This window comes from Triticum urartu, chromosome 6A, assembly GCF_056163025.1.
Source record: "Triticum urartu cultivar PI428250 chromosome 6A, HENAU_Tu73, whole genome shotgun sequence".
NCBI classification, from domain to species: domain Eukaryota; kingdom Viridiplantae; phylum Streptophyta; class Magnoliopsida; order Poales; family Poaceae; genus Triticum; species Triticum urartu.
In genome coordinates, this window is record NC_141878.1 from 581,585,421 (window position 1) to 581,646,368 (window position 60,948).

The 60,948-nt window shown below is 45.0% G+C and overlaps 3 protein-coding genes across 3 annotated transcripts; all 3 read right to left on the reverse strand.

The window, feature by feature from the left end:
* Positions 1-29,669: 29,669 nt before the first annotated feature.
* Positions 29,670-31,558, reverse strand: LOC125515397 (3-ketoacyl-CoA synthase 12). The gene has a single exon (XM_048680863.2). The coding sequence runs from the start codon at positions 31,300-31,302 to the stop codon at positions 29,923-29,925; it is 1,380 nt and encodes a 459-aa protein (XP_048536820.2). The 5' UTR covers positions 31,303-31,558; the 3' UTR covers positions 29,670-29,922.
* A 4,540-nt stretch (positions 31,559-36,098) lies between these two features.
* LOC147966626 (uncharacterized) lies at positions 36,099-37,115 on the reverse strand. Its single transcript, XM_087530894.1, has one exon. The coding sequence runs from the start codon at positions 37,113-37,115 to the stop codon at positions 36,099-36,101; it is 1,017 nt and encodes a 338-aa protein (XP_087387020.1).
* LOC147966627 (uncharacterized) lies at positions 37,112-38,257 on the reverse strand. The gene has a single exon (XM_087530895.1). The coding sequence runs from the start codon at positions 38,255-38,257 to the stop codon at positions 37,112-37,114; it is 1,146 nt and encodes a 381-aa protein (XP_087387021.1).
* Positions 38,258-60,948: the final 22,691 nt, after the last annotated feature.

Below are 60,948 nucleotides of genomic sequence, written 5' to 3' on the forward strand. Positions count from 1 at the left end.
TTTTGCAACGGATTACCGACTTGATGGTTTTCCGCAAACCTAGCTGCAAATGTGGTAGTTTTCTGCAATTGATTCAATCCAATGACTTGTCCCAGATCGCTGGTTTGGACCAGGATCCTCCGGCTGCGCTCCTGCAAACCTTTCGCTGCAAACTCGGCCAGATCGGCGGTGTGGCACGGTTTGTTGCAAGATCTAGTATGTGAGGGTCTGGCTGAGGGTGGTGCGGGCTTGGCCGGAGCTGCACGCTGTGGTCAGGGTAGGCAAGGTGGCAGTCGGTGCTGAGGTTCTTCGTCGTCGTCGGTGTTGGTCCGTGATGACAGCCCATACCGTGGCGGTGCCCTCATCGTGGACTGTGTTGTCCACCGAAAGACCTTTGTGAGGGTTACTCTTTTCAGATCCGGTGGTTTCATTTGAAGGTGAGTTGCAATCGTTCACAACGCAGAGCATATGGTTGTGCAGCAGCGGCGGTCGGTTTCGTCCAGAGCTTGTGACTGCTAGGTTGCGGAAAAGTGGTGGCGACGACACATGTTGACTCCGATGGTGGTGCTCCTCGAGTACCCAGTCTCGGGCAGCGGGGTGAAAACCTAGGTGTGACTCGAGTTAGTTGTACCTAGCAATGACGGTGTTTTTTCGTCATTATCTTGTTGAAGGCATTGCTCGCATATGCTCGGACTAATTCTTGACGGTGAAAACCTAGACTCTGGCTTTTGGTGGTCGGATCCAGTGACGGCGGCGCTCAAACATCGCTCCCTTTCTGAAGGCATTGTTATTGAATAATCTCGTTGTTCTTGTGGTGTTATGAGATAGTTGGTGCGGATATGGTCATTGTTGCGGGTTGTCGGTCGCGGAATTGATCGCTTCATTTTTTTAATTTCTGCTTGCTTAGGCATGGCTTTGGTCTTATATGACTTTGCTATTTGCCGGCAGGTTTTTGTGTGTGTATTGATGTTAGTTGTGTGCATCCTAATTATGCAGAGGCCGAATTTGTGCTTATTTTGATTGTATTCGTTTGATGCTTCATTCTGAGTAATAAAATCCATCCTTTATAAAAAAAATTAAGTTTCAAGCACCTGACCTGTCATGCATCGCATACCTCTTATTACTGAGGTGTGTTTGGTTGCATTTTCATCGCAGCATAGTTGACTTTCTTAATTACGAGTTAATGCCTTCTTTCTTTCTAGAGGAAAATCTAGCTATACCATGATGGTGGCTTGATCTTGTCTTCCATGTGTATACAGGAGGATATAACTGTATCGTACGTATACATACATGTGTGGCAAAGCCTTTCCAACGATCACATCAGAGATGGAAGAGGGGATTAGCCCGGCTCAAAAAAAAAACATCAGAGATGGAAGACCTTTGCTTGATTGCTTCTTGTTTCTTGTTTCTTGTCGCTTTCTAAAATTTATCACCATTTCCATACGTGGCAAATACATGTCGATCATCTAACCTGGATATATCGTGCGATCACAATGATCAAGGAGACAAGGGATCCCTTTACAGGAAAAACGTCGCCATTGGCAATGGAAATAAGATCGGTCCATGCACACACGTATATATACACTATATAATGGAAACCAGCCGGCATTATTAATGGTGCATCACCGTGACACGGAACAATGGATATGGATGCTTACGTACATCGATCATGTGCTGATGTGTGAGTGTGTGACCTTCGCTGTGCGTGTTGACTGACACACACGAGGGCGAAGCTTTGGGAGATGGCTCCCTGGAGCTCGTTAGTAAAGTCGAAAAAGGTATTTCCATGTTTAAAAAATCAAAAACAAATGTGAAAACTTAAATACATGTTATTTTTTGTGGGAAAAAACTTATACATTCTCGCTAAGAATTTCGTTAGAAAATATTGTTATTTCTAAGCTACTCCTCTGTAATGATCTAAAAGGTCGTATACTAATTTACAGAGGCAAAGAAAATCTCAGCCTGGTAACAAAAAAAAATAGTCCATTTTTGTGTACGTATTTGCCTTTTTTATGCCACATATGAGAGTATATTATCATAAGAATTTCCATGTGCATAGTATACATTCAAGATGGCAACGGGGACGAAACCCACCGGGTTTTGCTTGCCCAAACCCATCCCCACGAGAAAATCGCAAACCCGTCCCCGTCCCCATCAACACGCGCGGGGTTAAATTTTTGCCCGTCCCCTAAACCATCGGGTTTTCAAAACTCACGGGGAACCCGTCCCCACGAGCAGTCAATAAAAACAGCAACATTTGGAAGAAAAACAGGAGCATATTACAGAAGCAGGCGACGGCTGGGGGATCTAGGTTTAGGTTTAGGTGTCGTGTTGTGCGGGAGAGAGAGTCCTAAAGAGCAAGCAACACTGCAGCGACCGAGCGAGGGGTTGGTTTGTACTCCAGGGCCTCGACGCTGTGGGGCTCGGCTGCTCGGGCACTGTGGCTTTGAGCCACTTGAGTCAAGATGGATCGGTGCATGCTAAATAATGTATTTTGACGGGTTTTGTCGGGTTTCGGGTTCGGGTAGTACTCAAACGGGTTTAAACCCGCGAAACATGCCGGGTTTTATAATGTACCCACGAGCAGCCCCGCGGGGATAGAAAGTTGCCCATCCCCGTCCCCTAATAGGGTAAAAACCCACGGGGACGCGGGTTTTGAGGCCCCATTGCCATCTTGAGTATACATGTGTATGTGTAAGCAGAGTTCTTTTTTTCTTTTTACTATGTATAAAATTGGCATTTGAGTGCCGGGCTCCATGATCCTAAAAAAAAGTGTTGGGCTCCATGAAGCCCATCATCCGTTTCCAGTTTTTGCGAACAGATGGGATCATTTTGCTTGAAAAAAAAGATGGGATAATTATTTCTCAATTTTCCGTATGTTTAGCATATTATGAAAACTCAAATGATAAGTGCCACATGTGTGGCACGAAGTAACACCACCCAGACATTTTCACAATTAAATTTGCCATAAAAAATGAAACCCCAAAAAATGAAACTTGCCATCCAAACATTGCCATGCTTCACAACTAAAGTTGCCATGCCCGGATAACTAAAGTTGCCATCAAAAAACGTCAAGGCGGAATTGCTTCATGCCAGACGTGTGACACTTATCTAGCACATGAGTACATGTATCTATTATATATTATGAGTACATGACAGATTAATAAGAAAAGGACAACCAAATACTATAAATATTCTCACATTCGGCCATTAATTTGATGGGCTTTTTTGGTAAATAAATTGTAACCATCGGATGTTTGTAAGTATGGTGGACCCATAATGTTTGTACACTCGTATATGCACCAACGGGCCTAACAATACATGACTTTTTGACAAAGGGAATACTAATATCGTGAAGATATTAATTACATACGGCCTATGTAAAAACAAGATATCCAAAGACATTCAGACTACGCACAGCCAGAAAAGATATGAGAAAGAAGAGAAGAAAAAGAGAGACCCTGCAACGCTGATCAATCATTAGCATCAGCAGCACTCTAACCACCATCGAAGACAACATCTGGATTACAAAAAAAAATCTCTAAAAACAACGCTTTTAAGAAGAAAACAATGCATAAGCTAATCGAAGATCTTGGATTTTCACCTAGAGAAAGTCCGAGTTCATCCAAAAACAATGCCTTCAACAAGGCCATTGACAGGTACAACCAATAAAGGTCACACCTTGGGTTTTCACCCTGGGAATCGAGACTCGGTACTCGAGGAGCATCACAAAAAATGCAGTCATCTAGTTATGCCACACTTGCTTGACGAGGCCGTTGTTGCTAGTCACCAAACACGTGGCACACGGTCTTCATCGCATCCAATACACCCTTCCACCAAAGCTTCAAGACCTCCAATCAAAACCTCCGTGACTTTCTCCACCACTATGAATGCCTTGTGAATCTTGACTTAGACATGTCCCATGACACCAATAAGAAATCGAAGCTTCGCACCGCGCTCTCTTGAGGTCGAGCTGGTTGATAATATGACCACGCGCTATGAGAGCCTTTTCGAGCTAGATATCCAGGGGCAACATACGCCAATCCGTATTGATCTCCGACAGGGAAGATCGAAACCCGTCAGCGACATGCGGCAGAAAGATGACTTGACAGAAGAAGAGCTTTAGTGCCAAACCACTATGCGATCCCGACAAGCCACTCATCAGCCATTGCCGCACCACAACACCGTCGCAGGAGAAGTCGGTGCAGGTGTTGGCTCCAGGTCCAATTCGGATGCCAACAACTAGTAGGCCCTAGCTGTCGTCAGATCCAACGGACTAGCTGCGGCTAGACGATACAAAGGTATGGTGCAACTTGTGAGCTGCGTTGGGATTTTCTCGAAGAGGAGAGGATGATGCAGTACATTACAGATAAGTATTTTTCTCAATTAAAAACTAAGGTTATCAATCCAGTAGGAGAACCACGCAACACCTTGTTAGCAGTACCTACACACAAAATAACAAATACTTGCACCCAACGCAAACAAGGGGTTGTCAATGCCTTAGCGGTTAATTGCAATGATCAAATCTCATAGTGATAGATAGATAAATAAAAACAAAAAATAAAGGTAAATAAATTGCAGAAGGTATCTTTGGATTTTAATATATGTTAAAGATAGACCTGGGGCCATAGTTTTCACTAGAGACTTCTCTCTTGAACATATCACACGGTGGGTAAACAAATTACTGTTGGAGGATTGATAGAAAAGCGAATAATTATAACGATATCCAAGACAATGATCATGTATATAGATATACATCTGAGCCAGTAGATCGACTTCTACCTGCATCTACTACTATTACTCCACACATCGATCGCTATCCGGCATACATCTAGAGTATTAAGTTCATAAGAACGGAGTAATGCCTTAAACAAGATGACATGATGTAGCCAAAGTAAATCCAACTAATATGAATAAACCCCATCGTTTTATCCTTAATGACAACTATACACATACGTGTCATGTCCCCTTCTGTCACTGGGATTGAGCACCGCAAGATCGAACCCATCACAAAGCACCTCTCCCATTGCAAGATAAATCAATCTAGTTGGCCAAACCAAACGAATAGATCGAGAGAAATACAAAGATATAATAAGCATGCATAAAAGAGTTCAGAGAAGACTCAGATAATATTCATACATAATCTGATCATAAACCCAAAATTCATCGGATCCCAACAAACACACCGTAAAAAAGGATTACATCGAATAGATCTCCAAGAACATCGAGGAGAACATTGTATTGAAGATCAAAGGTAGAGAACAAGCCGTCTAGCTACTAGCTATGGACCCGTAGGTCTGTGGTAAACTACTCACACATTATCGAAAGGGCAACAAGGTTGATGTAGAAGCCCTCTGTGATCGATTCTCCCTCCGACAGGGTGCCATGGAAAAGGTCTCCAGATGGGATCTCGCAAGAACAGGAAGTTGCGGTGGCTGAAAAAGTGTTTCGGGGTGGCTCTCTGTTGGTTTCCCGATTTTGGAGAATTTATAGAGCTGAAATTAGGTCAAACAGAGGAATCGGGGGCCACGAGGCACCAGGGCACGGCTACCCCCTGGGCATGCCCTGGTGGCTCGTGGCCCACTCCTTCGCCTTCTGGTCTCCTCCCAAACCTTCTAATGTCTCATATGTCTAGAAAAAAATGTCAAACAAATTCGTGGCATTTGGATTTTGTTTGGTACTAATTTCCTGAAAAACTAAAAACAGGCAGAAAAACATCAACCGGCACTTGGCACTAAGTTAATAGGTTAGTCCAAAAAATATTATATAATTGCATATAAAACATTCAAGGTTGATACTATAATAGCATGGAACAATAAAAAATTATAGATAAGTTGAAGACGTATTATAGGGCCCATGACCTAGCCCAAGGCATAACAGCGAGAGCCTACTGAAGCGGCCGATCTGCTGGAGCACCGCCATGAGCGACTGAGTCGCCAGATCGAGGCGAACATGGACCAGAAGCGCGTGGAGGCCAGGATGCGCTGCAAGATCGAGGGAAGAGGGGAGTTGAAGAAAGAAGATACACCCCGCCGCGACCGCGGGCCTGCCGGGAGGCTACTGGCAGCAACGAGGGGAGGAGCACCGAGAGGGCACTCACTGCGGCGGCAGCGGCGCGAGTCGTCCCGTGAGCATCCAGGGAGGACGCTCGCTGTTGCGGCGGTGGCGGCGAGTCGCCGTAGGAAGAAAATGCCTTGGCATAAGCACAAGTGATCGACATGTGTTTGTTCCATCGTTACCCACCCCAATTTGTGGTACTTTGCTTGTGGTTGTGGATACTTTGACCACATGATTTGTATGTACTATTTCAACAACATTATATATACTCCTATGCATCCACGGATGTAAGAGAAATTGCAACGTGCTGATTCATTTCATCTGCGCTTCTCCATTCGAGTTAAAATGGACACAAAAGTCGGTCCAACGCGCCAACCCACGGACATGCATCCGCTTTTCATCGGCCAGATGACCCATTCCAGGCCCAAATTTGGGCCCCATTTGCGTCGGCACGGACATGAGGTGGACGCGCACGATGCCCACCTACTCCTCCCCCTGGCCCGTCAGTCGGTGGCACATAGGCCATTCTCTTCCTCCCATCTACAGCAAGCACCTGACCGCCCCACCCCTCGTCGCCGATGCCCAGTTCCGGTGCCCTCGCCTGCCATCCGCACACACATACCCTCCACCCTCCCCCGTAGCACGCCACCTTCCAACGTCGTCGCCACCATCGTCTGGCAATCGGGCCACTATAGCTTCCCCCGACGTCGCCGTCAGCACCACCCCCCCTCCCACGCCATCGGCCAGCTCCTTCGACGATGTCGCCATGCTCGTCTGACGCCGCCACGCTTCCCGAACACCGCTAGGCCAGCTACCTGGTCCCGGGGGGGCATGCGACTCTTCGCCGGCCTACTTCTTCGACGACGCCCGCAATCTCTTCGACGGTTTGCCTGTAAGGTACAAATGGACTCCCCCGACGATTTCTTTTCCACAATTTCATTTGTGACTCGGATGATTCTTCATCAGAAGATGAGGAGATGGTGGTTGTTGTGTCTGTCGTCCATGACCACCTGAGTAGGCAGCGGCCGTTGTTCCTGGGCTAGATCCCGGGGTACTCTCCGGCATTGAACCGCAACAGAGAGAGCGGCCATTTCCTTCTCTAGAAGAACTATTTCGAGACACACAACCCGCTCTTCAAGCATCACCGATTCCGGCGTTGTTTCTGTATGGCTAGGCATGCTTTAACCATATCCGGAAGCGGGTAGTGGCATACGATAAGTATTTCGAGTGCAAGGAGGATGCCCTTAAAAATATTGGCTTCTCCTCTTATCAGAAATGCACTGCAGCTATACGGATACTTGCATATGGAGTTCCCGGTGATCTCATTGATGAGTATGTCCATATGAGCGAGTCCATGTACAAATTCTGCAAGGTTGTGATAGCAGTGTTTGGCCCTGAGTACTTGAGAGAGCCAAATGTTGCAGAAGTAGCCCGCTTGTTGGCGATGAATGCCATCAGGGGCTTTCCGGAGATGCTTGGTAGCATAGATTGTATGCACTAGGAGTGGAAGAACTGTCCTTCTGCTTGGCAGGGGAAGTATAGGGGCCATGTCAAAGCTTGCATGGTCATACTTGAGACCGTGGCCTCACACAACCTCTGGATCCGTCACTCTTTTTCGGCATGGCTGAGTCTCACAATGATATCAACGTGCTTCAACTCTCTCCGGTGTTTGCAAGGCTTGTCGAAGGCAACTGCCCGGAGGTCAATGTTAACATCAATGGCCAAACTACAACAAAGGATACTATTTAGCTGATGGTATCTACCCTCGGTGGACTACTCTGGTGAAGACAATCTCCAACCATATAGGAGAGAAGAGGAAGAGATTTGCCCAAGAGCAAGAGAGTGCTATGAAGGATGTGGAGCGTGCACTCGGTGTTCTGCAATCTCATGGGGCATCGTTCGTTATACTGCTAGAACTTGGAGCACCAAAAAGTTGTGGGAGATGATGACTGCTTGTGTTATCGGGTACAATATGATCGTAGAGTATGAGTGTCCGGAATGTATCTACGACCAAGGGTTTCAGTTTCAGATTGACAATGTTGTGCCTGAGCATGGAGGAGCAGTAACGTTTGCACAGTTCATCCAATTTCATCATCAAATGTTTGGAAAACTCACATTCAACTATAAAATGATTTGGCTGAGCATATGTGGGCTCACGTAGACAACCAATAGATGTATCTTTTTTAATGTATTTGAGACAATTTAATTTGGCTTGTAAACTATGATATATTTATTTGGCCGGTAAACTATGATATATTTATTTGGTTGCGGAACTATGTAAGATGTTTGTATTTTGTTTGAATTATGTTTAAAAAATCACGGAAGGCCCACCGCGAGGGTGAAAATGAGTCCGCGCATTGAGGACATGGCCGACTCAAATGCAAAAGGGACAGACAACAAGCGAACAACCGACCTAAACGAACAAAAATCGGGTCAACGTGTTAGAGTTGTTCTAAAGACTTGGAGACTTGACCCCTTTTTTCTAGAAAACTGGCGACGCTAGATCGATTCGGATGGAAAACACGCTTTGGTCATTCTAAAAGACGTGCCAGTAGCCAGAATACACTACCAGTACTTAAGTACGCCACTCGACCATGTAACCTCTTACGGTTACTAGTTCATTGGCCGACACCTTTTATGAGTCATCTACAGGAGCAACGGATCATAATGTGCATATAAATGCAAGGCCACGCCTTTCCAACAAAAACATCAAAGCTAGACGATTCTGTTTCTCTTGTTTATTGTTTATTATTGCTTTCTATGACTAATTGCCATTTGCGTACTGTTAACATATATCTCTATCATCTGACTTGGACATGCCGCGGGATCACGATGAGCTAGGAGCCTAGGCGACAGCCAATCCCTGAACAGTGAAAACGTCGCCATTGGTAACGGAAAGATCGATTCATGGACACATGTTGACATGTATGTATGTCCTTGCGTACGTTAAGATCACACATATGGCTAGCGTTGTCGAGACAGGTGAGCTACATTGCACGAACTTAGCCATGCAAAGGTAGATAGCTCAAGCCACCAGGCGTTATTAATGGCGCATCACCTTGACACCTAATCAAATGGATATGGATGCTATGTACATCGATCACATGGTGTGATTTGTGACCATAGCTGTCCGTGTTGACTCTCGGAGCCAAGAGATGTGACTCTTTGGGGGCCAAGAGAAGTGGTCATTTTCTCGTTGTTTACGAGCTACTACCTAGCTAGGTTTTCTTTTCTTTTTTTTTCCTTTTTACCAAAATGATTCAAATCAATAATAAAGATTCATGAGAAGTACAAAGCATCTCAAACATAACAAAAATTATATTGAGATCTCTGGACCACCAGACAACCACTATAGCCAGTAGAACAAGCCGATGATGCGACATTGTCGATACACCCGTACTAGAATCGGACCAACCTTGCCGATGACAGCCGGGAAGTCATCATGCATGTGCCCCTAAACACCATCGTATAGGACCTCCGCAATCGCTCCCCCCCCCCCCCCAGTCCCACCATCTCAGACTCCACTCCCAACAAATATTGTCAGGTGTTCATCCATAAGTTGAACTCAGTTGACTCTAGCGATGGAGTCGATTGGATGAATTCAAGACCTTCTTTGTGGCCGAGGAGGACAAGGTGCTGACCGGCCTCCATGATCGAGGCAGAGGAGGTGTGGAGCGCTGCCATGGCCGTTGCCGCCATCAAGGCCGCCTTCGAAGCTAAGCAAGAAGCTTGGAGGACGGAGGTTGTGCCGGTCACATGGAGATACAAGCAGAGGTAGACGGTGAGGGGAGGGTCAGGGCCGTCATGGAGATTTCATCAGTGGGCACTGGAGGGAGGAGCAAAAAGGTACTTGGACTCGTTCGAGTTGAAGAAGAAATATAATTTGAGTAGAATAAGAATAATATATGATTAGTACTATGTGCATCGTGCATTTGAATCCTACCAATGTTTAGTATTATATTTATGATGCATTTGGACCCTATCTATGCTTAATAATATAATCAATTTGGACCCTATGATATGTTTGAATTTGGGTTTGAAAAATACAATATTATGCATCTGAAATATTGTTGACTTGTGTGGTGTTGGAACATATTCATGTGAAACTAGAGTTGAAATGGAGTTCTTATACCCACATATTAAGAGAAATGAGAGAGGAAAATAAACAGGTTTGCATTTTAGGGAATCTGAAAAAGCACAGGGGTCCAAAATCTCTAAAATGGTTGCAAAGTGTCCTCTAAAACCATTTTAGAAGGTGCCCTACTAGTGAATCTCTAGATTTTATCTAACCCAAGTTTCGTATTGTGGCCAAAGTGAAATCTCGAGATGCGTGGGCACCACATAAACTAGGAAGGATGAAGTAAATTACACGACAATGCATTCATTTTTTAACTGCACTTAAAACATATATAAAGTTTTCACCAAATTAGTAATAAAAAATTATATAGCTAACAAATATAAAGAAGTTTTTTGAGATTGAAGGCGTCTTTGATCTCTTTTGATGCTCGTATTTGGTATTGACACCGACATGGCTCTTTTTGGATTTGCTTCTCTTATTATTTTTCCTGATACCCTCTAAATAAGAATTCTCTTATTTAATACCTTTCACTCGCCGACGAGATATGGAGTAGCTCATGGTCTTTCCAATATTGTTGTTTAGTATCTTTTTCGAGTTGTGAGTCACTACATTTCGCTTGACAACCTTTCATCTCAGGAGCTCATTTGTGTTTCTCGGTATCTTTATATCTAGGTTTGGTTGTGTTATACGCAAGATGTTTTACCTCTAGAAGAGAATATTGTAAAATTGTATATTAATTGCATAGATAATCTCATAATAATAACATATCGGCTACACTTAGGGACATCTCATTTTAAAGTGTGTGTTTTTATGTTTAATATCTCATAGCATTGTGGAACTTATAAAAGCATGATTTTCCAATTATCCAATCTTTCCATAATAAATGGATCAATGTCTAAGTTTATATATACCTATGACATTTTAAAATGTACTTTAATTTTATGTTTAATACTTATCTCTTGGCTAGCATGTTATTGAACTTATGCAAACTGGTATGAAGCTTTATGTGATTGTATTTTTTATATAATGATATTAAAATGTGCCAAGATAACACTATTTCAAAAACTAAACAAAGCCCAAGACTTAAACGTAGGAGACTTACTTGATATAATGTATGCAACACAAATGCAAGAGTATAGTTGGTAGTTGAGGGAATCCTTGATAATGGACATTTATCATGAATGTTGTAGAATAAAGTATTTTACCTTTTACATTTCCCATTCCTCGTGTACATTTGGTGCATGAGATCTTTGTAATTCATGTTTAGCCAGTTGTCCTTAGCAATAACTAGAATTATCTATTACTTGCTTGAAATGTTTTTACATATATATTTCTACGTCTTTAGATCAACATACTACTATTTGCTTGTTAGCTTGATTCATACATATGGATTGAAAGTCACACCAACATTATATACTAAAAGTATACATTTTGAGGAGTCAAATTTTAGGCAACGAGTGTGTGTGTTTTAAATTATATTTTCAGGAATTTTAGAATTTGCAAAAGCCTAATCAATAATTGTTTGTCACAAAGTTTACCCGAATTAAAGAGTATGAGGTTAGGCCAATGATTTTAAAAGCAATGATTTGTACGATATTGTTTTTACTCAAATTCGACATTTTTGCAAATATGCATACACGTGGAGATGTCCACATTAGAGGAAAAAACGTGGGAGCAGCTGTCCCCGGGGTATGTGCATCATGGACGGGGTTCGAGATCTAGTGAAGTTGCAACATAGCATGCACATCTGACTAATTTATGTCACCAAGTGGGCGTGGCAATACACGAAGACTTTGGCTTAGTAGTGCTATCCGAGTACAAATTCTCGACCTCTGGGGTGAAAAGTTTTTATACATTGGACATATAACATTACACTAGTAGCACCAAATTTTGTTAGTTTTATTAGCTCATTTGCTATTTTTAATGCACTAAATAAATTTCTATGGTATTAGTGAATATGATTCAAATTTGAACTACAAATATATTAAAAGAAATGCCCAAAAGCCGGAAGAAAAGGCATATTTTTAAATTCTTAAGTACCTTTGTAGATCTTCACCAAGAAATGTGTGGAAAATAAATTATTTAAGTGGGAAAACCCAAACCATTACTTGCATGTTATATACTTTGTAAATTTTGTAAAATGTAAATGTAGTCCAATAAAAAGGAATTTGGTAGATTGTCATTATATGACATCGCGAGGTTGTGCTTACATTTAAAAAAATCACAAAAGTCAGGTTCTAATTTTCTTAGAAACTAAAGCATCCCTAAGGAAGCATCGTAGCATTCAAAGGGTAAGTATGATATTTGAAGTTGAACTTGCAGTTGCATCACCATTATGAACTTGAAATTTCAATTACAACTAGATATTACACTATTATATAGTAATATACCTTCATGTTCCATACATTTATGTAATAATTTTGGTTTTTCTATTTTTAATAGCAAATTAAGACACCATGTGAATTACGTTCAAAACATAAAGATGTAGAAGGATCCCATCTTTGTGTAAATTGAACTAACAACGATACATTACTAATTCGAAAATTAGCATGTTTTCTGGATCCATTTGGTATCTTCAAGATATTATTTAATTCTTAGTATTTACAGAGTATAATTAAAACTTAAACTACAAGTACATTAAAAAACCTAAAAACGGAATAAAAATATATTTAAGTTCTAAAATATCTTTGTAGGTCTTATCCAAAAACAAATATGGAACTCAATCATTTAAGTGGGGAAATCCGAAGCTTTACTAGGAGTTATTTGTTTAAAAAAATTGTAAACCAAATCTGAGTAATATGAAACTTGGCATGGTGTGGTTTGATTGTATATGTTTTAAAAAAATTATCGAAAGACCATGCTTAAAATTCTTTTCACAAAAAGTTTTATTGCATGTTTCTTAGAAACCACGACATCTCCAAGAAACATCCTAACTTATAAGGGTAAAGTTCAATGTTTGAAGTCGAACTCCCAATTGCTAATTCATAAAAATTATTTTATACATTGCTTGAAAAAACATGCAAAGGGCATCACACATGGTTGCATTTTCCAACTGTATTATGGTGTAGGCTGCACCGCATATAATTTTCTTGCGAAGGCCATGCATAAGACATTGCACACATTTTTATGTTTCTGTTGTGTTAGATCATAGGCTACGTTGCACAATTTTCTTGCAAAAAAACTGTGTGCAAGGCATTGTATACGGTTGTTTTCTTAAACTATGTGTGATGATAGTATACATCACACAATTTTTGTCTAAGAACCATCTATAAGAGATCACACTATTGCAATTTTGTAACGGTGTACGATCTTTTGACATTGCACACCTTTTTTGTTTGACTTTTCACGGATAGATTATCAAGCCCGCCGATTGGTCGCACACGATTTTTTTAAAAGTGAGCTATCTGTATATCATACATAGCTTTTGTCAAGGGTGTGAAGAGGGTGAATCCACACTAGTGTTTGTTAAATTTCCGGGCGCACTCACGGTTCCAATTGAAGAAGAAGTTCATAGAGAAATATAATTTGATTATACAAAGAATTAATGTGTCTATATGCATTTGAATCCTATCAATGTTTAGTACTATCTTTATCATGCATTTGGACCTTGTCTATGCTTAGTACTATAATCAATTTGGACCCTATGTTTTGTTTGAAATTGGGTTTGAAGGATCCCGTATTTGCATTTATGTTGTTGAATTGTGTGATGTTGGAAAATATTCATCCAAAATTAGTGTTCAAGTGGATTTCTTATACACATGTATCAAGAGAAATGAAGGAGGAAAAAATATAGGCATTGCGGTTTTAGGGAATATGAAAAAGCACAGGGGAATAAAAACCTCTAAAATGGTTGTAGGGGGTGGTCTACAACCATTTTAGAGGCTTCCCTCACTAGTGCAGAATTGGGCATTACTCCTGGTTCGTGAGGGCCTTTAGTCCCGGTTCGTAAGGGCCTTTAGTCCTGGTTCACCAACCGGGACTAAAGGGTGGGTACTAAAGGTATATCCTAGAAGCTTCTCTAACTCATATTTTATGTCAAATCGACAATTAAAAAAATCTAGATGTGTGGGCACCACATAAACTAGAACAGATGGAGTATATATTTACAAGTATAACATATTCATTTTTTAATTGCACTTAGAACCATATATAAAGGTGTCACCAAATTTACCAATTTAGCAATGAAAATATTATATGGGTTGGTAACAACAAATACGTTTCTCTTAGAATTGGAGGCCCCTTTGAGCTCTACATTGGACATATAACAGTACATTGGTAATGTCAAGATTTGGCATTTTTTTGAGTTCATTTGTTATTAATAAGGATTAAGTGAACTTATAGCGTCTTAGTGTGGATATTATTCAAACTTGAAGTACAAATATAAAACAAACATATGCCTAAAAATAGAAGAATTTTTTAGTAAGAAAATTTGGGTTGTGATTTGCATAGAAACTAAAGCAACCCTGAGGAAATTATGTTGTACATTGCTTGAAAACATGTGAAGGGCAACACACACGGTTGCGTTTTTCTAGCTGTGTGTGATTATAGGTCACATCGCATATGATTTTTTATTTGCAGAAACTGTGCGTCAGACATCGCGCACGGATTCATTTTTCTATATTTGTAAGATGGTAGGCTACATCGCACGATTATATTGCAAAAAACCATAAGGCATCACATACCTTTTTTTTAACTAAGTATGATGTGTAACGCCCACGATGCGGCTATATCTCCCACGTGTCGAGGCACGACTTAGAGGCATAACCGCATTGTGGTTTTGTCGCAAGAAGGATCATCTTCACTCAATCCCATGTAATGAACAAGAAAGGGATAAAGAGAGTTGGCTTACAATCTCCACGTCACACAATACTTAAGTAATTCTTGCATCATCCAAAATACACACATAGACCGACTACGGTCAAATCTAAATAAAAGGAAGATAACCCCAAATGCTAGATCCCCGATCGTCCCAACTGGGCTCCACTACTGATCATCAGGAAACGAAACATAGTAACGGCCAAGGTCCTCGTCGAACTCCCACTTGAGTTCGGTAGCATCACCTGCACTGGCATCATCGGCACCTGCAATTGTTTTGGTAGTACCTGTGAGTCACGAGGACTCAGCAATATCAAAACCCGCGAGATCAAGACTATTTAAGCTTATGGGTAGGAAAAGGTAATGAGGTGGAGTTGCAGCAAGCACTAAGCAAATGTGGTGGCTAACTTACGCATAAAAGAGTAAGATGAGAAGCTATGCAATGGTCGTTAAGCTAGAAGTGATCCTGAAACTGCGTACGTTCAAACATAACCCCACCCTGTTCACTTCCCGAACCTCATCGGAAAGAGACCATCACGGTTACACACACGGTTGCGCATTTTAATTAAGTCAAGTGGCAAGTTCTCTACAACCGGATATTAGCAAATTCCCATCTGCCACATAACCGCGGGCACGGCTCTCGAAAGTTTATACCCTACAGGGGTGTCCCAACTTAGCCCATCACAAGCTCTCACGATCAACGAAGGATATTCCTTCTCCCGGAACAACCCGATCAGACTCAGAATCCCGGTTACAAGACATTTCGACAATGGTAAAACAAGTCCAGCAAGACCTCCCGATGCACCGACCTAGTCTGATAAGATGTGCGCGGTCTCGTTCTCAGGGTACACCGGATGAGCGAAGCGTACATGTATATACCAAATACCCCAAGTTACCAAATGGGCGGCCCCGCACGGTGCTCTAGTTTGGACCAACGCTCATGTGGAGCACTGGCTCTAGGGTTGATTAAGTCCACGGGGTCCGGAAAGTCCCTATGCAAGTTTTTAGTTGTTATGGAAAATGGTAAAACCAAAGTTGGTCCTTGCTGGAGGAGTTTTATTCAAAGCAAACTGTCAAGGGGGTCCTATAACCCCAACCGCGTAAGGAACGCAAAATCAAGGAACATAACACCGGTATGACGGAAACTAGGGCGGCAAGAGTGGAACAAAACACCGAGCAAAAGGCCAAGCCTTCCACCCTTTGCCAAGTATATAGGTGCATTAATTAAATAAGAGATATTGTGATATCCCAACATATCCATGTTCCAACATGGAACAACCTGCAAGCCACCTGCAACTAGCAACGCTATAAGAGGGGCTGAGCAAGAGCGGTAACTTAGCCAAACAATGGTTTTCTAGGAAGTTGGGTTAGAGGCTTGACATGGCAATATGGGAGGCATGATAAACAAGTGGTAGGTAGCACAACATAGCGATAGAACAAACAACTAGCAAGCAAAGATAGAAGTGACATCGAGGTTAATGATCATCTTGCCTGCAAATTTCTCAGAGTTGTCAAAAGCTTGCTCCTCGTTAGCGTACTCAATAGGTTCCTCGTTCATGAACTCGTCTCCCGGCTCTACCCAAAGGAAGAACACAAGCAACAGAACAACAATCAATCACGGTGCAATGCACAAGCAACATAATGCAAGACATGACATGGAATGCAAGATATGATGTGCAATGCATATCGGTACTCTGGAAGGAAAAGGATGATCAAGGCATCAACTTGTCAAAACAAGTATGCCGCTGGAAAGATGTGGTGATTTCGGTCGAAATCGATATAAGGATCATCAGAAATGGATGTACGGTTTGCAAATGACAAGCAAAACAAGAATGACGTAAATCTACGATTAACAGCATCATAGCACTTAAAATGCAACAAGTAACTATGGTACAACACTCCAACATAGCAACAAAGCACAGGACCATAAAGTACAAGTGAAGCTCTACAAATCATGAACACTAAGCTCTTGCTAGTTCTCACTAGAACAAGCTCAAAATAGCATGGCAAAAATGCAAATGATATCAGCTTCATAGACTTAGAGAAAATACTATACATGTCAAAACAGCATCAGAAAGCGATGTTTAGAGCTAATAAACAACATGCTACAGGAACATATCAGGGCAACAAAAGGCATGGCATGCTAGTACTAAAGACATAGAACAAAACTCCCTTACTGAACGTTACCCAAAGATGCACAGAAAATGATGTGGCACCCATGCAAACATGGCAAGTTATATGAACAGTTTCAGATGGTAGAAAAACATGGCATGGCAGGAACAGATTCATTATAGCAACTTTGCAAGCTCAATTCACTCACCACAAGGCATTTCATGGCATAACAAGGTAACCAACATGAAGTAGACATAATCAAGAAGCTAAGCATGGCAAGAGCAAGTTCATAGGGTACATGCATCACTAGCAATACCCATGGCAAAGTTGAATCTCATGTTAACAATCTTCCAGGAATAATATCTAGCAAAAATAGAGCAAGGAAATGACATGCTACACTACTCTATAAATACAATTAGAGGCATGAATGGATAGAGCAATAACACATCTTCAAAACATGCTTAGTGAACTATCTCAAAATGTGCATGGATCTCATGGTAGCAACAAGTTTACATGGCATCAAAATGTAACAGGAAAAGGACTTAGCAAAATCACTGTCTGAAATCAGCACCATTATGAAGCCTAGTTTGCATGCTTATTCTAGTCACCTCATAGCTCCTAAAAGTAAAAGGCTTGCACCACTGTAAATATTGCATGATGGAGCTCATAAAACATATAGACATCATGCTCATAGGATGCACACTCAAAATGAAACAAAAATGACAAATCATCAAGTTCTGTTAAATTCCAGCAGACAACATCATATAGCACTTTTGCAATGAGGATTGGGGCATCAATATGAGCAGTAACATGCATGCAAATTACACTAACATGAAGAGAATCACAATACGAACATTTTGATATAACATATACACAAGACGGAGCCACGGGCATGGAGATATGACATGATGAACAAGTGCATATAATGTAAGAATTTCAGGACTTGGTGGAAAAACGGGGTCAACCTTCGGATCCGGATCTAGGGTTTCGGCGTGATTCTCGAGGTTGGCCGGAGTACTCGCCGGAGAAGAGGACGGAGTAGGAGGGGACGGCGGCCGGAGTTGCGGGGAGCTCGCCGGAGCGCGGTGGAGGAGCCGGATCCAGTGGCCGGCGAGGTTGGAGATGACGACACGGGGGCGGCACAGCCCCGCGGTGGTGTGGCGAGGTCGGCGGGCAGGGGCTGCGCCTGGTCGGTGGCGAGCTCGGTCAGGCGGCGGCGCTAGGAGGCGGAGGTCGGCGCCGGCGGCGAGGGCTTGGGGCGGCGGCGCGAGAGGAGCGGGGCGGCGGCGTGCGTTGACCCGGGCAGCGGGGATGCGCGAGCCGGGCGGGCCGGCCTCGGGCCCCGCGGGCCGCGGCGGCGTGTGGTGGCGGAGGTGCCATGTGGCGGCTGGCGACTGGTGCGGGTGTGCTACCTCTTGACCTCTTGAGCACTGCGTTGGTTTTCCCTTAAAGAGGAAAGGGTGATGCAGCAAAGTAGCGTAAGTATTTCCCTCAGCTTTTGAGAACCAAGGTATCAATCCAGTAGGAGGCCACACGCAAGTCCCTCGTACCTACACAAACAAATAAGAACCTCGCAACCAACGCGATAAAGGGGTTGTCAATCCCTTCACGGTCACTTACGAGAGTGAGACCTGATAGATATGATAATGATAAGATAAATATTTTTGTTATTTTTATGATATAGATTGAAAGTAAAAATTGCAAAGTAAAATAGATTGGAAACTTATATAATGGAGAATAGGCCCGGGGGGCATAGGTTTCACTAGTGGCTTCTCTCAAGATAGCATAAGTATTACAGTGGGTGAACGAATTACTGTCGAGCAATTGATAGAATTGAGCATAGTTATGAGAATATCTAGGCATGATCATGAATATAGGCATCACGTCCGTGACAAGTAGACCGACTCCTGCCTGCATCTACTACTATTACTCCACACATCGACCGCTATCCAGCATGCATTTAGAGTATTAAGTTCATAAGAATAGAGTAACGCATTAGGTAAGATGACATGATGTAGAGGGATAAACTCAAGCAATATGATATAAACCCCATCTTTTTATCCTCGATGGCAACAATACAATACGTGTCGTTTCCCTTTCTGTCACTGGGATCGAGCACCGCAAGATTGAACCCAAAGCTAACACTTCTCCCATTGCAAAAAATATCAATCTAGTAGGCCAAACCAAACTGATAATTCTAAGAGACTTGCAAAGATAACCAATCATGCATAAAATAATTTAGAGAAGATTCAAATATTGTTCATAGATATACTTGATCATAAACCCACAATTCATCGTATCTCGACAAACACACCGCAAAAAGAGTTACATCGAATAGATCTCCAAGAAGATCGAGGAGAACATTGTATTGATACCCAAAGGTCTGAAGTAAACTACTCACACATCACCGAAGAGGCCATGGAGTTGATGTAGATGCCCTCCGTGATCGATGTCCCCTCCGACGGAGCTCCGAAAAAGGCCCCAAGATGGGATCTCTTGGGTACAGAAGGTTGCGATGGTGGAAATAGGGTTTCGTGGGGCTCCTGGATGTTTTCGGAGTATATATAGGAGGAAGAAGTAGGTCGGTGGAGCAACAAGGGGCCGACGAGGATGGAGGGCGCGCCCAGGGGGGTAGGCGCGCCCCCCTGCCTCGTGGCCTCCTCGATTGTTTCTTGACGTCCACTCCAAGTCCCCTGGATCACGTTTGTTCCAAAAAATAACTCTCCCGAAGGTTTTATTACGTTTGATATTTCTTTTCTGCGAAACACTGAAATAGGCAAAAAAACAGCAATTTGCACTCGGCCTTGGGTTAATAGGTTAGTCCCAAAAGTAATATAAAAGTGTAAAATAAAGCTCATTAACATCCAAAACAGAATATATAATAGCATGGAACAATCAAAAATTATAGATACGTTGGAAACATATCAGGGCGCGGCGGCAGGTTTTGTCCGGTGGAGTTGGACGTGTCCGGCGACGCGGAGGGACTAGGCTAGGGTTTTGGACTGCAAGAATTTCGGGGGAGAGGCATATTTATAGGTAGAGGGAGCTAGGAAAGTCCAAATGAGGTGCGGTTTTCGCCCACACGATCGTGATCCAACGACGGAGAGTATGGAGGGGGTTTAGATGAGTTAGTGGACTGTTTTGGAGGGGTGTTGGGCTGCAAATAGAAAGAGGCTTGTGCGGTTACCCAGTTAATTGTTGGGGCATCAAACGACCTCTAAATCGCACGAAATTTGACAGGCGGCCTACCGGTGATGTACGAAGGCCACTCGACAAATCTCGACCCATTCCGAGAAACGTTTTTCTCCCGCTCACGAAACGAGATTAGAGGGGTGCCACAGGTGCATGTGGGAGTGTCGGATTGCAAAACGCACAACGGGAAAAATGACTGGATGCATGAGACGAACACGTATGCAAATGAGATGCACATGATGACATGAGATAAAATGCATGACACGGACAAAATGCAAAATAAAGACAAAAATCCAACCACGAAGAAAATATCATATCACATAGCCGGAAATGGTAGGAGTTGAAGTTACAAATATAGAAAGTTACATCCAGGGTGTTACGTGATGGTAGGCCATATCGACAAACCTCGTACACAGTTGCAATTTGTAACTTTGTGGGATTTTTTGACATCACACACTTGCCAAGTTTTTTTTATGATAGCTTACCAAGCTAGCTGCTTGGTCGCACACGGTTCTTGCTATTTGTAAATCATAAATATTTTTTATCTAATGTGTGCTATAGGGAGCTTAATAGTATGAATCTTTATAGGTGTTTTTAATTTGCTGGGCGCATGCACGCGAGCACACACACATTGTTTTACTGGTTTTCTTTCTACACAGGACATGTATACAAGTGCAATTTGTTTTTTCCTAGAACAAGGTACTATTCCCTCGCAAAAAAAAAGAACAAGGTACTATTTACAAGGTAAATTCGTGTCAAGAAGACAGAAACATATATAAGCAGAAGGAAATAGAAGACGACCATACACATAGCCCCTTAATCCAAATAATTGTGTACGTGTTCTAAATACTGAATTCATCAATGATTTCTCCAAGTTAAATCAAGCATTCGAGGTTGATCAATCCGAACCTCCGGGCAGCAGCTATTGCCACCATGACCACACTGTCCCATGCCTTGAGCCTCCGCTTTTTTCGATTTCCGCCATGGGATCAAGCGGAATGAAATGCTCAGTAGGATCTCCATTCCATGCACAGTAGGATCCACTAACTCCTTTCGCATTTTCGATTCTTTCCACTCAAGCAGAGAAACAGGGGGAAAGGAAGATGATCGACGAACCATGCCAGTAGCAATGCGCCCATACTTGATGGATGGAAGCAAAGGATCTTCTTCCGCATTGCCAATGAAGAATGTTTTGAATGTTTTTGTACTATTTTTTTATTTTACTCTTCACCTGTGTGTGTGTGTGTGTGTGTGTGTGTGTGTGTGAGCACGGGATCAGAAGAGCACTTCTCTCGGACAGAAGCAGAGGTGCGCAGATCTCCAAATGTGTGCAGCCAGTGAAGCAAAATCTAATAGAATCTCAGTTCCACCGATCAATTATGCGTTCTGGAGGTGCCACTTGCAATAACTGTCATGCTGCATGTTAGGTTAGCTGGCCACACATGCTCGATCGCCTGGAGAAACACAGTTCAGATCAGCGGCCTGAAAGACGTACTGTGCACAAGTACTCGATGGTGTTACGTCGGTTTCCTGTAGCTGTCCATGTTGCATTTGTCCAACGCGAGTTAAGTGAGTATTTAAGAACCGCTTTTCATTTAGGTCCTAAACAGGGAGGCAATATTAATGGTAACACACTGGATTGTCTAATAACCTGGACATGTCGGCGTGCCCACCATGAGCTAAGCGACGATAGATACATGGAGCCTCCCCAAACCTTCGTCTTAACTAAAATGGTAGTAGAAGCCCCAAAAGATGGATTAGGGATTTATCTAGTAGGAGATGATAGCTTTTTCCCCTAGAGATGGAAAATCCGTCCACCCGATTTTATTAATTTGCAAATTCTTCCTTTTTTTTTAGAAAATTCTTCCTCAGCTGATGCGTTCTTCTCGGACAAAGCAGTGGCATGACTACTGGATTTTAGAAAGTTTTCACGCAGAGCCAGGGCGGCATGGACTATAAATATTCGGTATTGTATATGTTAAAAAATCAATGCACTTGATTAAAATTTATCAAGTTTGACTTGAGACAAAGCTAATATAAAGAGTAGATAAAACGGAGGAAGCAAGTCATATGTTACAGCAGTTACACCGTTGACAACCATTTTGAATATGAACTCAGCGACATTGTTTACGGGGATATAAGAGCAACTCCAGTGGATTCCCCAATGCCCCTCCGTCTAAAAATAACTAAAATAATCATTTAATCGATCCCCCAAAAGTCCACTCTATCCTATATTAGTGCCTTTTAGAAACAACCATCTACCCTTTATATAGAGAGGGAGCGGGAGGGAAAAAGAATGCCCACCATTCTTGGTTTATTTTGGCACCACGGATCTTTCAGCTACCACCCAACACTTCACCTGCCAAATAATTCCTCCCACCGCACCCCAACTCTCGTGCCACCACCACCGAACTCCACCCCACTGTCATTCCCACCATCTTGGGACCGTTCATGTCACTGCCTCAACTTTCTTGCCTTCACAAGACCGTTGCCTCACCCACTTCTCCACTATCTGCCACCTTGCCTCCGACCACCACAGCCGCCTCCCCACAACCCCGCCACTGCTCCCGCGCGTCTTCTCACCCATCGTCACCTCCTCACAACACTCCAGTCATCAAGGCCATATACAATGATCATGCGTCTCCTAATGGTTCTTCCCACCATTGTCCAAGACCTCTACGCCTGCCCACTTCTCGTTCGGTCCCTGCCCCTTCCCGCCGATACAAGCTTCGCATCCTACACTCACCGAGTGTTTGTTCATGTCTCAGAATCTGACGACGGGGTTGATTGGAGGTGCTCAAGACCTTTTTCTGGCCGAGGGGGATGAGGTGGAGACCGTGCCTATTGTCGCATGGCCACAACCGCGAGCAAAAGGAGGAAGAGTCGGTCGCCTCTGGCACTGAGGCCCCAACCAAGGCCAAGCGAGAGACCCGAAGGACAAGGTTGTGGCTTCCTACATTGAGGTACGGGCTGAGATAGAGGACGAGGAATTGGGCATGGTCATCATAGTGATTTTTTTAGATTGTAACAATGATGAAGGCGATTACGACATGGAGGATGATCCCGATAACGAGAACCAAAGAACATGTAGATTCTCCAGTAGGGCACAGTGATAGGCGTCTGACGCCCCCGGCGATTAGCGGCCACTAGAGGGAGGAGCACAAGAGGTACTCGAATTGATCCAAGAAGAAATAGAGTTTGAGTACAGGATTAAAAAACTATATTTATTACTATGTTTATCGTGCATTTGGACATGTCTTTGCTTAGTGGTTTCATGCGGTTGAACCCTATGTCATGTTTGAATTTGGACATGTAACTTTCAAAATTATGCATTTGAAATAGTGTTGACTTGTGGGACACTATAACATATTCATTTGGAATTAGAGTTGAAATGGAATCCATATACACACATATTAAGAGAAATAGGAGATGCAAAAATATAAAGGGCATAGTTTTAGTGAATGTAAAAGGAAAGGCTCCAAAGCCTCTAAAACCATTATAGAGTGTCCTTTGTCTGGGAATGTGTGAGAGTTGCTCTTACTCAATGTTTCCTTAAAACCATTGACTAATAGGTAGAAAGGTGTCCCTGAGATAATTTCAATTTGGGTGGAGTAGACTTTGAAAATCCGACTATAGTGTGCAAAGAAGATGCGCCTGTGGAATCACTAAACAAAACCTGGTAAGTTATTTACCATGTCGTGGCATAATAAATTTGACCTTAATGGCCTAATTCTTGCAAGCAATCAAAGAACAAGAAAAAATATATTTGTAATATTGATATTGCTAATAAAGTGGACATATTGATAAAGTTGGGGTTCCGCAAGCGGTTTTGACCTAGTCTTTGGTCAAAAATGAAGTACTATGAGTTGTAGTAATGGCGTACTTTTAACTAAATAAAACCTGAGTCTAAACGATGCCCAAGAGACGATACTTGTGGAGGGACAAGGGGAAATTCCTTCATCTCGGGGAGGGGGCAGAAATCCACCACAATGCGTTTTTCCTCCACTAAGAGAAACTCTAAAAAAAATCTATGGTGATGCATTTTAAATTACATGGGCTTGGCCCAAAATTAAGGTGGCTCAATACCTATAGATGGCTATGGATGCAAATATGATGTGTCATACTGTATATTTCACTCATATCTTCACATGTCGCCATGGTGGCGTCAAAGTCCTGAAATCTCCACATGAAGCTTCGTTGTCATTCCATGTGTGCCCACCTTGATCTCCATGCTTGATCACGCTCCAATACTCATCTCTCTTCTCCGTGAAGGTCCTTTATTCCTAAGCAATACAAACACATCTAATTTAGGCAGCATCCTATTCTCTAGAACATTGGAAGTAATTTTGAGAAATGAAATAACACAATAGTTTGATTGGCGTGCGTGACCTCTAGTGTTTGGTCCTTTTTTTTATGAAACTTGGACATGTGTAGCGGTAGGGGTTGTGTGTGTAACAGTAGTAGTGATGTTCTCATCATTAATGGTAAAAACTTGAACTTGGAGTTGCGTCGGCACCTCATAAACTAGGATTCAGATGCAATACTTATTTGCAAGTAGATCTTATGAGTAAATTACATGTCAATGCATTGGATTTTAAATGATACATCGAGAAACATATATAAATGTGTGAGCAACTTTCATCGGTTTAATAACGGAAAAATTATATAGCTAACTTATGAAATTGTTGAATGATTTGAAGCTCTGCTAAGGTCTTTCTATGCTCGCATTTGTTGTTGGCATCACTGTGAATCTTTTTCAAGTTAGTTTGATTCTACTTCCCTCAATGGAATTTTAAATAAGAATATTTTTATTCAATCCTTCCACTCCCCGACGAGAAATGTAGCATGGATTTAGTTTCCGAACTTTCTCGTGTTTTAATCTCGGGGCATGCTACGCGTCGGCCGGCGGATCTTTTTAAAAGAACCACCCCATTGCGAGCTATCCGATGTCACGCTATGTGAGACGAAGTGGTGTCTCTGATTCTTGCAACAGAGCTGCTATTGCGGAAATCTTTGCAACAAACATCCTCCCTTTATCCCTCCTCCAAGAAAAGACAGCTATGGTTTCTGCTTCCCGTCGGCGGCGGCGCCGATCTCCCACGTATACCGTGTCCTTAGGGCCATGTGTGCGCGGTGGATCCCGGCCCTTGCCGGTGGGAGGGCTCTGTTTTCGGGTGCTTCTTCAAGTTTTGTTAGGGGTTGTGTCCTACTCAAGAAGACGAGACGGCGGCGGCTTCTTGAAGATGGAATAAGGTTCTCCCCGCCTAGTTCCCGTCCCAAGGATGTGTCTAGTATCATCAGAGGGCGTGTGGAGGTGTGTCTCCGGCGGATCTCACGAGATTTGGTCGGTTGTTGTTTTTGGTGGATCCGGTCTTTGTTCGTCTTTGTTCACGTGTCTCAGGTTGGATCCTTCTGATATAAAATTCTCTTCATCGGCAGCGGTTGCTGTTCTGGGGCGTTGGTCCTATGGGACCTTAGCACGACGAATTCCCGACTGTCTACTACAACAAGTTGTGCCCGGCTCCGGCGAGGGAGGGGCGATGATGGTGGCGCGCCTTCGGCTCGCTTCAGTGCTTGTAGTCGTCGCTAGGTGGTCTATGAATATGGACTTAATTTTTATTATTTCTGGTGTTCATTGTACTATCATGATTGAAGATAAATAGATCGATAGTTTCCCGCAAAAAAACAAACGTCTTGTTGCAGAAATCTTTGCAACACGGGTCTTGTTACAATTTTTTTTTACAAAAAAGGTATTGCTGCAGAAAAACTTTTGCAACAAAGGTCATTTTGCATTTTTGTCTCATCTTTGTGGAAGAAACTTTTGCAACATAGATGATGTTGCAGAAAATTTCCGCAACATCACCTATGTTACAGGAAAAAATTGGAATTAAGATTATGTTGTTGTTGAAACACCGTTGCCTTTGCCGACGCATGTCGTAGTAGCACCGTCGTCATTCGTCGACTTTGTCATTGCCTTCGTAGTTGCAATTGCAACATGGAGGCGGCACGTGATGTCCTCAATGCGGCGCCGTCGCCCATCCTTTTCCTGCTCCACAACGGCGTCGCCGGGTGCATCGTTGTCGTCTCTTTCCAGCCCACCAGGCGAGAAACCACATCAACATGCGGTAAGAAGCATCAAGGCGTAGTCGATCCGATGGCTTTTGCGGTGGTGAACGGCTAGCTGTGGAGGACGCCGGAATGTGGCGAGAGGGACATCAAATGGCGGTGGTCGCAAGCTCCTGAAGAGATTTGGGGAAAAACTATGTGTATGTGAGGAAGACGATGGTTCCAAAAGGATAAGGCAGTGTGTGGTCGGTTGTTAGGATATGTGACTATGTGGGCCAAAGCCAACAATGGTGCTCTCTGTATCACAGGATCAAAATGGATCGGACGGTTTGGGAAGCAGCAGACGCGATGACACGATCCGTCAGGTGATTGCTATCATTTCCCTTTAATCTCTGCTTCTTTATAGAAAAGCGATGATGTATTTTGTTTGGCATATTCTTATCTAAGTAGTTTTTTTTTCTTTATACAATTATGCTTGTAAATATAGCATCTAAATATAATATTCCATGGTTGACCTTCTTCTAAACAAGAATATCATAAAATTGTATATTAATTGTATGTTTAATCTCCTAATAACAATATATTGATTATACATAGGAGCATATCATTTCAAAAAATACATAATAATACCGAACCGTAGTACTTATAAAAATATGAATTTTAAGACTCTCCAACCTTAGCTTCTCATATTAATCGATCAAGAATTAAAGTTTTTTAGAACTATGCATGCTATTAAATTTTTAAAAAAATGCCATTAAAAGATGTGGTCCATATTTCAACCATGTTCATCTGTTATATTAACCAAAATGTATAATTTGTGATAGTTCGAAATTGGTATGAAGCTTTGCGGGTGTCGTATTGTTTATTCCATCCGTCCCATTATATAAGACTTTTATGATTAGTGTAGTGTCAAAATATGTCTTACATTATGGATGGAGGGAGTATGTGATAATATTAAAAATGTGTTAATATCACACTATTTTAAATAAAACTAAATAAAGCTCTGGACTTTAACATAAGAGACTTGCTTCATATAATTTATACAATCTGTATTGCACGAGTACAATCAGTAGTTGTGAAAATCCACAGCAATTGACATTTATCATGAATGTTGTAGAATAAAGTACTTTACCTTCCGCATTTCTCATTATGCATGCACATTTGATGCATGACATCCTTGTCATGCTTGTTTAGCCCGTTGTCATTTAGTAATAATTGGGATTGTTTATAGCTCGTAGGCTAGGTAGTGATCCTAAAATTAATCATGGTGTACGACGGGTTATTTTCGTGCTGTGGAGCTTGGCCTCATCCAACGGCTGACCACGAGACACGCGGCCTCTAGCATCTCCCTCTATGCCGCTGCCGTCGTTATCTTTTGCCGCCTGGATCACCACGATATCTCGGCTGTCCGCGAGCTTCTACGTGTCTTTGGGGTGGCCTCCGAGCTCTGCACTAACTACAACAAGTGCTCGGCTACTCCCATCCTGTGCAATGACGAGGACATAGCGACCATTGCTTCCAAGATGCAATGCTCGATGAAACAATTCCCTATTCAATACTTGGGACTCCTTTTGTCCATCCGCAAGCCTTCTACCACGAGCCTCATGCCAATCATCCACAAGCTAAAGCGGAAACTTTTCACATGGCGCGCCTCCCTCCTCTCGCGAGGAGATCGTCTCGCTCTCGTCCGGCACGTCCTATGTGCCATCCCCATGCACTTCCTCACCGTCATCGCCTTCAACCCCTCCATCCTCAAGCAGGACTAATCGGATCATTGGTGGGTTTCTTTGGGCTGGGAGCAAGGATGCCAAAGGCAGCCAATGCTTGGTTAATTGACAAAGAGTATGCCGCCCGCTTTCTCTTGGTGGCCTCGGCGTCCATGACCTACAGTGCACCGGCATCGCGCTTAGAACTCACTGGCTTTGGCTCAAGTACACGGGCACGTCGCACTCGTGGAGCTATCTTCACATCCCTCAAGACCTCGCCGTCTCGGCCATCTTCCGTGCATCTACCATCTGGGCACTCGGCGACGGACGCACTTGCAGGTTCTGGAGTGACCACTGGATCAATGGTAGATCGGTCGCTGAGATCGCCCCGCTCGTTCTCGCACTTGTTACCCGGCGACGGCGCAAGACCCGCACCGTGCACGATGGCATTCTCCGGCGCTCCTGGGTCCGTGACATCCAGGGCGCTCTGGGCCCTGCCACTCTCGTCCAGTATGTTGACCTTTGGCGTTGCGTGCGTCACGTCTCTCTCACTGACTCCCCAGACTCCCTCCAATGGTGCTGGACTTCTTCCGCTACCTACTCGACGAGCTCATGTTATCAGACGCTTTTCCTCGGCGCCTGCCAGGACCCGCATTGGCGGCTCACTTGGAAGCCATGGGCCCCCGTTCGCATAAAATTCTTCATGTGGCTGGCGTTGCAGGACCGATGCTGGACGGTTGAATGACTCGCTCGTCATGGCCTTCCACGCGAGGACTCTTGCCCCTTCTACGATCAAGAAAAGGAGACTATACAACATCTTTTGGTGGGCTGCCCTTTCTCCTGCCAAATATGGCACGAGGTCCTCAGTTGGGTTCGCTCAACTGCCGACATTCCGAGCAATGACACTGACTTCTTCACCTGGTGGGAGACATCCTGCAACCGTTCGCCATCCCCTGCGCGCAAGGATTTGGCCTCTCTTATCATCCTCACTGCCTGGTGGCTTTGGAAGCACTGGAACGCCTGCATCTTCGACGGCGAGCAGCCCTCCATCACCCGGCTTTCCGACATCATCAGAGACGAAGCGCGCATGTGGGCCAAGGTCGGCGCCACCGGACTACACAACATCATTCCCGAGAGATAGCATTCTAGGTTTCTCGGGCTGAGCAACCCCATGTTTGTCCTGCTTCTAGCTCGCTTCCATGCCTTCCTGTGTACATGTCTTAGCGAGCTCCTGTAACCTCATGTTGTACAACTCTTCCCCTATCAATGAAAAGATATGCATCCTCTCTGTATTCACGAAAAAAAATAACCCTGTTTTTTGCGTTCCTACACACAGGCCATGTATATATGAGAACAAAATTCTATTTACAACAATACACGCCTGTAGGCATATAAACATATATATGCAATTGGCTACAAAAACATTACAGATTCAAATTTGTATGAACAAGACAAGTTAGAATTTTTCTGATCTGGGACAAAATAAAATAACCATAGCATAATCTTGGATTAATAATAATTTGTTTACAAAATTTTAATTCTCAATGTAGCTTGTTGACACATATGAAGTTGAAAAGTACTACTAACAAATACAGGCACGCATCAACGCCCTTGTTCACTTTTCTTGTGCACACTCTGTTTTTACTTTTTATTTCATCTAAGTATAACCGAACATCTTTTTGTTCATAACACGATCCATCGTGTGGATCCACGTACAATCGTACATACACATATGCGGGCTAACTATTTACAAGTGTAAGTTCGTATCAACAGGACGAACAGAAAAATCGTAAACGAAAAAAAAGACCACCATACACATACCCCCTTGATTTAAAATAATTTTCTACGAGTTTGTCTTTAACTCTTGAAATAATCAATAATAATTTAGGATCCAAAGTAAAATCAGAGCATTGGAGGTTAGAATGGGAAGGCGCCTCCCTGGCCCTGTAGGTCGTTGACCCATCCGAACTTCTCCGTGTAGGGGTTGACCATGGTCTCCGGCGGGTAGTCGTCGATGCAGTCTTCCCAGGCGCCGGCGTCGTCGAGGTCCTTGCTAACCTCCCAGTAGCAGCTGTTGCACTTGAACCCGGAGCCGAAGGTGACCATGAGCACCCTGTCCCCTGCTTTGAGCCGCCGCTTCGCCTCCATGTAGGACAGCACGTACCACAGGCTGCTCGCCGACGTGTTCCCCCACCGGTGCAGCGTCATGGTCGCCGGCTCGACGTCGTAGCTGTTGAGCCCCAGGTTCTTCCTCACCGCCTCGATGACCGCCGTCCCGCCGGGGTGGAGGCAGAAGTGGTCCACCCCCGTCTTGAAGTTGATCTTGGGGCCCTCGAACTTGAGCTTCCGGCGCATGAGCTTGCGCGCCAGGAGGCGCACGGTGAAGCGAGCGAGCTCGGCGGCCGGCAGGATGCGAGGCGCGAGGCGCTGGAGGTTCTCGCTGAAGGCGCGCACGGCGGCCTTGGGGAGCGCCTTGCTGAGGCTGACCCCGAGGCGGCCGTCGGCGTCCTCGCAGTGCACGGCGGCGGCGTGCGCGTCGTCGTGGGCGCCGATGTGCGCGCGCACGAGGCAGCGCAGCTCCATCTTGGCCCGGGACCGGTAGGCCGGGTTGTTGGTGAGCAGCGCGGCGGCGCCGCCGCAGCGGAAGAGGCAGTTGCCGAGCATCATGGACTTGTCGGTGCCGTTGTACCAGTTGGGGGCGCAGGACTCGGAGGTGACCACCAGCGCCATGGTGCGCGGGCGGGTGAGCATGACCTGCCGCGCGAGATCCACGGACACGAGGCCCGCGCTGCACCCCATGCCGGACAGGTTGTACGCCTGGACGTCCTCCCGCATCCCGAACCGGGCCACGACCCGCGCCGCCAGCGACGGCGCCGGCGAGAAGGACCCGACATTGAGCACGACCAGGTCCACGTCTCGCGGCGACACGCCCGTCTTCTCGAACACGGCGCGCACGGCGTCGTCGAAGAAGGCGTCCATCTCCTCGAGCGCGTCGTAGTGGGTGGCGCACTCCTCGCGGCCGTCGAGCACGTTGCGCGGGCAGTAGGTGTGCTCGCCGATGCCGGAGTTGACGATGACCTTGAGCAGGAAGCGGTAGTCGGGCATGCCGAGGCGCTTGTTGCGCTCGATGACGGCGCCCGCCATCTCGGTGGTGACCTTGCGGTCGTCGGAGGGCTTGTGGCAGGCGAAGTCGAGCAGGTAGCAGCGCGCCCGCCGCGCGCGCGCCATGGCCTGCCAGGCCAGGTACGCCGCCGCGTGCGCCAGCAGCAGCACCGTCAGCAGCGGCAGCAGCTCCATGGTGGCGCTCCGGTGAGCTCGGTTCAGGTGGTGACTGGCGAGTGTGAGGGAGTGTGGCAGTGGCAGTGGCAGGGGCTGGCGCGGCGCGGGCAGGATATATAGACGGGCGGCACGCGGTTGGTGGCGCGGTGCGAGATGTACGTGTGTGTAGTGTAGTACGTGGGTGCGCGCACGCGAGGGACGCGGCTCAACTACTGAGGGTGGTGGTGGTGGTGATGGTGGTGGCGAACATGGCCGCGTCGCGTCGGGGTCGGGTCGCCGGTGAGGTGGGGTTAAATGCGATCGGGGCGGGCACCAGTGGCGGCCTGCGGTGGCCAACGCCCAACCAATTACTCCCCGCCGTGGCATGCATTGGCGGGCTAGTTAGGCCTGTCCGTCTCTCTGGCACACACGCCGGCCAGCCGGCCAGCCAGCCAATCGCCGACGGGGTAGCAGGATGAGGGCGACGCGAAAGGTGGTGTCCCTTGATTTTCATTTGCAAAATCAACGCAAAATCCTTGTGAGTTGATCCCAAGTGGTTGGAGTCCATCGACTGTTGAGTGGCCTTTCATGTGAAGCGGAAACAGTGACTGTCAGGTGCATTGACGTAGTTAATTACCTCTGCTACTTGTGTTCATCATGCTATGCAGCCTCGAGGAGCCGGCATCAATCCACGTCGTAGCTCGATCTAATCCGTTTCGATGGATGAATTTAAGTAGGATCGGAGTCAAAAAGACAGACTCTAAGAAGTGCCGTCCTTGCAGGGGATTGCAGCCATGAAGCGGCAAGCAGCGGTAAAACCCTAACCTATCTTTTAGCTTTCCCCTTCCCGCCACCAGCCATGAAGCGGCAAGCAGAGGGGGAGATGATCCAACACGCCCTTCCCCCATTTGTATTCCTCTAAAATCAACGCCAAAACTATCTGATTTGACACCTTGACTGGCTCGTTATGATTCCTATACTGGTTCGAGCCTTGGAGTCCGTCGACTGTTGAGTGACCTTTCTGTGAGGCGGGAACAGGAACTGTCAGTGCCAGGTGCATGGACGTAGTTAATTCCTACTACTACTACTACTGATAGTTCATCGTGCTATGCAGCACTGGTATGGTGAATTTGGGGCGGTGTCCGGTGGACGGCGGTGGTGCCTGCCGCAGTACGCCACCGCTGGCCGGCACACGTACTCCCCGTGGGCGAGCGCCGCCCGCTGCAATGCACCGTCGACTTTTGTCCTCCTCACGCGTCTCTTCTCACCTGTCCCACGCGTCGTAGTTACTACCCGCGAGCCTTTTGCAGAATGGCACTGGAGTACTACTACTACTGTAGGCGTTACACTGTTGCACGGCGTACGTGCTCTCCCTCCGTGCTAGTATCACTGTCGACCGTGTGTCCTAGCTACTGCTCGCTGTAACGCGTACATGTCATGTGGAGTGTGCGTGCAGTGCTGAGATTTCATTTCTTCAGAGCGTGGTTGGCTGCACTGCGTGTGCATACGGAGTTAATCAATGGCCCCGCCGATTATCGGACGGCCTGGATGCATGCATGAGCATCGTGGGAGTGATTCGCATGGTCCGTAACGTAAATCTACCGGACGGTTGACTCCTGGTGTCAGGAGCCGCAGGATGGAGCAAGGACCAAGGGAATTTTTTTTTGCCAGAAACATATGGGAGTTTTATTGACTTAGTAGCATGTAATTACAATCAGCCCTAAGGCTGTTAACTAGGAAAGGAGGGCAGTCCTCCAGCCAACACTCCGAAACCAATAAGGCGGAAGCCTTCTTGGCACACTAATCGGCCAAAGTATTCACCTCTCTGGACACATGCCTAAGCGAAAAGGAAATAAAAGACAAAGACTTCTCCCGAATTTCATCTAAGATAGGCGTGACAATTGATCTCGAACTATCATGCGAAGACCAGAGGTTGACAACCTCTAAACAGTCCACCTCCATCACTACGTGTGAGAAACCACGTAGTTGTGCAAAGATAACTCCTTCCCGTAATGACAGAGCTTCCGCAACGAAAGGGTCTGACACTCCTGGAAAAGGTTTGCTCCACGCTCCCATGAACGACAGATGAGACCTCGCCACGCCTCCTCCTCCCGCGCATGAAGCTTCAGTGTTTATTGCTCCATCCGTGTTGATCTTTATCCATCCCGCATCAGGAGGACGCCATTGGAGACCCAAGACGCCTCGTACAGGCTTTGGGAATTCAAGCAGCAGTAGATCATTACGAACAGTTTTTATCGCGTGAACTGGATCATAAGCTGGTTGATCATGGGTCCACCGATTCCTCGACGTCCAAATAGCATGCATGACTGTAATAATTTTACCTCTGTCATGGTCCATAATCTGATCATCCATGAGCACATCTCTTGCCCACGAGCCCGAATTCAACAGCGGCAGATTGACTCCCATAAAATCACGGTCCGCACTCCAAAACAGACCCGCATGAGAACAGCCAATCAATGCATGGTGCAAGTCCTCCGTCGCTGTCTTGCATATATCACATATCGCCGTTGTACGAATATGACGATGTGTCTTGCATATATCACATATGGCCGTTGTACGAATATGACGATGTTGTAGGGTAGCATAGTCCGGGAGGATTCCCCGTAACACTCGCCACCAGAAAACTCTTACTTTGGGAATAACCTTGAGCTTCCACAAGGCGGTCCACATATGTTTATCTGACGATGATGGATCCGTTATCGTTCCTTCCTCTGGAGCAGAATGCTCGTTACGAGTCACTAGAGCACGATAAGCCGACTTAACAGAATAAACACCAGACCTCTCCAAATCCCAGGCAAAAAAAATCCTCCCCTCCGGATGCTCTTAATGGTATGTTCAGTATAGCCGCAGCATCTGATGGTAGAAAGTTTCGTCGGACTAGTTCAACATCCCACGATCCCGTCTCATGATCGAACAACTCTGAGACCCGAGGTATAGGATCGACCCCAATCCAACCAGTTGGCTTGCGAGTGCTTGTGTTCGGGATCCACCTATCCGTCCAAGTGGATATAGATTCGTCGTTCCCAACACATTTGATCAAGCCACATTCCAGCGCCTTTCGACCTACTATGATCGCCTTCCAAGTCGCCGATGCTGAGCGAGGCGCATGTGCTTCCATGAAATCACAGTTATGAAAATATTTTCCTTTCAAAACTCTGGAGCATAGGGAGTTGGGATGGGTCAGCAAACGCCATCCGTGCTTGCCAAGCAAGGCTAGGTTAAAATTTTCAAATCCCTAAACCCCATACCTCCATCCACCTTTGGAGCAGTGAGATTTTCCCAAGACACCCAATGCAAAGACCGGCGGTCAATGGAGCTACTCCACCAATACTTTGCCATCGGAGATGTAAGTTGCGAGCAAACTCTCTTGGTCAACTGAAAACAAGACATGCTAAAAGTGGGTATAGCCTGAACCACTGATTTGAGTAAGATCTCCCTACCTGCACATGCCAAGTTTCTCTCGGACCATCCTTGCATTTTGTTTCTGCCCCTCTCAACGATATGAGCGAAACTACCACTCGTAATTTTGCCAACCGCTGTCGGTAGACCCAAATATCGCTCAGTGAAAGCTTCCACAGCGATTCCAAGTGTCTGCTTGATATCCCTTCTCAACTCCTGAGAAGCATTTGGGATGAAGTAAACTGCACTTTTCTCCCGGTTGACTGCCTGGCCAGAGCAAGCAGCATAGATCCGGAGAATGTCATTTAATCGATTTGCACTTTCCGCTTTGGCGTTCATGAATATCAAACTGTTGTCCGCAAAGAGCAAATGATTAATCCACGGGGAGTGAACGCTCACTCTTATCCCCCTATCAATATATGCACCACCATAATAATTCATCAAGGAGGTTAGGCCTTCAGCACATATCAAAAACAGAAAGGGAGAGGCTGGATCACCCTGGCGTAAACCTCTGGACGGCGTGAAGTATGGCAATAACGACCCGTTGACCTTCACAGCAAACCGGACGGAGGTAACGCATTTCATAACGAGATGAACAAACTTCTCGCCGAAACCAAGCTTAGAGAGCATAGCCTCCAAATAGTGCCACTCAACCCGATCATAGGCTTTCAACATGTCAAGTTTTACAGCACATGAGGATTGCTTGCACCGCCTCTTTTTCTTCATCGCATGTACAGTTTCGTAAGCTACCAGTACGTTGTCGGTAATCAGCCGTCCTGGCACAAATGCACTTTGTTCCTCTCCAATAATCTCGTCCATCAAGCCCCGGAGCCTGTTTGTGATTGCCTTCGATGCTACTTTGTACAAAACAGGGCACAGCGAAATTGGTCGGAATTGAGAGATTTTTTGGGGATTACGTACCTTGGGAATGAGAGTAATAGCTGTATCGTTTAGGCCCAAAGGTAGTTCGCCCCCATTCAGAAAATCTAGGATAGCAACGGTGACATCTGCCCCTAAGATATCCCAATGGCGCTGGAAAAATCCCGCCGTAAATCCATCCACCCCTGGCGCCTTGGAAGGCGCCATCTGGAAAAGAGCCACCCGCACCTCCTCCGTTGTGAAATCCTTTTCCAACAAAGCATTCATAGCGTCATTGACACGCGCAGGAACTAGCTGCAGTAACGCAGACATATCATTAAAACCCTGAGATTGATATAAGTTTTGATAGAAACCCATGATTTCATGTTGCACTTCCATCGGGTCATCGCATAATGTTCCATCCGCCCTCTCAAGGGAGGAAAATCTATTTTTTCGGCTGTGCTTCGCCGCTTGGGCTTGATAATATTTTGTGTTACGGTCCCCTTTATGTAGCCAATCAATTCTTGATCGTTGCTTTAGCCACACCTCCTCTTGCCTCAAGGTTTCTTGAAGTTGTGCCGCCACTGACAGCTCTTCGCATTCGGCCCCCATCCTATCGAGGCCGCTCGAAGACGCTCCAGATTTTTTTGAAGTCGCTGCACCTTCTTGGTGATGTTGCCAAACTCCCGATCACCCCATGCTCCCAATTTTTCCTGAACAGACGTTAGTGCAAGCATAACGCCCTCCAAACCTTGCTGACCCGTCTCTGACTGCCAAATATCCTTCACCAACGCATCATAGTCATTGTGAGACTGCCAAACATTTTCATAACGAAACGGGCGTTGACCACGTCGTTCCCCACGTTCCTGAGCACACCTCAACTCAGCAAGAACATAGCAATGATCTGAAGCCGTCGAACTGATATGTTTCACCGTAGAATACACGTACACGGACAGAAAATTTGCATTGCCAACAGCACGATCGAGTCGTGCTTTCACATTGGCATTTCCCTGCTGCCTATTGTCCCTTGTAAAAGGAACACCTCTCCAGCCTAGGTCTTGAAAAGAACAGTGATCCAAGACCTCCCGGAAACCGCGCATTTGCCACTCCGGCCTCGGATGGATGCTAAAATGCTCATCAGCATGCATAGTTTCATTAAAATCTCCCATACAGAGCCAGCCAGAATGTGGAATAGCATGTAAAGTACGCAAGAACTCCCAACTATGATGTCTATTTTCTGTTCGAGGTTCCCCGTAGAAACCAGTGAAGCGCCAAGGTTGCTGCTGATCATTTGACTTGACACTTACATCAATGTGCGCACGGCTATAGGTCTTCAATTCAACAGTCACATTATCTGTCCAGAACAAACCGATGCCACCACTAAGGCCGTTGCTATCAACAGCAAAACACCCCGAAAAACCAAGGAGGTTCTTCAGACTCTCAACTTTGGTCCCTTTTATCTTTGTTTCCATGATAAACAGAAGGGAGGGTCCTTCCTGCTTCACAATCTTGCGAAGCTCATGAACTGTCGATAGGTTCCCAAGCCCCCGACAGTTCCAGCTCAAACAATTCATTGGGACGGACAGGGCTGTCCTGCAGCCTCTGCCGAATTCTCAGGAGTTGGCTTCTTCTTCTTCGGAAGCCTGTTATAACCACGATCAGCCCCAGAGTCATCCTCCACTTTATCTTCCATTGCATTAGCCGAAGCAACAATCTCTGACCGCTCTCCGACTTCTGTCAGCAGAAGCTGTGGTACAGTTTCAACACGACGGTAGACCTGTTGAGGTGCTTCCTTTCTTTTTTGCTGACTCTTCTTCTTAATAGGTGAGTTCACCTCATTACCCCCCGTCGGTACATTGCTAGAATTCTTAGACTCCCTCTTGCTGCCCGGGCCCGACTGCTGCTCTCTGGCTGCAGACTCCCCCGAGGCAGTCTTCCTGCGCTCCTCCGGCGTCCTCAACTTCAGACCAAAGGGTAGCTCCCCTTTGTCATCCCGGTGACCAGGAGTTGGGCAAAACGGATCAGAGTGACCTAGACGGCCGCATGAGAAACAAAAGTGGGGCACGTTTTCATACTGAATATCATAGGGATCCTGCTTCTGTCTCTTTGCCGATTCAATGACAATCCACCGTCTCAGCGGTTTGTTCACATCAACTGAAACTCTCGCCCTCAGAAAGCCACCCATGTGGTCAAACTGTGCGTGAGTAGCTCCTTTATCAATCTGCTTTGCAATAACTCTTCCCCACGAATCATCCCTAAGGTTGTAGGGTAGGTTCAAAACCCTAGCCCATAGATGCAACTTATCAAACTCAACCTCATCGGGTCTCATACAATCCTTGAAATCAGCCAAGATGACCGCGTTCTTACTGATATGCCAAGGCGATCCATCCCAGATGCGGTCCCTATCTCGCTGTGATTCAAACTCAGCAACAAAAATATTCTCTCCCATCGATCTGAATTGAAGTCCCCGAGGGTTCCCCCACGCCGGCCGCAGAGCATTAGTGATGGTATGGATGTGGAGCACATTGCGATGCAGTACCTTCCCTGCTAGTAGCCACTTCTCCGGCGCATCCTCCTCGCGATCATCAATGACCAACGGAGTAGCTTCTTCATCGGTGATTCCCAGCTTCCCTAGAGCCTCGTCCAAACGAGCCCTATCTGTGCGCAGCGGGTCCTGACTTCCCGCTGATTGCTTGCCATGATCAGAAGTAGCCATCCTCTCAGGAGATCGAAGCGCTCCGCCGGTCGAGATCGGCGAGCGCGAATTTTTCCCCCGATCCCCAATCGCCGCCACCAGGGAGGTTTAGGGTTTCGTAGAAAAGCTAGCTTCCTTTTTATCAGACATCGAGGCAGGATATGGAAATTGCTCCAATGCTTCCCGTCCCGTAAGGACCAAGGGAATTTCACACCCCGATCCAATGGTAGGGGTAAATGAACCATTGTTGGGTAGTATATCCATAACGCGTACGTCTCCCTCCTGAGCCGCCCCCCACGTGGGCGACCGGGAGGCCCCAGATCCCATCGCCGCCGAACCTCCCCACTCCTCCTCCTCCTCCTCCCTCGCCGCCACCCAAGGGCGCGGCCAGGCGAAGCCTAGCCATCGCCGGTGGAGGCGGGGACTCGGGCCCTCTCGCTCGGGTGGGGCTGGCGCGGGCCGGTGCCGCCGTACCAGAGCGTGGCGGCAGACCGGTCGCCACGGCGGGTGGTGGCGGCGCCTCGGCGACATCGATTCCCCGCGGCAGAAGGCCTTGCGATCTGGTGCGTTGCGGCCGCCAGGGACGGCGGCGGCGTGACCAGGTCGGTTCGCGGCGGCGCGGCCGGATTGATCGTTGGTCGGCCGTCGGCACGGTGGTGGGTGCGACTCGTCGGCAGGTGGGCAAATCCGCGGGATTCTACCCTTGTCTGGCCCTTGACAGCGCGGGCAACTATGGGAGAAACCCTAGATCTCCTTGGGATCGAGCGATGGCGGCGCTTTTGCGTCGTAGTCCCTCTTTAGGGCATTCTTTTGGAGTTTGCTCCGGTTGAAGGGACCAGCGACGTCGGCCGCGCACGTCTAGTGGAGCAATTGCCGATGAAAATCGCGCCGACTACGGTCATGGCGGACGATGGCGGCGTCTTAGATGTCGTTCCCTTGTAGAGGCATCGTCGTTGCAGTCTGCGTCATCAGGCTCGGGATGCTCCGGAGGAAACCCTAGATCTGGGTCTTCCGGATCGGATGATGATGGCGTTTTATCGCTTTCCCTCCTGGGGGCATCGTTCTGGAGTAAGTGCTGGCTGGGGGGATGGTGGAGCGGTGCTTCTTCTCACACATCGATGTCGGCGGATATCGGCGGCATGGCGCTGTGGAGGCTCGGCATCCGATGCACGGAGATGGACTCGCGCAGGAGGAGGTTGCTGTCTGGCGTCATGGTGACGTCGATGGAAGAGTGGCCAGACAAGGTAGAAGCCTCAATATGATCTTAAGACGGACCTGTGGAAGATGGCGGCGACGACACACGAGTGCGTCTGACCGGATTGTGCCCAGACCCGGTATGTGGCTCGGCTGGGGCTTCCGAATATGTTTCGGCTTCCGGCTTTTGATGTTAGGCTTAGGTGAGTGGTTTGGGTAGTGGCCCAGCTAGCACCCCTTCATCATTTTGAATAGGAGTAGCGGCATGTGTTGTCAAGATGGTGGATTCAGACACATTGTTGTAATACTTTGTAAAATTCCCGAGAATAATCAATAAAGTGGCCGTATGAATCTCCGAGATGCAGAGGTCGGGAGTCATCCTCCTTTTCTAAAAAAAAATCCATATGCGTGGTTTATCCCTATCCTTACTTCAGCGTGGCTGACCAAACATAATAGACTTGTAAAAAAGTTTTTCTTCGCATAATTATGAGCACGAACCGCAAACGGAGGACGGACCTCAATAATGCACTCTCGAAATTGCAAAGATGCACTAGTGTTTTGCAATCAGATGATTTGCGGATTAATTCGTGCTTTCAGCTTCCTTTACATTGACACTCAACGGCGTGAAATCAGATTTCCTCATCTCAGACTTCAACTGTTGGAGACTATTTGAGTTCTCTCGCCAGTTCTGGATTAAGGACCTCCAAAAGTATAGTTAGTGATGGAGCTCGTTGGGTTTGGGTCTAGGTAGACAATTTCTAGGCCTATGCTTGCCAAACCTTGGGGGCATGACGGGGTGGCATTGAACCATTCGGGGTAATACTTGCACGCTATAGAACAAAACATTCAGAAGTTGATTTATGTCTCTTTGTTTGCATTTAAAACTTACACTTGGATTGCCCGTAGTTTTGAGTTATCTAGTGTTGTTTTGGTAAACACTTAGAGCATTTCCAACGGTGACCTGTAAATTTTCTCCCGCATCTGTCCGTAGACAGGGGGACCAGCCCGCGGACACGGATGCAGAAGACCTCCATCCAACGGTGCCCACATACATAGAGTACATACTTTCAAATATCCGCATGCAGCACTAGTTCAGATTTAAAAATTGCAAATTTTACATTCCAACATTGTTGTCTCTTTTAACCACCTACTGTTGCTCAATCAGATCTTCCTTCAGCTGCTCGTGAGTTGGTCGATGTCGAATTTGCTGATGCATTTCAATAAACTCTTCAAGTGTGGCCGGATTTTGGTCTGGAAGTTTGATAGAATCACCCATGTTCTCAAATTCTAGAGCTGCGGCAGCATCCTCACCCTCATCCTCAATGATCATGTTGTGGATGATCACACAATATTCATCACCTCCCACAAGGTCTTTGGATCCCATTGTTTAGCAAGTCCACGAACAACTGCCAAGCGGGCCTGCAGAACTCCAAATGCCCACTCGACATCCTTTCTAGGCGCTTCTTGTCTTTGGGAAAAGTGAGACTTTTTCTAGCCAACTGAGTTTTAGAGATGGTGCTGACAAAGGTACTCTACGGAAGATAGATACCGTCAACCAGATAGTAACCCATGTTGTACTCATGTCCATTGACGGTATAGTGGCAAGGAGGAGCCTTGCCTTCAGTCAGCCTCGCAAACAACGGTGATCGTTGCAGCACATTGTTGTCATTGTGAGACCCGGGCATGCCCAAGAAAGCGTATCAAATCCAAATATCATGTGATGCAACTGCTTCAAGAATGGTGGTGGCCTTCTTAACATGACCCTGATATTTCCCTTGTAAAGTCTTCCGACGGTTCTTCCATTTTTAATGCATGCAGTCAAGAGGTCCAAGCAAACCTGGCCACCCTCTTGCTTCTGAGATTGTCAAGAGTCTCTTGGTGTGTGTCACAGTAGGCCCTCTCATGTATTGAAGTCCAAACACCCCGACCACTAATGGTACCTGGTGGGGTGGTCGAAGGAGAGGGGTTGAACAACGACGGATGAGAAGCGGGGTGGAATCCGGCTGGAACGCTGGAGGTGATGGACATGTAGAGTTTCAGCAGGGGGTGTGATGTGGCGGCCGGGGTGGTGGAGTGGCGGCGAAGGCAAGAGAGAAAGAAGGAAGGAGAGAAAATCGGAAGGATGGAGGCGCGGGGTCCGGGAAGGGTTTTTAGTGGGCCCGGGGTGTCAGAGTCCTATGTGTCTGTTGTCCGAACTAAAGCAAAGTAACCCCCCCCCCCTCCCGTGCATGTTTGTCTCGGGTTTGCTGGAAAAAGCATGTCCGAACCGCCCGAACTTATGCGGGTGGTTTGCAAGTCCACCTTGGAGATGCCCTTAGTGCATGAGAGTGGTTTTTTTAACTCCCGATATAGGGACATCATCACGAACAATAAATTCAAAATAATCGGAAAAAAAGAAATTATGTGACATCTAATATGCTCAAACTTTGTAGGCGCTTGCAAGATTTCATGCCGGAAAATATCCAAGGAGCTCTACACAAGAAAAAGATTTCATTTCTCAAGGTTTTGAGCACTTTTAGCACTGATTTTTGTTTCTCATGTGTACACCTTTCTCTACATGATATTTCTCGACGAAAATTTGCAAGCACCTAAAGCATTTGAGCATATTTGATGTAAAAAAACCATTTATTATTTTTTATTCTTTAAAAAACTTTACTATTCATGAGAGTGTTCCTACACCCAAGAGCTACCATACCTTTCTCAGCTTCTAATCATTGCAATACTGGAAGCTAGTATTTGCTGCTACCATAATATTCAACCCAACCCGGTTTGGTGGCCCCTTTTTATAAATCCTTTGTCACCTTATGAAAACCTTATGCACATACATGAACTATGAACTTACTGGGGGTGTTGTTTCCGCACACCCCTTTAAATAAAAAAAATTAAACAAAATACAGTGGGCATGACCCTTACCGTGACTCATTTTTCATTAGTATGTTGGATATCGTACATGTGGATATTTACAATGGGAACTGTAAAGACATAATTACAAATTGTCTAACCATGACTTACCCTCCTTCTGACCAGGTTTGGACTTTTTCATGATTATACAAAAATGTTTCTTGAAACTAAAGAGACACCCCAATGTAAATCTCTTTGTTGTCGAATATATAGTTATTTATATGTTTCCATATAGTCTAACACCTAGAAATACTAGTCTCTTTGAAGCATATGATATTTTGCTTGTTCATTGCTTGGATGATCATATCCGGAATCCAGACCAATGTCACATTCAGTGCCCAGACTCGACCAAAAGTTCTGAAATAATTCACATGAGAAAAAGAGATGTATCATAATTTCAATAGTGCCTCCTCACATATACAATGATTTGTATTGTCAACAAAGAAATTGTTTCTGTTCATCAAGTCTCTAGCATAAAGCCAATCATGTATACAGAACATAACATTTTGTTTCTGTTTTTATTTGGATAGAAATGTAGACATACATATCCTTTTGCAAGGGGAAAGAGTAGGTTGAGGATCACCAATAAGAACTCGGTAAACTCTTCTAGTGCAGTATTTATCATTTCTCCAGTGAAAGGTCCAACAGTGGCGGAGCTTCTTGGAGACGAACCTGGGCCATCCCCCCCCCCAATGAAAATGATAAAACTCGAGTAGCATGTAATAGCACGGGAACGCATAACCATTTGGCTGAAGGAAATATGCCCTAGAGGCAATAATAAAGTTATTATTTATTTCCTTATATCATGATAAATGTTTATTATTCATGCTAGAATTGTATTAACCGGAAACATAATACATGTGTGAATACATAGACAAACAGAGTGTCACTAGTAAGCCTCTACTTGACTAGCTCGTTGATCAAAGATGGCTATGTTTCCTAACCATAGACATGAGTTGTCATTTGATTAACGGGATCACATCATTAGGAGAATGATGTGATTGACTTGACCCATTCCGTTAGGATAGCACTTGATCGTTTAGTTTGTTGCTATTGCTTTCTTCATGACTTATACATGTTCCTATGACTATGAGATTATGCAACTCCCGTTTACCGGAGGAACACTTTGTGTGCCACCAAACATCAAACGTAACTGGGTGATTATAAAGGTGCTCTACAGGTGTCTCCGAAGGTACTTGTTGGGTTGGCGTATTTCGAGATTAGGATTTGTCACTCCGATTGTCGGAGAGGTATCTCTGGGCCCTCTCGGTAATGCACATCACTTAAGCCTTGCAAGCATTGCAACTAATGAGTTAGTTGCAGGATGATGTATTACGGAACGAGTAAAGAGACTTGCCGGTAATGAGATTGAACTAGGTATTGACATACCGATGATCGAATCTCGGGCAAGTAACATACCGATGACAAAGGGAACAACGTATGTTGTTATGCGGTCTGACCGATAAAGATCTTCGTAGAATATGTGGGAGCCAATATGAGCATCCAGGTTCCTCTATTGGTTATTGACCGGAGACGTGTCTCGGTCATGTCTACATTGTTCTCGAACCCGTAGGGTCCGCACGCTTAAGGTTTCGATGACAGTTATATTATGTGTTTTGATGTACCGAAGGAGTTCGGACTCCCGGATGAGATCGGGGACATGACGAGGAGTCTCGAAATGGTCGAGACGTAAATATCGATATATTGGACGACTATATTCGGACATCGGAAAGATTCCAAGTGATTCGGGTATTTTTCGGAGTACCGGAGAGTTACGGGAATACGTATTGGGCCTTATTGGGCCATACGGGAAAGAAGGAAAAGGGCCTCAAGGGTGGCCGCACCACTCCCCTTGGTCTGGTCCGAATTGGACTAGGGAAGGGGGGCGCCCCCTTCCTTCCTTCTCCTTTTCCCTTCCTCTTTTCCTATTTCATATGGGAGGTGGAATCCTACTAGGACTAGGGAGTCATAGTAGGACTCCACACTTGGCGCGCCCCCTCCTAGGGCCGGCCTCCTCCTCCCTTGCTCCTTTATATACGGGTGCAGGGGGCACCCCAAAGACACAACAATTGATCCTTGAGATCTATTAGCCGTGTGCGGTGCCCTCCTCCACCATAATCCTCGATAATATTGTAGCGGTGCTTAGGCGAAGCCCTGCGACGGCAGAACATCAAGATCGTCACCACGCCGTCGTGCTGACGGAACTCTTCCCCGACATTCTGCTGGATCGGAGTCCAGGGATCGTCATCGAGCTGAACGTGTGCTAGAACTTGGAGGTGCCGTAGTTTCGGTGCTTGATCGGTCGGGCCATGAAGACGTACGACTACATCAACCGCGTTGTGCTAACGCTTCCGCTTCCGGTCTACGAGGGTACGTAGACAACACTCTCCCCTCTCGTTGCTATGCATCACCATGATCTTGCGTGTGCATAGGAAATTTTTGAAATTACTACGTTCCCCAACATTGGCCCATTTAATTAAGGGACTAGGGAGACGAGGGGCGACCAACCATGAGACCAGCTTTGCTTTCGTCCTCGTCGACTCTCTCATGTACTTGGGGACCGGTAACCTAGCGACTAGACGTGGGGGGCTAGGAGGGCAATAGCGTGCCGACTAGAGTCTCACACCACCACAACCCACAAATCTCGTCGTGGTCGCACGGAGGAATCAGCTGACGCCGGCGCCGCAGGTGGTTAGCCGATGATTCCTCTCACCCTCTCATGGACCGAAGCAGAGCCCAAATTTGAACATCAAATTCATGAACAAACAATGACAATAAACTCTAACAAATGAAGTACTAATCCGAAGGACTGCAGACTATTAAGACGAAGTGATCAAAAATGATTTCTAGCCAATAGCTTGATTGTAAATGTATATCACAGAGGAGAACAACTATGAATATGTACCTATGTAATTTGGGAGAGCAAAGAAACTACGAGCTGGTCTGTAGTGATCAACACAGTAATTCATGGTTAACTAGTATTTTGGTATTTCTCAGAAAAAGTAGTATTTCATATTTATTTTTATTATGAAAAGCTTCTATATGTACTTAACATAAAAAATGTATTTCATAAACTAACATGTATAAGATCACTATAATCATTCTAAGTTTCTCAATATTCTATAAAATCTAACTATATAGTCACACGATTCGTATTCAAATGTTTTTCCTTTGGTAGCTTCGCCCCTCCTGAGATTTCGTTCAAGCTCCGCCACTGTTTGTATTTCCAAATCTGTTGGTGGCTAAGGTGTCCTTGATTTGAGAAATAAGAATAAGGAACTTTTATTCAAATACTTATAGAAGTTCTTTAACCATCATGATCCGCCCTAGGAAGACTTGATCTGGATTGCATATTATCATGATGATACCATGTTATCCATGCCTTCTAATAGTGGTTCATTCTGGTGGAAGGATTGTTGCTCTATTATTCATGTTCTTCAAGGAGATGGATAACATTAAGGTCCATGATGGTACGTCTACTCTACAATGGCTCTACAATTGGCATGAACAATCCTTAATAAAACATTTTCCCAATAGGATTCATATGCTAAAGGTCATAATATCATAATATTTAAGGGTGGTGATTAAGTTTATCCCTTCAATAAAAGAGTATTCTAGAATAATAAAGACAGAAATGATTTACGTTAAAAACATTAGAATATTTTTCAAAAAAATTATTTTTGTTGCATAGCCTTCGAGGGTAGTTGCCCATGCAATCCACATGAATTTTAGTTCGGTCCTTAGCCACAACATTAGATGGAATAAAATTGGTTTCATGTCTTCAAGTTGGTTGCCTTATGCTAGATTTACTCATCCAGATCAGCAGATCAGTTCTATTGGTCCTCTTGAAGTTGAAACTCATGTATATGTACGTCTTACATTTATACTGTGATTTGCACATACAAATGTTTATTGGTAGATTTTGTTGTTTAAATAATTAGTCCATATTTGTTGATTTATATATTTGTATAATTATATGTAATGTTAGATGTTGGAATGGTTGAATAATTAGTAAAGAAAAAACCAAACGTTCATACTTATATATATGATTGATGAGTTTTTCGTCGAAGCATCTTATAAATTTTTATATTAATTGCATATTTAATCTCAAAATAATACATATCAATTAAGTATTCTCATAATGTATTTTGGAATTATATCCTAATTTCTCATTTATTTTTCAATAAAACCATATCCTTTTATATAGCATAAATTTTGTTGGTACCATCTCATCCTAGATGTCCATAATAATCGAATGTAATAACTAGTTTTCAGACCCTCATATTATAATTAGTTGGACAATTTAACCAAACACAAAAATATGATATAGTCCATTTTATTAAAACACGATTGTAATTCCTAAGAGCTAAAAGTTAGAATTTGCATTAATGCAATGATGTTAAGAAAAATTATGTATATAGTACAATAATTATAATAATGTGCTAGGTTCGCAATACTCAGCAACAAATCTAAAAAGTTACCAATATGGTGATTATCATAGGAGATATAGTTTAAATAGTTGACACAACACACACTGTAGGTGTACAAGCATTAGGTACGGAAACAATGCAAGGACATAGAAAGATATTTGTTGTGTGAATTCTCGAATAAACTACATTGATAATCTGTCTGTCTTCAAAACCTTGACGTTTTAGACGTTTACATGGCCTCTAGAATGCAGCCAAGGCAATGGATATCTAATAATAAATATAATAAAATAATACTTTCTATAGACATTTATAAGACATTTTAGATTACTACCTCTGTAAACTTTTATAAGACGTCTTAGATCACTAAAGTAGTGATCTAAAAGGTCTTGTAAAAGTTTACATATGGAGTATTACGTTACGAAATATTTGTTGACAAATCCATCAATATGGTTTTCACATGTGCATTCAGAAATTTCCAAAATACTCCCCATAAAAAAACAATTCCAAAATACTAAGTAGTACCATCGTTTCTTTTCATGTGAAAGAATTATAAAGTGCGGGCCCGTTTGTTTGAGGCCCCTTTGAGTTGCCGGATGTTTTTGGGCGGGCCATACCTCCCTTTGCCTTCGCTGGATAGCACCCACCGGTTGGCGTTCAATTCGCTGCAGTCCGGCAGCTACCGCGAGTCTGCTCACCTCGATCGGGCATGCTGCTGTGCCTGCACCCCCCATAACTGCGACCAAACAGTAGCACCCCACCAGCAGGCCCTGTAGCACAAAATTTCAATAGAAAATCGCTGCAAGTGCAAATGGCAGTAGTACTACTCCAGCATGCAGCACATAACTGGCGCGTCCGAATTGAGGATGCCGCGCGATGTTTCTTCCTGTTCTCGTATCACTGACCGAAATGTTGCGACCACTGAAGCTCCGTCTGGTAACTCAACTCGGCAGGAAGCTCACAGTTTCGGGGCACCACTGAAATTCGCCACAAAAGCCTGCAAACGGTCCGTGACCGTGCCTCCATCTGCATGGATAACTCCGGGCGCTGCATTTACGGCGCACTGGCACTGCGGCTGCATGCACGGGGCCCTTGGAGGCGAGATTGATGGCCATGGCCCCGGCGGAGCACCGGGGAGGATGGGCTCCGCAAGTGGCCGCCCGCAGATCGGTCCGGCCAGCATCCTCGTATGCCCACCGTAACGTAGACGCCGTGGTTTGGCCGCCACAGCGCACTGCGGTTGTCGTCCCCGTAACCGAAAAACTGAAAAGAGTCGGTGCCCATGCCGATCCTGCAAATTCCTCGACCGTACGTCGTCCTTCGCCTCGCTTGGTGCGATGATCAATGCCGACTGTTGGCGGACGAAACCGCAGCATGCATGCATGGGCCGGCGGCCTCGCGGCGCTGTCGACCCGGCCAACCGGCGGTTGCGCTGCCGTTTCCTCCCCTCCCTTTTTTTTCATTTTCTGCCCGTGCATTCATGCACTTGGCTTGCAGTAGTACTTGCGTCTCGGGCTCTCGTCCATCTTCCTCCTTTCCTTGCTTGCAACTTGGGCTGGGGCAGGTAACCGCTGCTCTATCGAGCTAGGTATTCTAACGCTCGCATTGATGGTATATCCATGGCGGGCGAGGCAGGGGCGGACCATCTATTGGGGTCGAGCTGCATGGTCACACACGCTCATTGTGTACTCGCATACACACACATATTGGCATCCATGCATGCGTTCAAGTTTGAAGGGCTAGCTCTGTGGCATTGGTTGCGTCTGTCTGTCGACCCCTTCATGCCGATCTGTAGCTAGCTGGTAGCCGGTGTCAAGTACTCCTACGTACGTTGTCGATCGACCATCCAGTTGCTGCTGCTGCTGCTGCAAAGGAGCGGCGTGACTAGCCAATTATTGGGTGCCTCAGCTAATCTTCGAGACCTCATTAACACCGGTTGACTAGTTCCTGTGATACTAGTCATGATGAACAGTCGTTACCCAACCAGCCAGCTAGCCGAGGACCGGCCTGTTACTATCGACGACGAGGGTCAATAATAGCAACCTCGCAGAGAAGGCATGCTTAACTTGCATGTGAAGTCAAGCGCTCCTGCTTCGCTTGTTCTGTGTGGTGTACTGGTGTATGTGTACTGTGTGCCTGTCCCGTACGTTGTGCTCGTTTGACTTTGGCGCCGATCAGGTCACGACAAATGCGGTGCAACGAACACGGCCATTACAAATGAACACTCGTGCCTTCTGCACGTTCGCACAGGGCACTGAGCATTGATACGTGTAAGGGTGTACGTATCCCACGCTCATTCGCAAACTAAACACCGCATCCGTCCACGGACAGAGGGAGCAGTCCGCGGATAGAAGCTGACCATCCAATTCTATCCAATGCTACCCGCATGCATTTTAATTCGGCTTTAAACAAACTGGACGAATTACGTGCAAACCGGATGATTTTCATTCAAATCAGACGAAAACACTTACATTTCCGGCATATCTTAACTAACTATACCGCGTTGCGGTAAAACTAGGCTACGGCTGGCCATTGTCGAGCCTGGACGGGCGAGGATGGGGTGGCGATGGTGGTGGGACCGGATCCAGAGGGTTTGCCGGCAAACCAACCTATATCGGGTTGGCTCATCGGGCAACCCAGGCAGCTGCAATACCGGAGACCTCCTTCTTCTGTTCGCGTGGAGGCCATGGCGGATGTTGTACAAGGACGAGGCGGAGATAGCGAAGATGAGGTGTGGTTCTTGCCCGGCACTTGGACACGTTTATATAGCAGGCGGATGCAGATGCAAGGAACCAACCAGCACTAGTAGAAAAAGGGGCTTTTGTCCCGGTTGGTAAGGCCCCTTTAGTCCCGGTTTTCGAACCGGGACTAAAGGATCGGTACTAATGCCTCTCTCCTTTAGTTCCGATTCTTACACGAACCGGGACTAAAGGGCGCGGCCACATGGAGCTCCACCTTTAGTCCCGGGATTATTTTTATTTTTTTTATTTTCAAATTTCTGAATTATTTTAACCTCTACTGTGTAATCACCACCCCTCATCACTGCTCAATTTATCCTCTAATCACCCCTCATCATTCCAAATCATCTAACTTCCCGAACGGTCACCCATCCTCCCACTCCCCCAGCCTGAGCACGCTTAACTTTCGGGTTCTATTCTCTCTCGTTTTCAAGTCTGCACTTGTTGTTTTCCTGACAATAGTAAGATGTCAATCCTATTAACCTTCATGAATTTTGCTTGAGCATGAAGTGACACATTTCACTGTTTGAGTTTGAAACTATTGTTTTAAAAAACAATAATTATTTAGTAACACTAATATTTCTTGAATAATTAGTTTGACCATTGTTTGACCACAATTTGACCAGATTTGACCAAAATTCAAAATAACTGAAATAATTATTTAGTAACACTAATATTCTAGAATAATTAGTTTGACCATTGTTTGACGACAGTTTGACCACTGTTTGACCAGATTTGACTAATATTTTTTTCGATTTTTTCCACTCTAGATCTTAAAAGCCCCGTAACTTTTTTTCTGTTAGGTTTTTGAGGATTTTGAAAATGTTTAACAGGGTTCCCCCAATTAAATTCGGATGTAACTTTTCGAGTAGATGATTTTTCATATAAAAAACTTTTTAATCCGAGTTCGTATGCAAAAGTTATGCCCATTTTACAAATTCCAGAGAGATTTTCCAAATAAAGTCGAAATTCATATTTGTAAATTTTCCCAACAAGTAGACCATATATCACATGGGAAACTTATTTTATTTTATTTTTTTGACATTTCCATTATTTTCTTTTGTTTTTTCTAAAACTGAAAAGGCGGTCCGGGGGGGGGGGGGGGGAGAGTTTGGAAATGGGATCTTTAGTACCGGTTCGTGCCATGAACCGGTACTAATGCCATGAACCGGTCTAACCTTTAGTCCCGGTTGGTGCCACCAATCGGGACTAATGGGCATCGCACCCTTTAGTCCCGGTTCGTGCCACGAACCGGGACTAAAGGGCCCAGGTGAACCGGGACTAATGCCTTAGCCGCACGAACCGGGATAAATGCTCATGTTAGTCCCGATTCTTGACTGAACCGGGACAAATGTGAAAACTGCCCCGTGACCAAAGCCCTGTTTTCTACTAGTGCAGGGAGATGTTTAATGCCCGCCGATACAGAAACAGGCTTGTGGCGCTCGGGGCGCAGGAGTAGGTTCCTCGGCTAACATGCTGGTTTAATGGAGGTAGGCGGGCAGACATATGCCATTTCAATGCGGAGAGAAGGCATGCGCATCACGCGAGTAGCGAGCGGCGCTCTCGGCCAGCGAGTCGCTTCAATGCCGACTCCAGTGAGTTCTCGCATCCACTCTAGGCCGACATGAATTCAGACCCCAGTTTGTCTCCAGTTTGTGGGAAAAAGTGCGTCCGGACTGCTGAGCGGACCTACGCAGGCCCGCATTAAATGGCAAAACACGTCCGGACCGCACGGGCCAGACGGTTGCGGCTGGTTTGATGGTCGGCGTTGGAGATGCCCTAACGAAGTATTCAGAATTTCAAAATTTGTTTAAAATTGGAAAAAATCTTTAGAATTTCAAATAATGTTAAAATTCTCAAGAAATGTTCAGAATTTAATTTTTTTTAGTTTTCTAAACTTGTTTAAATTTTGAAAAAATGTTCAGAATTGCAAAATTTGTTTAAATTTTCGAAAAATGTTCAGAGTTTCAAATTTTCCTTAAATTAATAAAAACTGAATTCCAATATGTATTTCAATTTTCAAAAATCATTTTGAATTTAAATTTTCGAAAAAATTTTACAATTCAAAATTTATTTAAATTTTGAAAAAACGTTCATAATTTCAAATTTATTTAAATTTTCAAAAACAAATAGAGTTTATTTTTAAAAAAAATCAAAAAAATGTTCAAAGTTATAAAATTTGTTTAAATTTTCAAAAAATGTTCAGAATTTTACTTTTTGTTTAAATTAATAAAAACGGAATTCGAAATGTGTTTTAGTTTTCGAAAATCATTTTTAATTTCAAAATTTTGTTTAGATTTTTGAAAAATGTTTACATTTTAAATTTTGTTTAAATTTTCGAAAAATGTTCAGAATTTAAAATTTTATTTACATTAATAAAAACGGAATTAAAAATGTGTTTTAATTTTCTAAAATCATTTAGAATTTTAAAAAATCGAAAAATGTTCAGAATTTCACAATTTATTTAAATTTGAAAAAATGAAATTCAAAAATATGTTCAAATTTTTATTCGCATGTTTCAAGATTTACCATTCAAAAAAATATTCATAATTCGCGTGTTTCAAGATTTATCATGCAGGCTACCAAAAGCTCAGCATGTTTCAGCACATACATTGCTACCAAATACTCCCTCCGTCCGAAAATACTTGTCCAAAAATACTCCCTCGGTATGTAGAACTAAAATACGTCTAGATACATCCATTTATCGAATAAGTATTTTCGGATGGAGGGAGTAACAACAAATGCATGTACTCAACATGTCGAGAGTTAGCATGTCTCAAAGGAGAACAAGAATGCTATGGTGGGAACTGGTACCAAACACACACATAGTATACTGTGCCTCACATCAACGCATGAGATATTTTTTGAATATTAAGAAAACAAAATTATGAAAATATGTAACATAATTCGGAAATTGCAGTTCTGTGACTCGTGTTGACCGAAGATGTATTCTTGGTTCGTGCGTGGGACGAAGAGGGAGTCTTCCTTCATGCGTTGGCCGAAGAGGAGTCTTCTAGGGTCCACCTGTTCGTGTAAGCTGTTGAATGAAGCTGCGTGTCGTTCTTCTTCTAGACAAAAAGTGCTCTTCGTTCATGGCATGGACGAAAAGTCATTTTTTATGGCCACTAATCTGCGCCGGCGCGCCGGCCCAACCGTTCGGCCGGTCGCGTCGTAGCCATTGAATTTGAGTCGGGTGGGCCGTTGGATCTGGCCAAAAAAACGGTTGGCTCGCTGCTTCTTCTTCTGCTCGCTGAATCGCATCTTTCGCTCGGTGTGCACCTCCTCTCCCCTCCGGTAGCCATCCTCGTCGCCGCCCTCCCCCCCCCCCCCCTCCCCGGTCGCCGGCCACCGTCCCTCGCCACTGAACGTTGCACCTCGCCGGCGTCGTCTTTTGCGTTTCTCGCTGGCTACGCGCGTGCAGCAGCGTGCACTCGTGGTTGTAGCTCCCCATGGTGACAATCGCAGCTCCGGTGCGAGGCCTCAGCTCCGGTGGTGTCGTCGCCGACGTGGCACCTTGCTAACGAACTCGCCGGTGCTGCCTCTCCCGCCGATTGTAGCAAAAAATACTCACCGCTTAGTAGCTTTTGCGGTTGCCTGTTGAAGCAAAAAATTGTCGTGGTTGTAGCACCTGATTGACGCCCATGATGGCTAGTAGCAAAATGAGGCGCTGGTTGTAGCAGAAAAGCGACATGGTTGTAGCAAAATGTTTCAACACGGGATGGTGGGTTAGCAGCAAAAAAAGAGGATGGGTGTAGCACAAAAGCATTGTGGTTTGTAGCAAAAAGAACACCGATGGTAGCAAAAAAAAAAGTCATCGTTGCCGCCTCGACTGCATCGTATCTCTGTCCATGAATGGATGTAGCAAATTTTCTAGCCATCTCGCGCTGCTCCCCTCTGGTGGACGTCCTTGTCGCTCCTGATCGCCGCCTGTTGTAGCAAAAACGCGCCGCCTTCATCGTCGCCGGTTGTAGCTCCCCGTGAAGGGTCGCAACAAATTGAGTCGCTGGTTGTAGCAAACGACGTCGCTGGTTCCAGCAAAAATGGCATCGTCGCAGGTTTCAGCATTTTGGTTGAAGCTTTCTCTGTCTCTGGTAGAAGCTTTTTCATCTGCGAGATGAAGCTTTTTTTTAAACGGTTGCAACTTTTCATGTGTACCTAAAAAGCGATTGAAACTTTTGCGATGGCTGGCTAAAGATTTTCAATCTCTGGTTGAAGCTTTTTCACCTGCGGGATGAAGCTTTTGTTAAAACGGTTGCAACTCTTCATGTGTTTCGAGTCTGGTTTGAAGCTTTTTTATCTACTAGATGTAGCTTTTTGCATTCATGGTTGTAGCACGAGCATTGCCGTTTGCAGCTGCAGTACCAGTACGTCCGCGCGGCCACCCGTTACTGGTTCCACCAAAACCAGTATGCGATTGCAGCTCCCTCCCCAGCCGGTTGTAGCATCTATCTGCTCCGCCGCCATGGCTGCCGTTCGAGGTAGTGGCTCGTCCCGTTGATTCTCGCCGTCGGCGCTCTGAGTAGCTGGAAAAATAGTGGTGGACGGGGTCGAGACCCAACGGTGGCGGCACCATCCGGCGACCGGCCGGCGAGGCGGCGGGGCATGGGGCGACGGAGCTCGGGGGCGCGGCTCGCGGGTGCGCGCAGCCCTCCCGCGACCGGCCAGCGAGGCGGCGGGGCGCGGGGCGACGGAGCTCGGGGGCGCGGCTCGCGGGTGCGCGCAGCCCTCCGGCGACCGGCCGGCGAGGCGGCGGGGCGCGGGGCGACGGAGCTCGGGGGCGCGGCTCGTGGGCGCACGCAGACTGCGGGGGCACGACGGGGGAGAGGATGGATAAAATGCATGGGCCCACATCGGGGAAAAGTTGCTATATATGCGTGTTGTGTTCCGCGTGATGAGGCAGGAGCCGGCCGAAGTTTCAGTCGGTGCGCCGGATCTGAAGAGTTCCCTTTTCTTATTGCACTTCCATGTCCTGCCGTTTCGTACCTATTCTTAACTAATTGAGGGTTTTCAGTCATTTTTTTGGCCAAATGTTTCCCGCCATCATTCCCGCTTAATTTTTCCACCAACCCTTCCTCGCCTTCATTCCCGCTTAATTTTTTTTCGCATAACACCCCGCCCTCACATGGTGTCCTGGACCAGAGGGTAGTCACCGCGTCGTCTTCCACCCAGGTTGGCTGGGCTGACGACTCCTTGTGGCGGTTCACCAGTAAGTCATCTCCAGATGGCCCATGGCACGAAGAAGGAAGCTTCTCGGAGACTTGGCACGTACTCCAAGACTTAGAGATCGCCTACGACATGATTACCCTATATGTGGCCAACTCATCTGTAATCTTAGGCCTCCTTTGGTTTAGAGGAATTTCATAGGAATTCTAGAGGATAAGATTCTTATAGGATTTTTTGTTGGGTTTCGTAGTAATTTCAAAAAAATTCCTACGCACACGCAAGATCATGGTGATGTATAGCAACGAGAGGGGAGAGTGTGATCTACGTACCCTTGTAGATCGACAACGGAAGCGTTTGGTTGATGTAGTCGTACGTCTTCACGGCCCGACCGATCAAGCACCGAAACTACGGCACCTCCGAGTTTTAGCACACGTTCAGCTCGATGACGATCCCCGGACTCCGATCCAGCAAAGTGTCGGGGAAGAGTTCCGTCAGCACGACGGCGTGGTGACGATCTTGATGTACTACTGCTGTAGGGCTTCGCCTAAGCACCGCTACAATATGATCGAGGTGGACTATGGTGGAAGGGGGCACCGCACACGGCTAAGGAACGATCATGAAGATCAACTTGTGTGTCTCTAGGGTGCCTCTGCCTCAGTATATAAAGGACCAAAGGGGGGAGGCTGGCCGGCCACATAGGGCGCGCCAGGAGAGTCCTACTCCCTCTGGGAGTAGGATTCCCCCCCCCCCCCCCCAATCCTAGTTGGAATAGGACTCGCGGAGGGGGGAAAAGAGAGAGAGGGGCCGGCCCCCTCTCCTTGTCCAATTCGGACCAAGGGAGGGGAGGGGCACGCGGCCCACTATGGGCTGCCTCTTCTCTTTTCCACCAAGACCCATTAAGGCCCATCTAGCTCCCCAGGGGGTTCCGGTAACCTCCCGGTACTCCGGTAAAATCCCGATTTCACCCGGAACACTTCCGATATCCAAACATAGGCTTCCAATATATCAATCTTTATTTCTCGACCATTTCGAGACTCCTCGTCATGTCTGTGATCACATCCGGGACTCCGAACAACCTTCGGTACATCAAAATGCATAAACTCATAATATAACTGTCATCGTAACCTTAAGCGTGCGGACCCTACGGGTTCGAGAACAATGCAGACATGACCGAGACATGTCTCCGGTCAATAACCAATAGCGGGACCTGGATGCCCATATTGGCTCCTACATATTCTACGAAGATCTTTATCGGTCAGACCGCATAACAACATACGTTGTTCCCTTTGTCATCGGTATGTTACTTGCCCGAGATTCGATCGTCGGTATTCCAATACCTAGTTCAATCTCGTTACCGGCAAGTCTCTTTACTCGTTCTGTAATACATCATCCCGCAACTAACTCATTAGTTGCAATGCTTGCAAGGCTTTAAGTGATGTGCATTACCGAGAGGGCCCAGAGATACCTCTCCGACAATCGGAGTGACAAATCCTAATCTCGAAATACGCCAACCCAACATTTACCTTTGGAGACACCTGTAGAGCTCCTTTATAATCACCCAGTTACGTTGTGACGTTTGGTAGCACACAAAGTGTTCCTCCGGCAAACGGGAGTTACATAATCTCATAGTCATAGGAACATGTATAAGTCATGAAGAAAGCAATAGCAACATACTAAACGATCGGGTGCTAAGCTAATGGAATGGGTCATGTCAATCACATCATTCTCCTAATGATGTGATCCCGTTAATCAAATAACAACTCTCTTGTTTATGGTTAGGAAACATAACCATCTTCGATTAACGAGCTAGTCAAGTAGAGGCATACTAGTGACACTCTATTTGTCTATGTATTCACACATGTATTATGTTTCCGGTTAATACAATTCTAGCATGAATAATAAACATTTATCATGAAATAAGGAAATAAATAATAACTTTATTATTGCCTCTAGGGCATATTTCCTTCAGTCTCCCACTTGCACTAGAGTCAATAATCTAGTTCACATCGCCATGTGCTTTAATAGCAATAGTTCACATCACCATGTGATTAACACCCATAGTCCACATCGATATGTGACCAACACCCAAAGGTTACTAAGGTGTGATCATGTTTTGCTTGTGAGATAATTTTAGTCACCGGGTCTGTTATATTCAGATCCGTAAGTATTTTGCAAATATTTATGTCAACAATGTTCTGCACGGAGCTACTCTAGCTAATTGCTCCCACTTTTAATATGTATCTAGATCGAGACTTAGAGTCATCCAGATCTGTGTCAAAACTTGCATCGACGTAACTTTTTACGACGAACCTTTTTGTCACCTCCATAATTGAGAAATATTTCCTTATTCCACTAAGGATAATTTTGACCGCTGTCCAGTGATCTACTCTTAGATCACTATTGTACTCCCTTGCTTAACACAATGTAGGGTATACAATAGATCTGGTACACAGCATGGCATACTTTATAGAACCTATGGCTGAGGCATAGGGAATGACTTTCATTCTATTTCTATCTTCTGCCGTGGTCGGGCTTTGAGTCTTACTCAATTTCACACCTTGCAACACAGGTAAGAACTCTTTCTTTGACTGTTCCATTTTGAACTACTTCAACTTTTTTTTCAAGGTATGTACTCATTAAAAAAACTTATCAAGCGTCTTAATCTATCTCTATAGATCTTGATGCTCAATATGTAATCAGCTTTACCGAGGTCTTTCTTTGAAAAATTCCTTTCAAACCTCCTTTATGCTTTGCAGAATAATTCTACATTATTTCCGATCAACAATATGTCATTCACATATACTTATCAGAAATGTTGTAGTGCTCCCACTCACTTTCTTGTAAATACAGGCTTCATCACAAGTCTGTATAAAACTATATGCTTTGATCAACTTATCAAAGCGTATATTCCAACTCCAAGATGCTTGCACTAGTCCATAGATGGATCGCTGGAGCTTGCATATTTTGTTAGCACCTTTAGGATTGACAAAACCTTCTGGTTGTATCATATACAACTCTTCTTTAATAAATCTATTAAGGAATGCAGTTTTGTTTATCCATTTGCCAGATTTCATAAAATGCGGCAATTGCTAACATGATTCGGACAGACTTAAGCATAGATACGAGTAAGAAACTCTCATCGTAGTCAACACCTTGAACTTTGTCGAAAACCTTTTGCGACAATTCTAGCTTTGTAGATAGTAACACTACTATCATCGTCCGTCTTCCTCTTGAAGATCCATTTATTTTCTATAGCTTGCCGATCATCGGGCAAGTCAACCAAAGTCCATACTTTGTGCTCATACATGGATCCCATCTCAGATTTCATGGCCTCAAGCCATTTTGCGGAATCTGGGCTCACCATCGCTTCTTCATAGTTCGCAAGTTCGTCATGGTCTAGTAACATGACTTGCAGAACAGGATTACCGTACCACTCTAGTGCGGATCTCACTCTGGTTTACCTACGAGATTCGGTAGTAACTTAATCTGAAGTTACATGATCATCATCATTAGCTTCCTCACTAACTGGTGTAGGTGTCACAGAAACAGGTTTTTTGTGATGTACTACTTTCCAATAAGGGAGTAGGTACAGTTACCTCGTCAAGTTCTACTTTCCTCCCACTCACTTCTTTCGAGAGAAACTCCTTCTCTAGAAAAATTCCGAATTTAGCAACAAAAAGTCTTGCATTCGGATTTCTGATAGAAGGTGTACCCAACAGTCTCCTTTGGGTATCCTATGAAGACATATTTCTCCTATTTGGGTTTGAGCTTATCAGGATGAAACTTTTCCACATAAGCATTGCAACCCCAAACTTTAAGAAACGATAACTTTGGTTTCTTGCCAAACCACAGTTCATACGGTGTCGTCTCAACAGATTTAGATGGTGCCCTTTTAACGTGAATGCAGCTGTCTCTAATGCATAACCCCAAAACGATAGTGGTAGATCGGTAAGAGACATCATAGATTGCACTATATCCAATAAAGTACGGTTATGACGTTCGGACACACCATTATGCTGTGGTGTTCCATGTGGCATGAGTTTGTGAAACTATTCCACATTGTTTTAATTGAAGACCAAACTCGTAACTCAAATATTTGTCTCCGCGATCAGACGTAGAAACTTTATTTTCTTGTTATGATGATTTTCAACTTCACTCTGAAATTCTTTGAACTTTTCAAACGTTTCAGACTTATGTTTCATTAAGTAGATATACCCATATCTACTCAAATCATTTGTGAAGTTCAGAAAATAACGATATCCGCCACGAGCCTCAATATTCATCGGACCACATACATCTGTATGTATGATTTCCAATAAGTCAGTTGCTCGCTCCGGAGAACGGAGTCTTAGTCATCTTGCCCATGAGGTATGGTTCGCAAGCATCAAGTGATTCATAATCAAGTGATTCCAAAATTCCATCAGCATGGAGTTTCTTCATGCACTTTACACCAATATGACCTAAATGGCAGTGCTACAAATAAGTTGCACTATCATTATTAACTTTGCATCTTTTGGTTTCAAGATTATGTGTATCACTACGATCGAGATCCAACGAACTATTTTCATTGGGTGTGTAACCATATAAGGTTTTATTCATGTAAACAGAACAACAATTTATTCTCTTACTTAAATGAATAACCGTATTACAATAAACATGATCAAATCATATTCATGCTTAACGCAAACATCAAATAACACTTATTCAGGTTCAACACTAATCCCGAAAGTATAGGGAGTGTGCGATGATGATCATATCAATCTTGAAACCACTTCCAACACACATCGTCACTTCACCCTTAACTAGTCTCTGTTTATTCTACAACTCCTGTTTCGAGCTACTAATCTTAGCAACTGAACTAGTATCAAATACTGAGGGGTTGCTATAAACACTAGTAAAGTACACATCAATAACATGTATATCAAATATACTTATGTTCACTTTGCCATCCTTCTTATCCGCCAATCACTTGGGGTAGTTCTGCTTCCAGTGACCAGTCCTTTTGCAGTAGAAACACTTAGTCTCAGGCTTAGGACCAGACTTAGGCTTCTTCACTTGAGCAGCAACTTGCTTGCTATTCTTCTTGAAGTTCCCCTTCTTCCCTCTGCCCTTTTCTTGAAACTAGTGGTCTTGTCTACCATCAACACTTGATGTTTTTCTCGATTTCTACCTTCGTCAATTTCCGCATTACGAAGAGCTTGGGAATCGTTTCCGTTATCCCTTGCATATCATAGTTCATCACGAAGTTCTACTAACTTGGTGATGGTGACTAGAGAATTCTGTCAATCACTATCTTATCTGGAAGATTAACTCCCACTTGATTCAAGCGATTGTAGTACTCAGACAATCTGGGCACATGCTCACTAGTTGAGCGATTCTCCTCCATCTTTTAGCTATAGAACTTGTTGGAGACTTCATATTTCTCAACTCGGGTATTTGCTTGAAATATTAACTTCAACTCCTGGAACATCTCATATGGTCCATGACGTTCAAAACGTCTTTGAAGTCCCAATTCTAAGTCATTAAGCATGGTGCACTAAACTATCAAGTAGTCATCATATTGAGCTAGCCAAACGTTCATAATGTCTGCATCTGCTCCTGCAATAGGTCTGTCACCTAGCGGTGCATCAAGGACATAATTCTTCTGTGCAGCAATGAGGATAAACCTCAGATCACGGATCCAATCCGCATCTTTGCTACTAACATCTTTCAACACAATTTTCTCTAGGAACATATCAAAATAAACACAGGGAAGCAACAACGCGAGCTATTGATCTACAACATGATTTGCAAAATACTACCAGGACTAAGTTCATGATAAATTTAAGTTCAATTTAATCATATTACTTAAGAACTCCCACTTAGATAGATATCCCTCTAATCCTCTAAGTGATCACGTGATCCAAATCAACTAAACCATGTCCGATCATCACGTGAGATGGAGTAGTTTCATTGGTGAACATCACTATGTTGATCATATCTACTATATGATTCACGCTCGACCTTTCGGTCTCCGTGTTCCGAGGCCATATCTGTATATGCTTAGCTCGTCAAGTATAACCTGAGTATTCCGCGTGTGCAACTGTTTTGCACCCGTTGTATTTGAACGTAGAGCCTATCACACCCGATCATCACGTGGTGTCTCAGCACGAAGAACTTTCGCAACGGTGCATACTCAGGGAGAACACTTCTTGATAATTAGTGAGAGATCATCTTAAAATGCTACCGTCAAACTAAGCAAAAATAAGATGTATAAAAGATAAACATCATATGCAATCAAAATATGTGA

Coding starts and splice junctions, on each gene's coding strand:
- LOC125515397 (XM_048680863.2), bottom strand. CDS start 31,302: ATGGAGCTGCTGCCGCTGCTGACGGTGCTGCTGCTGGCGCACGCGGCG.
- LOC147966626 (XM_087530894.1), bottom strand. CDS start 37,115: ATGAATTGTTTGAGCTGGAACTGTCGGGGGCTTGGGAACCTATCGACA.
- LOC147966627 (XM_087530895.1), bottom strand. CDS start 38,257: ATGGCTACTTCTGATCATGGCAAGCAATCAGCGGGAAGTCAGGACCCG.